Source organism: Podarcis vaucheri (assembly GCF_965113315.1).
Source record: "Podarcis vaucheri genome assembly, chromosome: 6".
NCBI classification, from domain to species: Eukaryota; Metazoa; Chordata; class Lepidosauria; order Squamata; family Lacertidae; genus Podarcis; species Podarcis vaucheri.
The window spans coordinates 82927634-82999722 of record NC_138764.1 but is presented as its reverse complement, the minus strand read 5'-3'; positions in this window follow the sequence as shown (position 1 = coordinate 82999722).

Below are 72089 nucleotides of genomic sequence, written 5' to 3'. Positions count from 1 at the left end.
CCGAATTCCCTCCCCATTACCAAATTTCTGTATTCCCTCCACACTGCAGAAGACACATGGCCCTGCACATGAGATCACAGAATCACAGAGTTCATAACAGGCCGTGGGAGGCATCCAATGCATGCAAAGATTTATGCTCGTGAAACAATACTTTCCACAAATATGCTCTGGAGGGTTGGTGGGGGGAGTACCCCAGGGGGCAGAAGTGAGAGCAGGGGAAGTCCTTCCCCGCAGCTGTAAATCCTTGTGCTAACAGAAGGAGTTCCTAAGCACAACATGGGATAAAATCCTCTAGTTTGTTAAGGGTAACTGGTAATTGTAGGTCTGGAAGGGCTAAACTACAGACCCCAGGATTCTGTGCTCTCCTAACAGAGCTTCAGGAGGCACCTTTTGTACAGTGGTACCTCAGGTTACATACGCTTCAGGTTACATACGCTTCAGGTTACACACTCCACTAACCCAGAAATAGTGCTTCAGGTTAAGAACTTTGCTTCAGGATGAGTACAGAAATCGTGCAGTGGTGGCGCGCAGCAGCAGCATGCCCCCTTAGCTAAAGTGGTTCTTCAGGTTAAGAACAGTTTCAGGTTAAGAACAGACCTCCGGAATGAATTAAGTACTTAACCCGAGGTACCATTGTACTAACTTTCAAATATTTCTTTAATAAATTTCTTTGCCACCAGGCTTACGCAGACAATTAAGAAAAACATTTTCTGTAACAGTAAACTGGTGGTCTGTTTTAATTTTATGTGTGGCATATTGTAAACCATTTTGGTATTTTTAATAAATTGAGATATAGCAAATCTCTCTCTCTCTCCCTCTCTCCCTCTCTCCCTCTCTCTCTCTCTCTCTCTCTCTCTCTCTCACACACACACACACACACACACACACACTGATGCCAGGCTTGTTGAAAGAGACTGGATAGAAGAAACCACAGCTGCATCCTCTCCATCTTTGCCCATGAATGTAAAAAGCGATGCTTTTTCGGGATGCAAAATGGCAACCATGGCTAGCGAGCCACTGCTCTACTGAATTTATCTTTTTGCATGATATTTCCACACATGATCAAATGTTCTCTTTGGGAAAAGAATGGCTTTTAAATTTCCCCTCTTCTTAAGAGACTAGAGGATAAAGGCTGGAGCTGATCACATTTCCTGGTAACTGGAGCTTCCTATCTGTAACTGAATTGGCTTCTGCTATGCTGAAAGGATCAACCGGACAGAAAAGAGCAAGGGGAAGAAACATGAGCTTCCAAATGTACTTAGGATGGCCGTACCTTGGAAAGCGAAATCAGAAACTGTTCGAATGCATTTAATGTGGTCATAATTCCAGGTCCTATGTATGATCTGTTGCAGCGATGCAGAAGTTTGCTTAAATTCTTCGTGGGGAGAAGAATGAAGAAGGGGGCTGGTGGGAAATGAACTGGCTGGTGCGGAACATCTAATTGTTTTAATCATGCTTGATACTAAACTGTGAAAGTGTAATTAACTTAAGAAGTCAGTCAAGAACAATTAATAACTGCAGCACTACTGGGGTAATTTAAATAGGAGCTGGGAGGACATAAGAATGACCGACACACCAGGCTGCTGGAGAATGCGAGGGGTGGGTGGGTAGTTAGCTGACAAAATTTTGGGAGTTTTTTTAGGAGTTAAAAACTTTCATTTCAGTTCAAACTGATAACATGTTTTTGGGTGTGTTTTTTTAATTAGACATAACATGAATTTAACCCCCTGATACAGCTAACACCCCCCTCCAATCAATTGTAGATATTAAACAAAAACCACAAATAGCTTACTGTATTAAAAAATAGCTTACTGGATCAAAATAACTCAGACCCATTAAAAAACCCAACTATTGCATTTCTGTTCAGCTCCATGCTCCAAGAATATGTAGGGCAGAATGAAAAAACTGCTGGACACTGAAGGATGCAAGGACTGTCCTCGAACAAAGTCAGCTAAAATTTCATCCTGGTTTGCATGTAATGCTAAGTAAGAAACTGAGAGAGGAACCAAAATGGACAATTTTCCCCATCCCTATGTGCAAACCAGGTCACTATTCTGCCCATCAGATTTATCAGTTATATCTATCTATCATCTATCTATCTATCATCTATCTATCTATCTATCTATCTATCATCTATCTATCTATCTATCTATCTATCATCTATCTATCGATCTATACTATACTATTATTATTATTATTATTATTATTATTATTATTATTATTCTATACCACTTTAAATTTTTAAGAAAAACCTCAAAGCGGTTTACAGCATATTAAACATCAATAAAACAATGCAGAATCAAACATTTCTGAAGTCAAATATAAAGTACACAGTCAAAGCAACACAATTAACAGGAAACCAAAATACCATCTCAAAGATTTCAAAATAAAACATTGCAAAGGAGGTCAACTACAGAATACATATTTAACACAAACAAAGTTAACAAAATAATCTTAAACATTTCAAAAGAAATCATTGCTAAGTGAAGTCAAATATAAAATGCACATTTAAAACAGCATAATTAACAAGAGAATAAAATATAAGCATGACACGGCTGTTTGGCAGGCACAAAAGATGGGGCAAAGAATCCAATTATTAGGATTTGTTGTCAGGAATAACAATATCTACTGCAGATTTCGTCCCTCAATGTGAGCTGACATGGCCAACTGTAGATTTCCACTAGAGTTTGGATCTATAGTGGTGCAGTAATAATAATAATAATAATAATAATAATAATAATAATAACAATAATAATATTCCACTTGCACATTTGCAAAGCTAAGCAGGGTCCAGTGTAGTTTCAAATTGGACGGGGGGCTGTGTGTTGAGATTCCCGCATTGCAAGGGGTTGGACTAAATAACCCTCAGGAACCTTCCAATGCTACAATTCTATGATTCTATATGAACCGATTACATTATTTATTATCTGTGCATACTTTGCACACCAGAGTCAAGTTACCTCATGGGATCCCCCTCTTAATAATGCAGTACTTTGGAAAAGCAGTTACAATGTATATTTGTTGAACATGCATTTTTGATCAGTGTCACACTGCAACATGGGATTTGCAGCAATTACGGTATAGTCCAGAACAACCGAATGGTTTTGCAGCCCAGAGGGAAACAGAAGCTGAAGAGCTGCTGGTGTTAAGTGCATGTCTGAGCAAGAGCCCTGTGGGAGCCCTGTGTGTGAATGGGCCATAAGTACCCTACATATATATCTAACAGCTGAAACTGATGTAGGATGGATTCATTTGCATGCGCCCTAAAAAATAATGAGAACACAGATTGCATAGATACAGAAGGAGTGTTGCTGCAAAATGAAAGCACGGAACTTCCCAAACGAATGTGCAGCCTTTGATTAAAATATAAGTAAGGACAGTAAACTTTGGGCGGTCATCTTTGAACAGGATGCATTCACAAGAAAGAACATAAAATATGAAAACATATGATGAGTCTGTTCAATTTGGCCAATGGCCCATCTAGTCCAATGCCCTGTTCTCATCATGGACAACCCAGATATCTATAGGCAGTGCTTTTTTTCCTATATAAAAAAAGGTTTAGGGGTACTCTCATTTTCCTATTCATATTGAAATACCGCCCCTCAATGAGGCCAAACTTAGATTCACAAAATGTTTAGGGGTATGCATACCCCTGCATACCCCAGAAAAGGCACTGCTTATAGGAAATATGGAAGCAGGCCCTGGGCTCCCCACTTGTGATTCCAAGCATTCAGAAGCATCCTGTCTCCATCAATGTAGGTAGAACATAGGCAACGTAGCTAGTAATCATTCATAACCTTATCTTTCAAGGCTCTTTTGAAGCTATCCAAGTTGCTCGCCATCATTAATTCTTGTGCGAGAAGCTCCGGCACCTTATTTCTTCAATTACATTTATATACCACCTTTTCCTCCAAGGAGTTTGGGGTGGTGTGCAAACCTTATCCTCACAACAACCCTGTGAGGTAGGTTAGGCTGGGAGAAAGTGACGGGCCCAAGGACACCAGTGAGCTTCGTCGCTGAGTGGAGATTTGAACCCAGGCCTTCCAGGTCCTAGCCCATCCCTCTAACCACTACACCATACTGGTTCTCATGACAGAATAGAAGAAAGGTGTATTCACATATGAAGTACTCAGAAGCAGTGTATGGCATCGGGGGCAGCACATACAATCCTCATGCTCAATCCAATGCATTCAGTCAACAAGGCCGGTCTTCACCATCTCCTCTTCCTCCTCTTCCATGACCTCCCATTGCCGCTGCATCTTCTATTTGTCCTAGCAGGAAGAGGGAGGAATAAGAATTGCAAGTCCCCTTATAACTCTTATTTGCCCCTCCTCTCTCACAAACTTCCTTTCCCACACACCCCACATGCCTTGCCCCCCCCCCCATTTCCTGGATAGGCTGCTGCAGTTCCCTCTTTGCAGTGCTCTGAACCATGAAATGAAACAAAACAGCAAGCCCCAGCCACAAGAAAACAACCAGTTCATAACCAAAACCCTGCCAAATGGAATCCTCCACATCCATCACGGGCTGCACAGAAGCTTCAAAATGTTCCTTCCTTCAGTCACCTGCTCCAAATAATGACTCCTTTACATTTCTGCTCTGAAGGTCAAGAGATGCCATCAAGCTATTCTGGAAAACAGCAGACAGAAACCAAACAAAAACAGATTCCAGATGGAAGATTCTTATACCTTGACGCTCTGAATATCTCTGGGGTATAAGTGCAATAGATTACCATTCTTCAAAAGGTATTGCAGCTATAATTTTACATGGAAAGCTTGCCAAATTCTCCATGACTGATTTACATCCCTTCCTTTGGGGCCTTGTCATTTATCTGTGGGGTGGCTTAAAATATACAAAACACTTCCTTGCACATGCTACCTTGCATGTAAGCACTGCACATGTATTACCACATATTCTTACTTTATTTAACAAAATTTACACACTACTTGATTGCAGTAGAAACTCACTGATCAGCCTCAGGTCAACCTCACAGGGTTGTTGTTACCAGGTGTTGGACCAGGGTGGGGGCAGAAGAGTTGTTGCACTGAGTTCCTTGAAGGATGGGCACGAAATAAATAAATGATTCTCTCTGGGAATAGATATGTCATCTTGATCTTTCTCACATTTTCTAGAGACGTTTCTCAGCAAAAAGCAGACAGGATTGTTTTCAAACAACAAAGATGCTCTTCTCTGTTGCTGACTCTTCTCTCCCTCAACCTTTCTCTCTCTCTTTTGCCCCACAATTTTTGATTTTGATTCTCCCTCACTGACAGCTCCTGCCTGGAAGCCTAGGCCTGGGGGGGTTGGTGGGAGGGAAGACAGGACAGAAGGACGAGGCAAAGTGGAAACATTCTTTGACTAAGTGGGCATTAAATGTAGTCTAACAAGCAAGTGATGCCGTGTGACTGGAGAGAGGCCGAAAGTTAAAAAGAAAGAAAGAAGCTTTTTTCAATATGAGCATTCATGTAGTTTTGACAGGAGCAATTTATCACCACCATGAATGGAGGGCTTTTGCTTCCACCGCTGAAAGGCAGGCTGGTTAAACTTTTACCTGCCTCTCCGAATGGGGTGGATGAAGAAGGGCTGACCACTCAATCCTGTGATGTGCCTTTTTGAGGAGGCAGGCAGGCAAGCAAGCAGGGGGGACTGTGGAGGAGGAAGGGCGCTCCGTCCCTGAAACAGCTTGTGCCCATCTGTTCTGGACAGAAAGAAAATGTGACAAGGGGCAAGAGGAGGAGGGGAAAGGGAGCACATTTCCTGAGGCCTGGAATGCTGTTGGCATTCTGTGGGAGGGCAGCGGAATTTGATTGAATGTAGATAGCGGCAGCGAACAGAGCTCACCAGGGATGGGTAGAAGGCAGCGAATCTCCCTGGAGTTTCAGAAACGTATTTGGCAGGAATATGGCTGGGGATGTGGGCAGAAAGCACATAAATAAGCTTCAGTCAGCTGCATAAAGTTCTGTTTGTGTGCTGGAGGAAAAATCCAACCATTTGTTAGTTCATGTACAGGTGTAAGGTGAAAAAAGGTAAAAGGAAAAGAAGTTGGGGCGCTCATCTCGCTTTCAGGCTGAGGGAGCCAGCGTTTGTCCACAGACAGCTTTCCAGCTCATGTGGCCGGCATGACTCAATCACTTTTGGCACAATGGAACACCATGATGGTAACCAAAGCACACGGAAACACTGTTTACCTTCCCACCGCAGTGCTACCTATTTATCTACTTGCACTGGCATGCTTTTGAACTGCTAGGTTGGCAGGAACTTGGACAGAGCAACGGGAGCTCACCCCGTCACGGGGATTTGAACCGCCAACCTTCTGATCGGCAAGCCCAAGAGGCTCAGTAGCTTACTTCCTTACAACATTTCTACCTCACTTTCCCCAAAATGTCCCCATGTGGCAAACAAAGAGAATGAAGCGCAACATATGAATAGAGAGAGCCATGTGATATAGTGGTTAGCGTGCCAAACTAGGGCCTGGGAAACCAGGGTTCAGATCTCCACTCAGCCATGGGAAGCTCAATGGATGGCCTTGGGCCAGTCACAGCCTCTCAGCCTGACCTACTGCACAGGGTTGTTGTGAAGATAAACTTGGCATGGGAGAGAACTATGTATGTCACTTAGAGGACCTTGAATAATAATAATAATAATAATAATAATAATAATAATAATAATAATAATAATAATAATAAATTTTATTTATATCCCGCCCTCCCCAGCCGAAGCCGGGCTCAGGGCGGCTAACAACACTAAAATAGTGCAACATTATAAAAACATCATAAGAATTAATTAAAATCAAAATTGATGGCAACCATAAACTAAAGTATTGTAAAGATTGCCAAAGGAGGGAGTCAGGCTGTGCCCTAACCAAAGGCCTGGTGGAACAGCTCTGTCTTGCAGGCCCTGCGGAAAGATGTCAAGTCCTGCAGGGCCCTTGTCTCTTGTGACAGAGAGGGGTATAAATGCAATTATCCCTGCTGTAGGTAAAGGTAAAGGGACCCATGACCATTAGGTCCAGTCGTGACTGACTCTGGGGTTGCGGTGCTCATCTCGCTTTATTGGCCAAGGGAGCCGGCGTACAGCTTCCGGGTCATGTGGCCAGCATGACTAAGCCGCTTCTGGCGAACCAGAGCAGCACACGGAAACGCTGTTTACCTTCCCGCCGGAGCAGTACCTCTTTATCTACTTGCACATGACGTGCTTTTGAACTGCTAGGTTGGCAGGAGCAGGGACGGAGCAACGGGAGCTCACCCCGTCATGGGGATTTGAACCGCCGACCTTCTGATTGGCAAGTCCTAGGCTCTGTGGTTTAACTCACAGCACCACCCGCGTCCCTTATTCCTGCTGTATGGATCCTCTTATTCCTGTCTTTTTCCTTCCTACTGCCCACTATTGGAGTTCATCTAGCTCAGGGCTTTCCAACCTTTCATACCGAGTGGGCCATAAGAGTACACAGAATACGCGGGCCACACACTGACTTGTCATGTGAGAAAGGGGAGTGAGGACAAAATTTGATGTCCCCTCCCCAGCCCTCATTGGGCTTTGGGAAGGAGGAATGAGGCTCTGGCAGGGTCCTAGAGCCTTCCCACCTCCTTCCCAAAGCTGGGAAAGCGCCAACTAACTTTGGGAAGGAGACAAGAGGACTCTAGGATCTTGCCGGAGCCCTCACAACTCCTTCCCAAAGCTCAGCACCTCACTTGCCCAGCTTTGGAAAAGCAGTGCAAGGGTTGGGAGGGGTGTCAACTGTTGCTGAGGGCCGCCAAAAATGCCTCAAGGGCCACATGGACCATTCTGATTTTAGCCCCTGCTTCCCTTTAGTACATTCCTCTGCCAGTTGGCAAAGACATCCTAAAACCCACTTAGCTTTCCACACCTCCTCCTGCTTTCTCTCAAGATTATGCAGCTTTTGGGGCTTACCCTACAATTATTGATCACTTTTTTATTGTGACTTGCATTCCTCTTCCTGTTCCAGATTTTGACACCCCACTTTTTCATTTGTCTACATAATATCTAGCCACAGTTGACATTTTAGGAATAAATGAAATAAAAATGATTCTATGGGGAAGGATTTTCTTTTTTCTTTTTAATGTGGATGACTTGATTGCAGATTATATCACTTAAATTCATTACATTTTTTGGTATTTGCCTTTAAATGTTTTATTCTTAGAAACAACTCTGGAATATGATTGAAAGGTGGTATAATTTCCCTCCACAAACAAAGAAACAAACAAACAAAGAAACAAACAAACAAACAACGATGCTGATTGTTGACATTTTGGAATAAATAAAATTATAACCTTAGAGAGGAGAATTTTGGGATATTCTTCTGGAAGAGGTTCTAAAGAAAGTGTGAATACAGATCAGTGTATATATTTGCGTAATATTGTATGGCTTTTGCTCTCCTAGGAAGCATCTCACAGACCATCAAGAGTTGTCTTACCCCAGTGAAATTTAGACCAAGAAGAGGTATTGAACTTTGACCATGGTTTTCAGTATGTAATCTTCAAAAAGATGTTCTGAGTCACCATCATGGCTGAAATTTCATCCTCCCGAGCAAGTCACATGAAGACCAGAGGGAGCAGGACACTTTGATCCTTCTGAACCAGTAGCAGCAGCCTAAGAGGACCAAGTCTGACTTCCTTGTCCTCATAATTTGTCACATCATAGTCCCTTGGGACTATAGCATGGGGCTCCCCAAGCCTGATGCCCTCCAAAACATCAGCCCTAGCAAAAACAACAGGCTGGATATTTGCTGTTAACTTGACAAATGCTATTATTTATTTTAAGTTCTTGTTAAAAATTTAGAAGAGCATCAGGTTATACTGGGAAACCTCTTTGGAAATGTAGATGGCTTTAAATAACGCTCCCTGTGACCCAGCCCTCAAATCCTATGGTGCATTATAAGTCTATAGGAAGGTTCCCCCCCTCCCCGCCATTAATTGGTGATCTTCAGAGTCTGAAATAGCATTTCTCTTTCTCTTTCCCCATTCTTTATTTCATTATCCCCAGTTCAGTACACATCACTGCAATAGGAAGCAGACTGGTTAGCTATGTTAAGAATTATTTAAATTAGGGAGGGATATATGGGTAGTTAAAGACTCAGTCTTCTATTCTTCTCTAATTATGTATCAAATTGCGGTCAAATTATACCCAAATGTAAAAGTAGGGGTCAACCTTGAATTTGGCATAGGGAATTGGTAGGAGGGATGTGGAACAGAACAGGTGGCACTAGTGGACTTGAACTAATGCAATATGAAAGCCAACTACTAGTAAGAGGGGGAAAAACCCCTCCCGTGTGCCACTTTGTTCTGACAAAGTGTCTCAGGCAGCAATTTTATACAGCCTTACCTGGGAGTAAGCCCCATTAAACTCAACTGGGTTTCCTTCTGAGTAGACATCTATAGGATTACACTGTGAGACTCCCAGGTTGGTATTATGTTTCTGATATCCTTCTGGCTCTTCATTATAGATGCATGTTTAACAGAAATGAAAGGCATATAGTGAAACAATATTCGTGTGGAAAAGAGTCGGGGATGTGTGAGTTTTCATCCTCAGTGTCCAATGCATGCATCCAGTGCAAAGGAAATAAATGTATGTACATATCTTATTTTAATTATCAGGAGGGAGGAGAAGAAAATCAGGCACAGACAATGCCTCTGAAACACAAGAAGAGAAATTTGTGAAAGAATAATGAAGGAGAACTCGGCTACATAGTGGAACTTTTACAGCTGGCTGGCCTAAAGCAATGGCATTGGGAATCTTGGTGAGAATTATTTTTGATATGAGCTGAATGGGTGAAAGTTGGGTTGGGTTGGATCAAGCAGCATGTTGGGAGTTCAACACTACATGCACACTGTATATTTAAAGCGCCATCCAAATCTCTGTCTACATGAGGGAGGCACATATTTTACCTTGTATCTATACCTATTTTTTTAGCTAGTGTATTTTTGGAGAGTTGAAGTCACAGAGCCCCTTGAATAATAATAATAATAATAATAATAATAATAATAATAATAATAATAATAATAATATATACCCCACCCAATGGGACGTACCTGACATGCAATCTCATCTGGAAATATGAGAAGCTTCCTTGAATCATTCCAGATTCAGGTAGGTAGCTGTGTTGGTCTGACACAGTGTGTGTGTGTGTGTGTGTGTGTGTGTGTATATATATATATATATATATATATATATATATATATATATGTCCAGTAGCACCTTAGAGACCAACTAAGTTTGTTCTTGGTATGAGCTTTCGTGTGCATGTAATTCAAGGTACACACAGAGTCAATGCTAAAGAGAGAGAGCGCACATTGCATCACTACTGTTGTGCACAATTGTTTGAAATATTGAAGGTTTTGTCTGAAATTTGAAAGAGATCACCCCCCCAATTAACATTTTTACTCTAGATTTGTTTCTCTTTCTCTTTCTCTTCTTCCTAGGGATGTGTGTGGATGTACAACAGAACCAGCTCTCAATTGAATAAAACTTGCCTTACAGCATTGCATGAGGTGCCCTGTATGTTTCTCAGATTGCTAAAACTTGCAAAAGCTGCAGTGGAAGATGGACAGGGAGACATGGTGAGACTCAAATGAGAAGTCTATATGGCTAAAAAGTGCAACTCACTTGAAGAGTATGGGATGCATCAAAAGGCTCAGTCTCTTTCATACAAAATATTGAGCTTTCTCAGGATCTCTGCAGCCTACAAACATACACATGCAATGTTAATAATTTCTTTGCAGAACAGGGTGTGATAACAGCAGCTCTGAAAGTGGTACAGGCAAACTCGCACCACACTTCTGGGGTGTTCATCATAATGAACTGCTGCTGGTGAGAATTATGTTGATTTATTCCTAGGTGTGGGACATGAACCCAGCTCCTATCTTTCCATTGAATCTCTTTATAGCAAGCCGACATGAAAAGCTTAATGCAATGGACCAAATGCAATGGATTTCTACTTGAATCCCTTCCACTTTCTTAGCCTCCTTATTTCTTAGTCCTTACCTTGTCTTCAACTTTTGAAATCTTGAACAAAATGGTCAAGTTTTAAAAACGCATTGGTCCAAATTTTGCAGCCTTGCATCACTAAGTGTATGTGCAATGGCCACAGAATCATAAAGTCAGAGAATTATAGAGTTGGAAGGGACCCCAAGGGTCATTCAGTCCAACTCCCTGAAATGCAGGAATCTCAGCTAAAGCATCCACGACAGATGGCTCTCACAACTCTGCTTAAAAACCTCCAAGGAAGTGTTGGAAGCGCCGTGGGGCACCACACAGCCCCCAGATCAAGACAAACGTCTCCAGGAGTCTTCCTCTGGAACACAGCACAGGACGGTCATAACTCTTCAGTCCTGTTACATCAGTGACACATATCCAAATGTATGTGCACACTCAAACAGCAGAGTAAAGCTGGAAGCTGAGGCCATGAGGTGTAGCATCTAAGTAATTTATTAAGCAATATATACAGGACAAAGCAATCATGGCGTCCTCTCACATCTTCTTCTTCAAGAGAGAGTAAAAGTACAAAAGTACAATACAACGGAAGGGATAGGACTGCCTTCCGTTTCCCACACTTTCCAATCATGGAATGTAAACACAGACATGTGATGTAACAGTCTTACATCCAGCAACAGGAGAATGAAAATGCTGACATCAAGGAGAGTCCACCACCTATCTTGGAAGTCTGCTCTGTTCCACTGTCAAAAGTGCTCTTACTGTCAGAAAGTTCTTCCTGTTGCTTAGTCAGAATCTCCTTCCTTGTAACTTGAATCCATTGGTTCGGGTCTTATTTTATCCTTTCTGAGAGAAGGCCCATCCGGCACTGATTGGCCAGTTGAGCCCTCCGCCAGGAGGAGGCCCACCCAAAAGTCAACCAGACTAGCCAATCACCGCAGGCAGTCAACCAGACCCCGTCCCCTTGCTGGATTGCTCCAAGGCCCGTGGTCAGACCACAAAACTGCCCACCATCAAGGTAAGCTGACTATACAAATACTTGCAAAAAGGGGAGTAAACTGAGAGAACAGATGTGCTCTTGAACACATCAGATCTCACACAATCTGCACCTAACAAAGTGGGAGCAACAACAAAATGTTATGGGTACACTATCTTGAGAGCCAAGGATGGCTGGAGTACCTTGTGGCATGTTCACTGCTGTAGGGTTTTGACTCACAGGTACCCAGAGGCAGAAAACAGAAAGTAATGCAGTTTTAATTATGCCTGTAATTTAGCAGGTGCAAAACTGATCTGAAAGTGTTTTTGTTTTGTCTTTGGCTAGGTACATATGACCTCCTTCCACCAAGAATCATGGGAACTGTGCTTTACCATTCACAGGGCTACAATTTTGAACACCTTTAACAAACTACAATTTCCAGGATTATTTGGAGGAAGTCATGTGCTAAAGTCCTTTAAATGTATGGTGTGTACAGCGCATTTGCCCTGTGGTGCACCGAGAGTCAATTTGAAAAGCCTCCTGGTCTTTCAGAATTTGGGGTCTGGGCTTGACTCTTTTCTTATGCTACAAAAGCAGAGGTTCCAGAGGGGGAGAGGGTGGAAAATCCATTTGCATCCAATCCACTGAGCATTTTTAACTGCTGAAACTAGTAGACCAAATGAGTTTATTAGATTATCATTGCGGAAGTTAATAAAGAATTAATTTCTCTTCGTGTGACATCCAGAGGCAGTTATTTCAGTGCCCTGTCCATTTACACAAAGCCAAGTATTTGTCAAGTGTCAAACTCAATTCCCATGACCCATGCCTCTTCAATAATTCTGGATTAGGGGTAGCCTTAAATGACATTACAAAAATTTTATTCCAAGATGCATTGACCTCCCGGGACTACTCAGGAATTTCAGGTTCGTGAAGGTTATACAGTCAGCAAAAGCATGCTGGATAAAAGATCTGAAATGAAGGAGACTTCTTACATGCAGTATATTTTGGGCAGTGGAAAAGATCATATAGGAAGACAAAGACAGAGACTTCTCTTAGGAAGTATTTAGATCTCTTTTCCTCCTTGGAAAATGATGCAGTTAATGCCATCTGCATTGCAAAAACTCCACTTGGCTTTATGGAGTTTCCATGTTCTCTGACAAAGCAAATGCATTTATGCAGCATCTCATTCTGGCTGATGGAAGGAAAAAAGGGGGGAATGGATGTATTAGGGAAAAGAGAGAGAAGGCAGAATGAAGCCATCAATATCTGTCATGGGAACTAAGTGCTGTAAAACATCACTACTCTTGGGAGATGGGGGGGAATGGGGTTGGAATCCCCCCTCCCCTGATTCCCCCTTCTAAAATGCAGATAAACAATAAGAGTTTTTCTAAGAACTTTTAAAGCTTAGCCATATGCACAGATGAACGATGCTCTACTGATGACTTTAAACCTGATGGTCAGTAGATTTCTGATAGGGTTAAAGTGGCATTTCCTCTTCCCTACCTCCAGATCTTGGAACTAGTTCATCTCTTTCTCTGGGATATCCTAGATCGGGGAAAGGGAGACTTCTGCAGCCTGGGGGCCTTATTACCTTCTGGTCAACTTTATGGGGGGCCATATGGCAGAGGTGGCCATAGTCAGTGTCAAAAGTGGGCAGAAAAACTCATGTAAGTTTTGCCTTTGCTGGTTTCGACAGGCACTCACCTCCTCTCTCTATCCTCCAGCTAGATGAGGAAGTGGCACTGCCAGTATTCAAAGACACATTACAGTCAATCAAAAACACTTGGGGCACAGAGGAGGGCCAGTGAGGGATGTGGCTTGCAGAGAGTTCCAAGCAGTGGGGGGCAGGGGGGCTGTGGCCCTGGGTGCAAAATTCTGAAGGGGAGCAACCAAACTCCCCCACGAAATTGCTGGCTTCCTCAGGGATCCCCACCCCACCCTAGAGCAGCCCAGGCTCATGGTGAGTGGGCACAGATGGAGGGAGATAGGCAAGAGGCGACTCCAGCATGGGCCCCGGCCCAGCGCTCCTCTCCATTGGCATCAGGGGGATTCACTTGCCAAGGGACATGCTGGCCAGCCAGGCTTCCCCTGTGTGGGCAGGCAGGCAGGCAGGCAGCACAGCACAGCACGGCCCTGCTTGGCTCCAGCAGCGTCAGTGGCTTGCCCACCCCAGGTGCCAGCAACCCATGCTATGCCACTGGTTCCAAGGGTCACATAGAGAGGTCTGTGTTGGTTTTTGCTGTTGTTAAAGAATAAAAGGAAAAAATGGATCACTGCCTTGCCGTGGCGAAGGGGCTTGAATAACTCAGAGAAGCTATGAGCTATGCCGTGCAGGGCCACCCAAGATGGACAGGTCATAGTAATGGGTTTTGACCAAACGTGATCCACCTGGAGCAGGAACTGGCAAGCCACTCCAGTATCCCTGCCAAGAAAACTCCATGGACAAAGACAACAGGCCAAGGTCAAGTCTGTCTGTCTTACCACTGGTTTAACTGCTCTGCACCAGGATAGCTGTTCATTGTAGGTCTAAGCAAATGAGAGTGCGGTAGTAAGAGTGGCTTGAGTCCTTAGGAAATGTCAATGCAGAATGAGCAACTTTTTTAAAAAATCATGTAAGGCAGAACCCTGGTAGCACAATCTAATTCATTCCATGCACCCCTCCTGTACTGGGCTCATTCTGAGGCAGAACGTATTTATTTATTAAATGTATATACCACACCTTCCTCCAATAGAGCACAGTATCTTCAGAATGCTTAAAAACCCAATGAGTCTATTAAGATACCATTCCCCAGTGATTGATCATCCAAAGTCCATTGAGGAACAAACCTTTTTCCATCCCAGTACCCTCTCATAGTGGAGTAATTCTAAACACCATTCAGTACCTCATAATGTGCAAGGTAGCAAAATTTCCTTACTATACAGCTCTGTGTATCTCTCTAAGCCTGTTCTGTGGTTTCCCCAATCCCTCTGGAACATATCTGGTGAGGAATGTGGGGGGAGAAAGGAGAGAGAAGGGGAAGTCCTGCTATGCAAGTGGAAATCCTTGCTCTGACAGGACAAGGGAGTTGGATACTGTAAAATAATTTTGCAAATCAACAGTGCCACATAACTATAGAAGTAGATTCTATTTGCTGTGCCATATGCTTCCTACAACAGATAAGCAAAGCTCTCCAGGAAGTCCTTTGCACTCTCTGAATGTTACACACCATATCTCCTCATGGATATAACATGATTCTTGTAATAGGAAGATGTGGACTTCGATCCCTGCCAAAGAGAGATCCTTGGACCTTTTAATGCGCTCATTTACATGATACTGCTATACATTTAAATACTTCCATGAGCATACATTGACATTATTTTATTTCAAGGTTATATGAAAATGTGAAGTAAGATTGTAATGTGTACGAACAGGTGCTAAGCAACAGTCCCCTTCAAGTGGGGTAGTGCTGAATTAAGATTTAAATGGACACTGTCAAGCAATTTTTTTATCGCTATTAATTTTTCATTCCAGCAAATTATTTTCTTTCACTCACACGGATGTTTCTCCTTCTCAGGCAGGTAATATGAGCTTCTCTTGAATTGTGAATGATGTTAACACGGCTGAGATTTTAGGGGTCAATGATATACACTAAAAGTATGTGGGCAAGAATCTTTTATTTGAATATTACAGAGATCTTCTCCCCTGGAACTTCTGGTACTTCTTAGCATCCACAGCAAATTCAAACATGTTTTCAATGTGTTGGAAAGTTAGGATAACTAAAAAATGTATGCTCAGGGAAGCCTTTGTAGATCTAAAAGGACAGAGTGACTCGGCACTGCAAACTGGGAACATGTGTGAGAGTGGGCGGGAGTTCTGCTTGTATTGGCCTAATCCAGAGACCAGACTGAAATCCTTTTGACTGGTGCAAAGTGCTAGTGAGTTTCATGGTGAAAATGAGCACCACACTGACTTGAGGCCACACAGACTCAACAATAAAATAATGTGTTGGGACTGTATCCAACTATTGGGTCCCACCAGCGCAAGCATTTATGTTTCCACTATGGAACTTCTCCACCTGTACTCACCTTGTACTGACTCCCCCAATCTGCTCCCGATGGTTTGGAGAACTCCTAGAATAACTTTAGGAGGTGCTGATGGGGTGTGTTAACTGGATACCCCCCAATGGATTCAGGGGTGACTGCTTGACAGGGCAGTGCCACAGAGTCACCCTCCAGACAGTAGTGTCACTACCACTTACCTGGACTGTGTAGGGGTGAGTCATGGTGGTGATGAAATTGGGACTTCATGAATGCAGCGTCAGCGTCAATCTGTTGCTTCTGCTTCTGCAGCATCATAGCCCTGCCCTTGTCCCTGTCCCCTGCCACATTCAGGTATGCTACAGACATTTTCACACAATAATGCTGTTTACCGGAGGTATTATGCACATTTGTTCACACGTTAGCAACATGAGCAGGCACCTCTTTATGCATTCAGGTATACTGCAACAACAACAACACTCTGGGTGGCTTACAGTACTTATAAAAACAGAATAAAACTTCAAACATTAAAAGCTGGTATCCTCATGCATATATTTAAGGAGGCACATTGCAGACATTGGAATGAATATGTGCATAGCTATCCAAAGCCCTTCATATGGTCATTGAATGCACAGAGCACTGATGGACCGAATAGAAAATGTGCATAGAATCAAATGGAGAGCAGCAGGGGATGAGGGATGGGAATGTGCCCAGCAGTTGCACACTGGCTTCCATTTGCTGACTGGATCTTCTGAACAGGCTCCAAAAATGTAGAGTATACATTATCTAGCTAGAGCCTCTATAAGCAGAGTTTTTATGCAGATAGGCTGTGCTCAGAAGGCCCAGTCAACACACAGAAGTCAAGGGTGAGGCCAGTGGGTTCAATCCCACCCCCCTCAGTCCATTAATTCTGCATGCATTTGCTGTGTAAAAAAGGACTTCTGCAGGCTTTCTTTGCCAAATGTCTTCAGCAAAAAAAAAGTTTGCTTCCTCCATGTAACCATTACATAGGGGACTGCAGGCCTTCTGAGTGATTTCCTTCTGAAAATGGGCAAAGTGGAACTCACACACTAACCTTTTCCTTTCACCCGTGGGAGAAATACAAGGCATTTCACCTTTGTGATTTATAACCCAGTTAAGCCTTCTCTGTTCTGGCTCTTTTGACTCACCAGAAAACGATCTGTTAGTGAGTGCCATTTTCTTAAGTGGACTGGAGCACAGAAGTAGATTTAGGGTTCCCTCAAGTTTAACGGATTTCGAAACTGATTCTGGAGATAGGAACAATCAGGACCTGTGTATGACGGTGGGACTGGAGTTCAAATTTCTGCAATGCAAGTGCCTGGGTTGGGAATGGCTTCATTTTCTTCTGCCTCTGGGTTGGGCCTTGCCACTCCCTGCTGCAAGACAGTCTGACTCATCACAGAATCATAGAGTTGGAAGGGACCCAAGTGTCATCTAGTCTAACCCCCTGCAATGCAGGAATCCTGTCCACAGCCATCCCTGGGTGAGCTTAAACCAGCAACCTTCTGGTTAACAGCCAGGCCCTCCAACCCATTGCACTAGGAGGCTTCTGCATCTTTGCTGTCATTGGCATTTCTGAACGGACAGTGAAATAAACATAAATATGAAAGTAATGATTGTACCAGTGGATGGAAGCATTCCTTTCCAGGTAATCATAGAGCAATGCTTCTTAGAGATAATACCAGTCCCATTTGTAGCAATAAAACAGCTAGCACATTTGCAAAGCTAAGCAGGGTCCGGTATGGTTTCAGATTGGATGGGGCACTGCATGTTGAGATTCCTGCATTGCAGGGAGCTGGACTAGAGGACCCTTCCAACTCTACAATTCTATGATTCTATGAAAACCAGAATGGGTGGGTGACATTTCCTTCATTGTCACTTCCTGATGGAGCACAGCAGGGTGGGAAAAGACATGGATGAGGAGGGCTGACATCTAAGTTGATGCATCTGCAAAGAGGGAAACCTCTTGAGAGCCACTGTGTTGTGTTACAGGCCCCCATGGAGTATGTATCCTGTGTAGCAGTTAAACATTAACAAGTTCTAGTTGAGCCTGAAGGCAATGGGCAGGATTTGGAAGGCAGATCAATCTGCTTAGGTTGTGTGTGTGTGTGTGTGTGCACATTGGTGAAAATGCTCGAAAAGACTATGGTGAAAGACTAAAAGCTCTTAAATCTCTTTGCTACAGATGGTGTCTTCATCATGGCGTGTCTCTTATTGTTTTTGGCATCCCACTTTTCCATTGCTCTTTGAGCTATGGATTCATCCCAAGTTTGGAATGACCCAATGGAGAATATTTGTCTCTGGTCATCTTCTTCCTGTCTCTAGAGGCTGAGTCTCTGATGAATGGTTCTCATAGCCTAATAAAAAAAAAATCTACTTAACAGTTTTAGTGTGTTTGTATGGTCCCCCCCCCGTTAAGATAAATTAGACAAGCTAATGAGACTGATTAGTCCTTAGCTATGACCTTTGGCCTTTAGGATGTACTTTGAGCTAATAGAGAGAATGGGGATTATGAGCTGCGATAATGTGCTTGTGTTGGCCTTTTAAAGGAAAACACATTTATTGCTACTTAGAGGAAATTGATCTAATTGTGCTGGAAGCATTTCTGCAGACAGAACATGGAATTTTTATTAAGTAGGTGACTCAAGTTCAGCCAAGATAGCTGGACTTGAAATAGGACCAAGATATTTTTAAAAGATTTCATATGGAAATCTTCCTTTCCAACTGCTAACGAGCTTCTCTTGATCACTCTTTGATATGATCCTCGCTATGTGGCACATTCTGCTTTGTGCTTCTTTCTTCAGCAGGAAAAGCCAGCTGCCTGGTGACTTCGGCTAATAGGCTTTTAAAATGCAAACATCATACTAAGAAAATTAACCTTTTAATTCTTCTTTGAGACTGAAAAGCAAAGTCATGCTGTTTTAAAGAAATGCTGAATTATGAACATAACTGTAACTAGGAATGAGCACATAACATAAGCAGCACACAAAGGAAACAGAGCCAATAAACTATTCTGCAGCCTTATAAGCTATCAGCACCGCTTTGTCAAGAGTTCCTGAATTTCTTGATGCAATGGTGGAGGTCACTGGCATTAGCCAGACCCTGCTTTACAGTTGGGTTTATAGAGAATCAATGGTGTCCTGCGTCCAGGGGGAAAGACTCTCTTTACATGGGCACTTCCTGCAAATTCTTTTGCTAATTTTGACCTCATTCTACCTGAGGCCACCACACATATGTAGCTGAGCCACAGTCTACTGCTTTGTTGGCAGCGGCAACTGTGAATATCCTTTTCACTTTCTTCTTCTCACCAGGGATTCCTGAGTCCTTACTGCTTGCTGATCCCGGCACACAAGGCCTATAACTTACCTAGGCATATCAGCATGTTGGCTTTGATGGCCTCATGCTGTGAAGCAATCTATAAACAAATAAATAAATAATAAATACATTTGTTGTTTATTAAACAAATAAACCAAAGCAAAAGATATATGGACATCCCAATCAGTGTTTTCCACGTCACATCTGCTTTGTCCCAAAGTCTCTTTGTGATGTCACCTTAATTTATATTTACTGTTTATGGGGAATCCATGACACTGAAAAAGTGCATGCAGAATATCACCCCTCTCATATTGATCAAATAAGGATCTGTTATATGTTTACTCAGCCAACAGCCAATATCTGCAGATTCCAGTTGTGCCGCTATAGAAGTACCCAGGTCTGAGAAGGAGATGGCAGCGGGGATGGAGGGGTGTGTGGAGGGAGAGACCACAATTAGGCACAAAGGCAATCAAAAATAAACTATAAAATACATGAATTGGAGAACATTAGGACAAATTAATGGACTACATGAAAAGTGATTCCTTAAGGATATTTTCAAAGTTTTATTAAATGCTTCAAAGCTCCCAAAGGACTTTAATTGCACACAGAGAGGAATGGTCTGGATGGCCGCAATAAATAGTGCTAGGATTTCTTTCAGCATCGTGGAGGCAGATGCTGTAACAAGCCGGGCTCAGTAATTTTTCTGGTACGCCTTTTTGTTCAAGAACAAATCAGAATTAGGTACAGGGTTGTCTGCATCATACAAGGATTTTGTAGCGGAGGGTTTCTTTGTGTGTAGAAGATTCAATATTTTATTTATATGTTCCTTTCTGCAAGGGACGGGATGCTTAGGTAGGGTTCAAAAAGTGAAAATCCGGACACAATGATAGTTCCTCTGCCAACAGAGACAAAATAGATTTTAGACCCCAGCCTGGTGAATAAGTGTGGTTCAAGGTATATTCCAGATGCTTAAAACAATTAGTTTCTTTTTTATTCCATTTATTTCACAAGATTTATAGACCGCTTGATTGTAATAAAACTCCTGCTGTAGACCATGGATAGCTAACAGCCAGTTACCCCCTTCCCAAGTAATAACAATAATAGTAATAATAATTTTGTTATTTATACCCTGCCCATCTGGCTGGGTTGCCCCAGCAACTCTGGGAGGCTTCCAAACCCGGCTCAAAACAAGCTCTCAACTCACCCCAGAAGTCTCACAATGAGAAGATGTGCTGTGCCTCCTTAGTCAGTTTTTGGGAATCACTGGAGGGAAAATAACAACAAAATGTGCCAAGAAGTTTTTCTATATGATAGCTGCTGTGTGTCTCAGCCCCTGTGGCTGTCTTAGCTTATGACTTTGCAAATATACATATATGTGTGATTGGGGCACCATCAACCAATTGTGCAGTGGAAAAAGAAATGGAGACGCAGTAGGATGAGTTTGAGGTCCACTGAATAGCCTTGAAGGTTCTCTGAAGCAGAGATGGGGATAGTAGTTGAGTGATGGGATCAAAGAAAGTAGAGTTAGACTGACTTTATGTTGTCAGGAATGTTTCCTCGCTCAGCCAAGATATGATTATCTGTTGACATAGATACTCATTAACAAGTATTGCATCAATCTTCCTCCCCCAATCTGCAACTACAACTAATACTAATACTAATACTAATACTAATACTAATAGAACAACAACAAAGCACAAACGGTCATTTCATATAAGCACCAGTGTACACTGATAAAACCTTTGTTTTGTCCAGGTGGAAGGTCTTTCATATCCCCCCTTCCCCTTTACTCAACTATCTTGAGTCCTCCATGACCTTTAGCTTTAACTTGAGATATTTCAGGAAAGACATTATAAGCCTTCACATTATCTAACCTTCTCCTCTGAGCTTAACTAGGCAGAAGATACCCTCTGGATGGCAGTAAATCAAGTGGACTTACATCAGGCAGGGTTGATGTTGCTTGAAATTCTTGCATCAGTGCTCAAGAGAGCCAGAATGAAAGAATGATATGGGCAAGACCTGGTCAGTGTTCTGGTCCTCAAGGTACCATTTGAGTTGCAAAATTATCACTCAGCATGGATTGAACTGGAGATTTCAAAGGAAGACAGTAGACATCTTTTGGTAAGATACTTGGAGTTTGCTTGGTTTGAAGTAGAACGCAAAAGAGGTTCTGGTTCTGACTATCCACATCTGTTGAGGACTTCAGCCCCTGCAGATTCCGTGCCTGCTTCACGTGGTTGAGAGACGGGTCTGAGGTACCATTTCAAGGTGTGAGTGAATGGAGGGGACTAGTGCTCAGTGGTAAAGCACATACTCTGCACAGAGATGGTCTTAGGCTTCATCTTCAGCGTTTTTACCATGCAGCCATATCAACATCAGCTATGTGCTCTGATCTTCCTTGCTGAACTGGAGCAAATACTTTAAAGTGAAGTTCTGGCAAATATTTTCAACGGGAAGGTTAAGGGCAGTCCCGGTAAATGCCAGGTGATTGCTGAGTCATTCCAAAAAAGTGCCATGAGGCTTGATGGTGCTCATGGTAAGCAAGACTCTATAAGGGGTACCTAGGCTATGGAAACTACTTTTGCATCACCAATAAAGAAGAAATGCATCACTGCCTTCCAAAATACAAAAAAATACAGTAGGCAGATGTGCGTATAATTTTTTTTTTTGTGTGTGTGTGTGTACATACACACTATAGCATTTGATTAATTTGATCCAGTGTCAGTTATTTGCTCTGCATTTTATGATTTTATAATTTTATGATGTTTTAATGATTTTACTGTTCACCATCATTTTTGTATGAGTTGGCAGTTAATAAATACTCTTGAATGAAATATGTATAGATGCAAGTTTGCTGGGAAGGACTATGACCAGGCCAACTTCAAGCCCCTTGCTGCTTTCCCTTGTTATGGCTCTTGATCTTTAGACCAGTCTCGGGACAGATCTGCACCATACATGGAACGCCCATTCAACATGCATTGAAAGCATGCAACTTCCCCCAAAGAACTGTGGGAACTGTAGTTTGTTAAGGGAATTGTAGCTCTGTGATGGGGCTACTACAGTTCCCAGGATTCTTTTACAGGGTGGCAGTGGGAATTGTGTGCTTTAAACATTTATTGGGGGGTGATTTAAATACATGGCGTGGATCTGCCCTTCAAATGGAGATCTGTCGCTTGCAGAGTAGGTCATGCAACCCCACCTTATCAATAAAGCCCAGCATGCTATAACCTTTTAACATTGTCTGTGCTTATAGAACACTGGAGCCCTGGGACAGGGAGAGGGGAACTTTGAAAAAGATAAATATCTGAAAGCACCAACTGCTGCAGTCATTGCTGGTCTGCCTAAGAGCTTCCTGTGTGCAAGGAGGGATCAATCTGCAGAGACAGGTTTGCTGATGGGAAGTAAAAACAAATGTGGTTGCCACTGGGATCACAAAGAACAGAGCAAACATCGAGCAACTGCTTCCTCCCATGAGTGGCGGAAGCAAGGACTGCATTGTTAGGCTCAAATCCAGCACTAAACCCCAGCTTTTGTCACAGCAGGAACTACTCCATGGCAGGAACATTCTTCTCAACTGCATGTTCCATTTCGCTGGGATCTTTACACAAAGAGTAAAGGCCAGCGTAACAGACTATAACCCGTTCAGCTCCTAGGATTATGTGGGGTTTATATCTAGCTAGCCAGAAAGTCTAGTTTTCCCACTCCCCTCCCTCTGCAAGCTATATGATTGACCATTTATTTATGGACTACTAATAATGCTAATACGAAAACAACATAAAAATAAACGTACTCTGTTGCCATATTGGTTGGATGTTTTGCTCTTAGTGTCCAGTGGCTCTGGTTCTTTCCAGGACTGTCTGGAATTTAAGCACTGTTGATCCTAGAAAAGGAAGCAACCCTAATTTTTAGAGAGCATGGGGCCCCTAGTAATAAGGGCAAACCACACTTTGGTTACCTTGTCAAGCTAACATTTTTTATCCCTCCCTTTTTTCTGATTTCACCAAATACAGTCTATCTTCCTCCCTTTCCACCCAACTTCCTCATCCCCCCCAGCTTCCTAATGAATTGAATTCTAGAGCATATACCCAAGTCAGATGTGATAAAGCGCTGGGCCTTTCCGCAGTGCCGTAAATGCTAGCATGGCCTCCAACGGGTTAATTCATTACGGTCCATTGTCCAGTCGACTTTGTAGCTGGCAGCAGATTGGAGCCGACTGGAACGGATGAAGTGGGGATGAAAAATGAGCAGAGCCTTGGTTTGCATTAAATATTTAATATTCTCTCAGTGGGAGGTGTCAGGGAAAGGACCATATAATAAATACGACGAGAGACAATTCCATCATTGAACTCGTCTGTTAATGACCTCATTTGCTTTGACAGAAACATTACAAATGCAGAGTCTCCCCCCCCCTCTCCCCAGGCCTGTTCAGGAGACTGCATTCCAATTTTAAACCTCGGCCCGTTCTTCAGCCATGTGGAATTTCACTAATTCTCTCATCTTTTCATGGTCTTTGGATGGCTCAAAGAGAGCTGGTCAGGGCAAGGGGGTAAACGTCAGCAGTAGAAGTAGGTTCAGGATTGTGCTGGAACAGCCCTTTCTAGTTCTACTTGTGTATCTACAATTTTGGGCATCGATAGCACAAGAAGTCTACCTAGGCCGCAATTCTCATCATGTCTTCTGAGACGCAAGCCCCACTAAATTCGGTGGGGCTCACTCGCAGGTAAAGAACTGTTCTGCAGATTTAGAACAGCGCCAGAAGAGGACTTGATAGTCCCGCTTCTATACTCTCGTGAACATAACTCTTGAGGGGTTGTTGGGTGAGTTGGAAGGTTACTGGCAAGGTTCAGGGTCGGAAGAGAAAGCGATAGGGGAACAAACCCCCCATCCACCCCATGAGATGATGAGTACATAAAGGATGGGGAAACATGGATGCAGAAGGTAACTAGATCAACCTCTCTGTATTTATTTCTCTGTATCAGGAGTAAATGGTGTGGTGGCGTGATGGTGGTCATCTCAGCTCTGCTTGGTCACATTGCTGTTGCGTACCAGGAGGTAGAGAGGGAGGGGTAAGGTGATGGCAGTGTAGGCTTATGCAGATAATATTAATGATTAACCCTTCCCCTCTTCCTTCAGCAGGGTTGGTGTAGGACAAACACACCTGTGGAGTCAATCTGGCTCTCCTGACAGTGCATTTGCACTGCACTGACCTTTCTGCCTTTCCACCCTTTTACTCTATCTCCTCATAAGCAGCAGTGACACAAGATACTGAAAGCCAAGCAAGAGTCTCTCTCTCCCTCTCTCTCTGTGTGTATGTATATGTGTGCCCAGCACTCCATTTCAAGGGCTTCAGGCAGCTGAGAACCACTTTAAAATGCTTTACAGGGAAATGTCTGAAATCTGGTGAATGCCAATATTCATGTGTATTTTGTGTATCATAAATATCTTGATATAGACAGAAGACACACCTTAGGTTACTGATCCAAATATGCTTCTGAATGACACATCCACAAATGCACAAATTTCCTTCAAATGTTACAGAAATAATCCACAATGGCTATGTAGGCATTCATATTTTGTATAATACACAAAGTAGCCCCAAGTGTTTTTGTGATGTCCTGCACGGCCCATTAATTTTGTTTTTTAATAATGTTTTTATTTATTTTTCATGGTCCAAAAGATCCATTTTGAGAAAATGTTGCAATAGTAAACAACAAACAACTTGTCCTGATATAATTACAGATTTTTGTCATGCTATGTAATAAAGTTTCATTTGATTACTCTAAAAGATCACACCACATTTTCCCATGAGTGTAGGGTGGATTCCTGCTACAGTCTGAACAATTTATGTATTCAATAAACATTTGCCGTATGTTACAAAAGGAAAAGGGATTGTGTTTGCCCTTTGCTGCTCTGACCTGATATGTTAATTTCTCGGCCAATGTTATTGACCATACTCTGGTGTACCAAGAATCAATGTTAAGCCAAACACCAGTTTCCCAACATCTGGCTATCTCCATATGGGCAGCTGTCAATAGAAAGCATGGTCCATTTGTTGACATGCTTTCAGTTTCTGGAAAGAAGCCTGAATGAAGTGTATAGGTGTCTTTTATGACAGTTATTGTCATTCATATAAAAGGTACAGATTGTCTCCAGGCTGTCACTATGCTCTGGGAGGGATTCAATTGCATACCAGAAATATAGGTTTGCACAATTAAAGTGGATTAAAGTGCTATGTCATCCTAGTGCAAGAAATACACCCCCCCCACAAACACTCTTTTTGCAGTTAGGAAAGTAATGGGGAAATACATTATAAAGTGTGGAATGAATGAATTGTTAAGGGCAAGCCATATAAACACCCCACAAGAAAATCAGGATAAATGCTCAATAGCAACCGAACATCGCCGAACCTCTGCATAAGTTTTGTGTAAACAAATCAGGCTGAATGCTCAATCAATAGGTTATCTGGAGGAGCCTAGTATTACACACTCCAAGGCTTCAGGAGAAAGTGGGATAGCAATTTAAATAACTGTTAAGTTTTAGAAAACATTTTCTGCCTCGTTGATTTTACAGCATCTTCCAAGCCCAGAATTAAGCTTGGTTAACTCAAATGTTGAGGTTTCATAAATTCTAAAGTTTGAAATGAGAGTGTGACAAATTTCATCCTTTGTCCCTTTCTGAGAAGCAGAGATCTGGTTGGAGACAGAGAAAGAACAAAGCAATCCATGCAGATCAAAGAGACAGCAGAAAAGTCAGGAACAAAGAGAAGGAGATGAAAAAGGCCTAGAGCTCTGACTGCACTTCTAGAAAGGGAATCCTCATCCTGTTTCACTGACTATAATTTGTAGTCACGAATGACTGCAGTAACTGTGCTATAAGAGGGCTTCTGAGGATCTAGTCACCTTCATGGTATTTAATCTCAATGGGCCACTTCTATGGATTTAAGAAGCCATTGCATTCTCTTCCAACCCCTGTTTGTCACATGCGGCACTGTTTCTGTTCCACTGCAGTCCAGTTTCTGATTAAAACTAGCTTATTCATCTCACTGACCACTGGGCAGAATTTCACAGAACTACGTAATTCTATAGCATTCATTTCAGTGCAAAGGAAGCACAGTGCAAACGTGGGGCAGAGAATACCGTCAATTATGAATCATTTGAGCACTGAAAACAACAGCAGCAGCAGATACCAGTTGTATTCGCTAGATTGATTTTCATTCCAGATGTGGGGCAGATAGTTCTTTCAGCTCCCATTTCTGACATCCCTTGTCACTTCACACTCCTGTGGATATCATCACCGGCTTATGATGTGAACAGTCATAGGCCCAAATCACACAAAATCTGCAGCTCTTTTTCCTGCCCTTTGGTCCCAAGTTGTATTCTTAACCTCAACTGGGTTCTTCAAAATAACAGAGCATTCCAAGCATCGAAATATCATGGAAAACCACATCGTTATCATAACATTTCCATAAGGTAAGATGCTGGTGTGCATTAAAGCCCACCTGGGAAAAACCCTCAGGTCCTACAAAAGATTTGGGAGACCATCATGTTATATGAGGTACAAGGTGTGCTTTTTAACAAAGGGAGGTTGTTCAATAACAAGAAAACAGGGTGATAAAGTAACCATTATTGGATCTTGCCAATGCAAAAACAGATGTTGAAACTGGGTCATATTGATATATCACAGAATCCTTAAAACCACACACACACACACACACACACACACACACTATAAATCCCTTGCACTGTATAAGGAAGTGAAGGGCTGAAGTCCTTCAGAATCTTGACCGACAGGACAAGAAAACGTGAGGTGAAAATGATCCCTTTTGTTGTCTCCTCTTTGGTAAAAGCCCTCCTCCTTTCCTCTGCCTGAACTGAGGTACTGAGATGTACAACTAATTTATATTAATTTAACTCTATTAATGATGAGATATCATCTCTTCACTCTGCAGGAGGACAGTCAAAAGGATTTAATGCTGTGCTGCTCCTTTCATGACCCTGCAATTTGGGACACAGCCACAGCAAAAGCTCCAACCAAGTCAGCCACCAGATAGCTTGCAGCCTTCCCCCTATTCCTCCAGTTTTTCTGGCTGATGGTAACAAGGGGTTACACATTTATACCCTGCACAGCTTTTGCAAAAGGATACACATTTCAATCACATTGTTGTGCCAGATAAATCAGGACGGCACACACTGCCTTCATGTTATCATCGTAACAACCATGTGAGGCAGAAGAAGTTTAGGAGTCAGTCCCCTCCGTTTTCTGGGACCTGGGACTCTCTCACTTTTCATTCCCAAATAGAAATGAATGAGAAATAAATCAAATAAAACAAATTGGAGTGGGGGGGGGAGCAGAAGCAAGGAATGAATTTTCACGCCGAACTCATTTGCTTGGATTCCTGATGCTTTCCATAACTAAAAAGAATTAAATGAATGGGGCTCATTTGTTTCATTTCCCATTCATTTAAAAAATGAATTAACACCTCTGCCCAACTCTCCTTCGTCTAAGTCCAGCAGTTTCTACTCCATCATGCTGGTTTCTCCGTGCAGTGGAAGAAGTTTTGGAAATAAACCAATGAGAAAAAAAAAAATTGGGCAGAGGGTGGGTGGGCAGGGGGAATGAGGAGGAAACATTAAAATAAGCCTTTCCGTTGAGGCCTGCAGTTGCTGTTTAGGAGCCCCCAGTGCTGCTTTTTTTTTTTGTAAGATTAGGGGGACATTAGCTCTTATGCCCTGGCCAAATGCCCACTTGGGAAATTAATTCGGTTATTGCCTCTGAGGTCTCAGCTGGATATTTTTGTGTTCCTCACATTCCATTCTCTAATCCTGTGTGGTATCCCTATGTGCTTCGAAGAAAGCTCTCAGGCTCGGCATTAAGAGGTGGCCACATCTCAGTGGTAGACAACATGATTAACTTTTATATATTGAGCAAAGTATTTTGAACTTAGCTAGCTGTTGGGACCACTAATGATGCCGGGTAAAAGGTGGTTGGATTTTAAAAAATAAAAATATCAGGATGGAAGAGAGCTCTCTTGTAAATGTTAGATTCACACTCTTTGCTCAGCAATGAATGACTCTTCGAAGTTTCACCCCGCTGACTTATTGTCTTCATTTGAAATAACCACACAGTCCTATTCCTTGAAGTGGTTGAACAAGTCAAAAATGAATGGGCACTCATGGGCCACATCTTCTGTTATACAAATGGACAGAGGGAATGTTCTACTCAATGACTTATATTAGATTTTAGGAGTTACAGCACGCTCTAAATACTCCAGTCCATGTCAGTGATCCGGCTCAAGAGCTCATCTGCAAACAGTAAGTGCAGTCCTTACTTTACTTAGAAAGCAAGGCAGTCCCTCTCCTGGCAGCTCAGCTTTTCTCCTAGGCCAGGCATAAAGAAGGGAAGAAAACCTCTTGGACATCCCCACACTTCCATGTAAGCAAATGCTGAATTAAAAGGGTCCACTGAATGAGGTCTGCTTCCCTGTTTGGATTTGCCCCTTTCAGGGGCTCAGGAAGTCTCCTTTCTTCACACAAAAGTTGTAACTCTCTGGACACCCAGGACATTTCTCTTAGCCTGTCTCTTGCTTTAGAGGAACACCTACCAGCCCCTCTGGTATTACCCTCCTTCATTCCTCCAGAGTGCCTTTCATAGAAAGATCTAAAGCATTTTCAAGGCTGTTCCCCACAGCTGCAGCCAACTCCAGCTGTTTCCTATCTGCAGCCTCTGTGGAACGGCGCCCTGCTTGAGCTTCTGCATTATATTTGGGAGGAAGTACCACTGCTATCGAGAGATTTAGTTTTTAGCACACAGGACGGAAGGATTCATCAGCTTACTTTTTTTTGCATATCAGGCTGCTCTACACTGACAGGAGCAATTCTGGTAATGCCATGTAGTCTAGAGTAATGCCTCAGGTTTTCTGTACACCTGCAGGGACAATTAGGGTTGTGATCAGGCCCTGACTGTTTTGAAAGTGAAGTGGGGAAGTCTCTAATCCTCACCCGCTTCAGAAAGTAAATGCAGGTAAGAAGCATTAAGAGGTTGGGAAGTGAACTTATGAAATAGTGTAATTATTTGATTTGAAGGTTATTGTGAAAATATATGGAAAATTACACACACACACACACACACACACACACACACACAGCATTCAGTAGCTTGTGGTTTGCAAATACTATGGAAAATATTAATGAAAATAACCTGTTGTGCTCCTGAAGTTGTATACTGATCTGGCATGCAGAGAGGACCTCCTCCACCATTTGCAATACTGTTTTCAATACAACATCTGAATTTCCACGTTATCCTCTGAACAAGGAATGGTTTCCAGCATTAACTCTGAGATTTCTTGAGGCTTTCTCTGGTTTCGTGGATCACAGGTTGAGCAGGGTAGCACATTACTGTTTTTGAATGACTCCCTCCCAAAAAACAACAATACCCAGTTTTTACAATGAATTACGAATCCTACTAGTCTGTGAAAGATTGCCCTGTTCTTCCTGGAACTCACACAGTGCGTGGATTGGAGATATATGCTTTCAGTTCAGGAAAGAAACACCACTCATTTAGCAAAGCTGTTACACAAATTTTAGCTCTGCCAGAATACATCTCAGTGGTCTCACAAAATTAGACTGCGTCGTCATATAATTTAATTTCTTGATTTGCTTCTGGCTGGTGGTTTAACGACTGGTTTCTGAAATGCACGTAGAAATATATATATATATATATATATATATATATATATATATATATATATATGTATGTATGTATTAACATATTTTCTTTTGAAACTGTATGAGGCTTTTCTAAAAAGTAATGGATTTTTCTCCCCTTGCACCCCCGCCCCCAAATCTGGGCCAAATGTATTCAAATTGTAACTCAGTTAAGTTAGAAGATCCCTATCGTCTCAGCAGGGAATCCCACCCCTTTATTCCACAAATCAGCATCCTTTTTATTTGACTTTCTGATGTCCAAAGTAAAAGGGATCCTTTTTTCCTTAAGTTTAACTCTGACGCTGATGTTGCCTTGCTCTTTGATAGCTAAGAACACAAGGGCTGGTTTCAGGAGCGACTGAAAACTTCATCAGGAAGGGAAAAAGGAGGGAGGAGGAGGGGAACTGGCAGAAAGTGATACTGTTGAAACAACTCTTTGAAATTTTCCAAATGATGTTTGATGTGCCAGTTCCTTAAAGCTGAAGCAATACCTTTAGCATCAAACGTGTCTTTTTAGGGGCTGCGGGCACAAGCAAGGAAGCAAGGAAATGTAATAGCAATTTGTGTGTGTTTGTGATGTGCAAAAGGAATGAGTTTAATATTAGCCTTGTAATGGTTCCGACGGTAACATCTTTTAAAATGTATCTATCCGGATTTAGACGAGATGCTTTAATACTTTTTTCTGGTTTGGGTGAGCACTCTGTTTTTTTATTTCAAAAGAACAGCAGAGAACAAAGAAAAAGAAAAGAACTGACAGATCAAAATAGATGGATTACTTTAAAAAAACAAACAAAAAACCTCCATATATAAAGCAAGAGCTAGAATTAGAACCTCTGTTTGTGGAAGGGCACAGTCGAAGTGTGAATTATAAAGACAAGTTCAAGCCCATTCTGCACCATATCTCTGTTCATTAGGCTGCTATGCACAACATCTTTTATATAGGAATGAGGCGAAATGTTAGGTCCACTTACTTTGATTTTTTTTACCCAATACCTTAGGCCTCCATTTTGAGGTCATAAGAAGTTCTCACAGTCTCTGAAACTGAGTGAGAGATGAAAGTTCAGCCTTGCTTCTCAAATCTCTCTCTTCCTCCCTCTCCCTCTCTCTCTAGCTTTCTGGTGAATATGACCATTTTGGGCACGTGCTTCCCCTGTGTTAAACTAAAAGTTCAGCAAATCCTGCACTAAACATTTTGTGCGCCTGCTGAATAAAGTGAGTTAGGTAAGCACAAGGGACAGGGCCTTTTTGTGGTGGCACCCTGGCTGTGGAGCCACTTTCCCTGGGAGACTTGCCTAGAAATATCTCTGAGGTTTTTGCCATGCTGGTCTGTTCACTCAGACTTTTTAAATAACTTATCTGGTAAGAGGCTCCCATTTTTTATTTTTTTTAAGAACCACAGATCTGTGGTTTCAGTAATTGGGGTTGTGGTGAGCTTTGCTTGGGCTCACATTCTTCTTCTTATTATTACTATTTATTTATCATTTATTGAATTTATATACCGCCCTATACCCAAAGGTCTCAGGGTGGTTCACAGAATAAAATCAAAAATAAAACCACAAAATAAAAACAACAAGCCAATAACCACCCCCCAAACCCCACATTTTAAAAGGGCATAGGATGTCAATCAAATCAATCAAAGCCCTGGTTAAAAAGGAATGTTAAAAAGGTGTATAATGAAGGCACCAGGGGACTTCAGTGGGGAGAGCATTCCATAGACGGGGAGCCACTGCAGAGAAGGCTCGTTCTTGTGTTGCCACATCAGAGCTCTGATATCAGTAGAATCATAGAATCATAGAGTTGGAATAGACCACAAGGGCCATCGAGTCCAACCCCCTGCCAAGCAGGAAACACCATCAGAGCACTCCTGACATATGGTTGTCAAGCCTCTGCTTAAAGACCTCCAAAGAAGGAGACTCCACCACACTCCTTGGCAGCAAATTCCACTGTCGAACTGCTCTTACTGTCAGGAAGTTCTTCCTAATGTTTAGATGGAATCTTCTTTCTTGTAATTTGGATCCATTGCTCTGTGTCCGCTTCTCTGGAGCAGCAGAAAACAACCTTTCTCCCTCCTCTATGTGACATCCTTTTATATATTTGAACATGGCTATCATATCACCCCTTAACCTCCTCTTCTCCAGGCTAAACATGCCCAGCTCCCTTAGCCGTTCCTCATAAGGCATCGTTTCCAGGCCTTTGACCATTTTGGTTGCCCTCCTCTGGACACGTTCCAGTTTGTCAGTGTCCTTCTTGAACTGTGGTGCCCAGAACTGGACACAGTACTCCAGGTGAGGTCTGACCAGAGCAGAATACAGTGACACTATTACTTCCCTTGATCTAGATGCTATACTCCTATTGATGCAGCCCAGAATTGCATTGGCTTTTTTAGCTGCTGCGTCACACTGTTGGCTCATGTCAAGTTTGTGGTCAACCAAGACTCCTAGATCCTTTTCACATGTACTGCTCTCAAGCCAGGTGTCACCCATCTTGTATTTGTGCCTCTCATTTTTTTTGCCCAAGTGCAATACTTTACATTTCTCCCTGTTAAAGTTCATCTTGTTTGTTTTGGCCCAGTTCTCTAATCTGTCAAGGTCGTTTTGAAGTGTGATCCTGTCCTCTGGGGTGTTAGCCACCCCTCCCAGTTTGGCAGTAGATGCACATAGAAGTTGTTTTCCACTTCCATGACATGCTTCTGAAAGTAGAGTGGCTAAGAAGGAATATATGCCTGTTCTAGTGCATATCTGTCTATCTTCCCCATTTCATTGGAAACAATGGGAGGGAAATTGTTAAAAACAAAGGGAGTAGGAAATTGTAAAGAAGGTAAAATGAAGGTCCTACTGCCTTGCTTCCTTGGGCCTCATAGAGTTCTGGATTTGTTAGCTTGTCCACCTTCACTCCCCTCCCTCTGGTTTGGTTTGTTCTTCTGACTGTGTGCAGCAGCTCTGGTATCCGTTGGTGGTCACCACCCACTTGGTGAAGGTGTCCAGAGATGCCCTGCAAGTTGACTTATGTTTGAGGGTGACCTCTAGCAAACGTCCTCTGGTGAGTGCCCTCAAATGCTGGATGCTGCCTTCTGCTTGGGTTAGCCCAGTAGCAGCACCACTCACTCATCACTGAGCGTGGAGCAACCATGTTAGTTTTCCCCACCCTGAGGAGCAAAGCTTCACTGGGGGCATTGTGAGAAGTTAAAGTGGCGGCTCTCAAGGGACCTCAGGAGGCCCTGTTAGGGTGCTGGGGCCCCGGTAGCTATCTATGGGTGCCACATCATGACACTAGAGCGTTAATGGGCCGCACTTAGACCTGTGACTGTCTTTCTGCATTTTTCATAACAGCTTGTAAGCTGTAATGGAAGACTAACACTTTCTTGACTTCTTAGATGCCTGGGCACCAATGCTATGCAGCAAATTATCATAATAAATATGCTTTCTGATAATAAATACGATTTTTTTTAAAGGCCTCCTGTAATTTACTGGGCTACCCTTTCAAAGTGTTAAACCATTCATAGCTTTATGACTACATATTAATCTGCTCATTTATTGCTTTGTAAGGCTATTTTGACAAAAGTTCATTATCAAGACTGCTAAATGCTTTTAAAGCATTGATTGAAGAAATTATTGCATCATCGTGATAGACACAGTGTGTGAAGATGGATAGCATGGCCTGGACTGGCTGAAATTTCCCCCCTTTTAATTGGATCGATCCCCAGAATAAACGAAGTTTAATTGAATTTAGAGGAAAATTGAGCAGTTGTTTTCAAGTCTCTGTCAATAGGCATTATTTCAATTACATGATGATGTGCAGTGCAGAGAGTTTGCAAACAGACAAGAGTGGACACAGAGGCTGCCCGCTAAACATGATCTTCACACTGAGTGTGTTTTACTTGACCTTTCCAGGATGGTATCAGTTTCCCAAAAGCAGATCGTTAAGAGAAAATGCCGGCCACTCAAATGATTTTGCTAATGCTGGGATAGCAAGGGAGAGCTGCATTTATGACTGAAGCCGGAAGAAGGAAATGGAATGGAAATGGTCAGCAGTTGCTCAGTTGCCCCAGTTTTCTCCCCCAGTCCCTTACTGTAAGCTCTTAGCAACTTAAATCTTAGGTTTGTGAGCCCGATGTTTGTAAACAACAGCCATTTTGCAAGCAATGCAGGAGGCAACCACATGACCAGAGTCATGACCAAACCACATGACCAGGCTGTTACAAAACTTAGGCACCACCTTGTAGAGAAGGAGAGATGGAAACCTGAGTATTAGAGAGAGAGAGAGAGAGAGAGAGAGAGAGAGAGGAAAACCATTGCCCATTCCAGATGTTATTATCTGCATATGATCAATTACCATATGGTAAGGGGATTAATATCATTGAATGGGACCCAGTTAGTTTTGCCACAACCTGATGATGATTACTGACACAGGAGCAGGTTTTTTCACTGGTTGTGCCAGTGTTATGGAATACTCTTCTTGGTGAAATATGAGAAGACCCATCAGTATTGGCATCTTACCGGCTCTGAAGACACACCTGTTTAGACAAGTGACCTGAAACTCCTGCTCTGAACTTTTCAATTTCTGTTCTGTTTTTATACTCGGTTTTACAACTTAGAAGCCATTTCGGCAGGTACAGTAGAAGATAATGGTGAAGATGAAAGGGGGACGACATCACAGAGCCAGGCTTCATCCCTGCCTGGCCCTACCATTAGGCAAAGTAAATTAGGCAAAGCTGGGAGTGGCAATATGATATTGGACGGCAAGGATATGAGAGCTGTGTATAAACTGCCCTACACCCCTAAACTAGCCTGCTGACCCTAGGTGTGGTAGTGGTGGATGCTGTCGCATTGCCAGTCCTGAAGTGAGACTTCTATACATGGAAGGAGAAGAGGTGGAGAAAAGCTACCATTTTCTCCTTTGCCTCAGGTAGCAAAATGTCTTTGACCAGCCCTGGGGCCATCTGTAGTGCCATGTAGAGATGACTGCCTTAAAAAAAAATATCTCTGTGTGTTTGTGTGTGAATCCATTAGCATTCATCAAAGAGAAGGCCACAGTCACTTCCTTTAGTGCTGGAGACTTCAGCATGCAGGCAAATGCCGCTGAGTCCCTATTGTTACAGATTTGTTAGTTATTCGTTTTAACTGCACTGATCCTAATGAATTCATTTGGTATTCATTGCCTGTCACACACACTTCTGTAAGTCTTCAGCTCTAATTTGGGACAATTAAAATGAAGTGTTAGTGAGCAATATTTCCCCTGCATTGCACAGGCTATAACATCCTCCTCCTGACACACACACACACACATCCCACACAAACAGAGACGAAAGTGGGGAGCTTGGAGGTTTACTCGCTACATACTGCTGATGCTTGGGAACTGATCTTGCAGCATGATATGAGGAGTTTAAGGAATTAATACAGCAGAGATAATTTTCATGGGTCAGTGTGCCGTGCTGGCCTGTAGATTTGTCTAGATTAGGCCCTGGGAGCAGCTAATTGAAAAAAGTACCTGTATCAGCTTCGCTTTAAAACAATAAGCAGATATTTGCCTTGAGGGTGAAGTGGACGAAGAAGCTGTGTAAATGTAAGCGAGACATTTGTCACACACATCACAGTCCCTGTTGTAAATGAGATAATCTTTCATAATTTCTGGGGTGTGGGGGAAAGCAAATTATTTAAATAACTAAATCCATGCGTATGTGTGAAGGGAAAAAAAATTATGTCCTTTGGAAAGCACAAATGAAACATAATTCCTCAGTGTGTTCCAGTTAATTATCGTTTGCTGTGTGTCTGGCATCAAAGCTTTAGTAGCATGGAGGGGAACATTTCTTCATCACAATACCACTTTCAGGATTCATTTATCTTGTCTTTTAGACTAATTATCCCTGAATTCACCAGTAGGCTGTCACACTTGCATTCTACAATAAATGTAGTTTTAAATCAGCGGCTTACTGTGTTGCAATTGGTACAAGCCATCCTCGCATTGTATCTAACTGGAGCTATTCATCTGTGATCACAACACTAAAGGGAGAACAACAACATTGCCGTTTGTATGAATGATCATGCTTATTTATATGCAAATACGTCTGACAAATCAATAATGTATGATTTAGCTGTTCAGCGTGCATTAGTGGAAGTGCTGGCAGTCCTGGGTGGCTGTCGTAAGCCGAACGCCGGCCACCTCCTTCCCTCCTCCCATTTCTACACGTTCCCCCAGTCAAGGGTTTGAAAAATGGACAGTGTCCTCTAGAGCCAAATGCCTGCACAGAATGACCTCAAGCCCCTTTGTCAGCCACGTGGTCACTAGAGGCTGGCAAGGTGGCAGTTTTCTGCACTGGGAGAAGGGAGGCGGGGGAGAATGCCAGACTCGTTGGAAAGAAGGCTGCTTGGCATGAAACTTTGGAGCTGAGATGGAACAGGGAATATCCCCTGCCAAGAAGCATCTTGATGATAAATGGCCTGAGATGTCGGCACAACGCTGAGAGCTGTGTGAGTGACAACGACTGCGAAGAGAAACAGCTCAAGCACCAGGGGAGGGTGGATTAAGTGTGGGAAGAAGGAGCAGTCCCTGGCTTTCTGAATCTGCAGCACTTACTTGCCGGTTGGGACCAAACTAAGGATGTATTTGCACAAGGCAGTTTGCTCCATTTCCCTGTTTCCCTGTTGCAGTAATGCTGAGGTTTCTCACAACGCAAAAGCCTCTTCTGGAAAACCAATGGAATGCAATGCAGGTTTAGTGCTGATTTCAATGCTGTTTGTTTCGAGAAAAAAGATCTGTTTGTAGCCCCCTTAACCTGGAAAATCGTAGGAGTAAAGTGATAAAATTTGGAGCGGTTTATTGGCACATAGTTCTTCCCTGCTGTTTGTGTGTGGGAATCAGGGGCAAACAGAAGCACCCATGTGCAGAAGGGTGGGGCAGCATGATTATTAATATTGTATTTATTTATATCCCAACTTTTCCCCAGACAGCTTACAGATAAAATAGAAACAGCTAAAAACATTGGGGGGGGGGTACACACACCAATAATTATAAAGCAATTAAACACTAATAGAATTTCAGTGGTGCCCCGCAAGACGAATGCCTCACAAGATGGAAAACTCGCTAGACGAAAGAGTTTTCCGTTTTGGAGGTGCTTCGCAAAACGAATTTCCTATGGGCTTGCTTCGCAAGACGACAATGTCTTGCGAGTTCCTGCTGGTTTCCCCCCCCCTTTTTCTAAGCCGCTAAGCCGCTTATCAGCTGATCCGATCAGCAGATAAGCCGCTAAAAGCCGCTAATAGCGCTAATCCGCTAATCCTTCAATGGGCTTGCTTCGCAAGATGAAAAAACCGCTAGACGAAGAGAATCACAGAACGGATTCTTTTCGTCTTGCGAGGCACCACGGTAAAACTGTGTGTGTATGTGTAATAGGATACAAACAGCAGCCACAACAACAACAACACAGCACCAGGTCTTTTCTTTAAAACAGTCCATTCCCCAAAGCCTGTTGGAACAAGAAAGTCTTCACCTGATGATGGAAGGACAAGCCAGTCTCACTTTTCTAGGAAGGAGGTTCTAGAATCAGAGCAGCCACTGAGATGGCCCTTTCTCCACCAACCATACCTGTGAAGGTGGCGAGACTGAGAGAAGGGTTCTGAGAAGGTTCATTCAAACAATGTTTTCCAAATGATGCTTTTTATCGTCTCACACTAAACCCACTGGTGGGAATGAAATTAAGCACGACATACTGGTATATCAGACCAAAAACTACAGTTTCATGACACAGTAGGTACCGTAGTGTGAAAGGAACATGAGAGACAGAAACAGGACAGAATCTTTAGCATTATCCTCAGGAAAACTCACACAATATTCCCCACATCTGAGTGCAGCCTAAAGCATTTTTCTGCCTGAGGCGGAACAGCAAATTGGATCCCACTTCTGCCCCCCAAGTCAAGGTACATACCAGTAGCCAAGACTGGCTTTGTTATTGTAGCTCCAGTTTTCCTGCTTGGGGGGGTGGGGGTGGGATTTGAAACAAGAGAAAAAGAGAATCTTCAGGAATCACCGACCAGAGAAGAGGTTTCCAATTTGTGGATTTGACTGGGGTGGGGGTGGGGAGGAGTATGAACACTGGTGTAACCTGGAAAAGATGGGGTTACATTGTTTTGGCACTGGAGATACAGTATCTCACAAGCACCTCTCCCCAGGAGTACAAATACTGTAGTAATAAATAGCATAAATTTTGGTGCCCTTTCATAATGCTCAAAATTAATGCTGTGGCAAAAATTTGCAAAAAAAAGAAGTATCATAAAATTATCAAAGAGGAGATAAAAATTTGGTGAAATCCTAATGGGTGGGGTACAGGATTGGAACTTTGGGGGACTTACTTTTGAGGTGACCAAGACTATTCGTAGTGCCCTTTCTTTGCCCATATCTGCAAGACTCTTTTGCCCAATGTGGGGCTCAAACCCACAACCCTGAGATTAAGAGTCTCATACTCTACCAACTGAGCTATCTCAGCAATTAGAGAGAGAAAGAGAGAAAGCAGTACAGGGCTGACCCTACTATCAGTGTTTGCATGTGTGTGTGTGTGTGTGTGAGAGAGAGAGAGAGAGAGAGAGATCACACCCTATTAGAATATAAACCAGTGCTATATAAATCTGGCTGTCCCTAACTGTAGAGAATCCAGCGCCTGCAGTTTGCGAACTCATCCGGAGTGCAGCCAAAGAAAAAGCAATAATCTTGGCATAAAGGGTGATGGGTAAGGGCTCAGGCAGAAGCAGCAGGGAGGGTGGGGGAGAGATAGAGAAACTTTAATGGCCTGTGTGTGAATTGTCAAGGAAACCCTCTGCAGACTTCAGCATCTTGGCTCCGTCTCCCTCTGACACAGGAGCGACATTTATAGGTCATAACTCTGAGAAGCAGTCGGTCTCACTGGCACTATTATGCTTAAATGTGAAGAGCTTCATCTGCTGACTATCACAGTGGAAAAGGCAACTTGAGCAGTTAAAGTACCACTTCAGGAGGATCCCTGTGGAGAGAATGAAATGAGTGAGAAAGAGGGAAAGAATAATGAAGCATTCTCAGGCCTTGGTTCTTTCGCTGGATTAGGTCCCCCACCCCACCCCCAGTTTAACATTCATCTCATTTTTATTTCTGCTCTGTATCTGTGCAGTCAGATGGTGTAATTGAATCCACCAATATGTTCATAACTACCTAGAGGCATAGCCCCTCGAAGTTGGCATCCTCTCTCCTGAAAGATAAAGCTACCAGTGGCTACTCGCAATGTTCTCTCTCCGCTGCCGGAGGCTGCATGTTTCTGGATCCCAGTTGCTGGGAATTGCAAAGGGGAGGGGAGAGTGCAAGTGCGCTTAGATCTTCTTTGTGGGCTTCCCGTGGACGTCTGCTGGCCCACAGGGAGGCCAGGCTGCTGTTTCAGAAATCAAGTTTGGCTTCAAGAAAACTCAAATCTGTGTGTCTAGAATAGATGGTGCAGTTCAGTAGGCCATGGGGGCTTAGGTTGCAGGAAGGAACTAGAAGGAACTAGAAACGATGGAAGCTGTTACTATACGATGTAGTTATGTCTGCCACAAACTTAGTTGGCCTGAAAAGGAAATGAGACAAATTCATGGAGGAGGAGACTACCAGTGGCTTCTAGCCACCATGGCTGTATATTACCTCCAGGATCAGACACAGCATGCTTCTGAAGCACCAGGTGTTGGGGATCCCCAGTGGGTGGGTGCTATTGCTTTCATGTCCTGCTTGTGGATTTCCCATGGTCATCTGCTAGACTACTGTCGTGGGGTAACAGAATTCTCAACTAAATAGGCATTACAACACTCTTCCGTTGACGTCCATTTCATTTATCAATTGCTTCCCAGGAGGCATGCCAAATGGATCTAGAATATAATAAGAACACAAAAAACATATATGAAATCTATTTAAACAACTAGATATATGAAAACAAATATATTATACTCTCTCATGCACACTTTAAAACACACACAAATTAAAACCACAGCCGGACACAAATAAAATCAGTTCACCTATTGGGATAAAGATCTGCATTTAGGAAGCTTGCTGAAAGAGGAATGTTGAAACAACATGTTCTTTACAGGCTTATTGTGATCCTGCCATGTTTCCTTCTCAGTGGGTGGGTAAAGGGTTAAGACACCCTCCCATCTGCTATTTTTCATCTTCAGATCATGCCTTCCCTCCAGCTATTTGGAGAAATTCTGCTCTGAGAATCTTATCAGTCTGGCCCTCTGCATGTTTACTCAGAAGAGAGACTCAATGGTTTCCATGGGTCTTGCTCCCAGCTAAGTGTCCACAGGGCTGCTGCAGCTTCAGTACAGCAGAGCTGAACACTGCCCTGTCACATTGGCATGGCAGTGCCATCCAAGCACCCTTTTCTTGGTGGCTGATTCCATTCTCTGCTGTGTCCTCTCCACTGTAATGTACTAGTCACTACATGGATCAGGATTATCATGTTGTGAGTCTCCAAACAAACACATAAAGCTCAAATCCTGTGAACTTTAGTTTATCCCCCTCACAGAGCTACAGTTCCCAGCACACTCAGCAAACTACAGGGCCCAGGATTCCTTGGGAGAAATGATATGCTTTAAATGTATGTTGTGTGCATCATACATAACCTTTGGAGCCTTGCTCAGTGGGACTTCTGAGCAGGCATGCACAGGTTGCATTGCAAGCCATAACTGCACTATTTCGCCACCTCTGCAGCTTGTGCTCTGCCCTGTTTGTGGAGATCACTTAGGCATTTCCATTTCTATTTTATTTGCTTCCCCCACTTTTTTTTTAAAAAAAACATACTGCCTTGCCCATATGTCAGTTACAGACAACCAAGACTACATATCCCAGCATGCTCAATAAAAGTCCTCCCACTCCTCTCCGTGATCATAGGAAAAGAATTTGTTTCCATTTGTTAATAAAATGCAGCTTCAGACAAGAAGTCCTGCGCAGTTTGTTTTTATTAGTGGTGACAAAGCACCTAGGAATGGGGAAATGTGGATACATTACCCTGGCTTTGGGGAAGGGTTTTGCTGAGCTCATGCATGTGCATAATTTTTCAGCCTTGTGCATATAAACAGATAGGAAGTTCAGCAAAAACCTCAGTTTAGGGACCTGGTTTCTGCAGGGTGCTTTGCAGTATGAAATATTAAAAGTGCAATGTCCTTTCCTGTTCATATTTCTTCATATTCACTACGGCTGCTCAATTGATATGTAAATAAAGCGGGCCACCAGTCTACAAACCGCAGCTACCCTGCATTATTTAAGCATTGGAGGCGATGCTTCATCCGTTATGTGGCTCATTGGTGGAGTCCTGCTGAGTATTTGGCAATAAAGCCTCAGAGTGCCTCATCAGAAACAGCAGTTGGTCCAGGGGAAGTTCATTTATGCATGAAATATTCACAGAGCAACAATGCAAACCTTAAACATCAGTAATTGTTGGGTTTCTATTGCCGCTAACGAGTGTCTCTAAATTATTGTAAAAGATGGGCCAATTTACAAATTACATATATTTGTCATGCTTTTGTACCTTTAGTGAACTAACCGTAATGCTGATAGCAGTTTTCTTTTTCTCAAATGTACACACATTTGCTGAGCCTACAGGCTGCAGAAGGGTGGGTGCTGGGCTGGCTTGCGCGGGAAAGGATGGGTAGCACATTATAAAAGGTTTGTTGACACGGTGACTTAGCCGTGAGCAGAGTTGCCACCTGGTCGCAGCCAAAATGTCAGCCCAGCCGCTCAGAGATAATGGAAGATTAATCTCTCAGAAATAAATTATCCTTGCTATCGTGATTCCTTAATTGTATGATTTTTCCTAGGCCCCACTTCCAGTCCTCCTGGATTATAGCGGTGGAGCTAGGAGGTTTGCTTCTTTAATCTGAATGCTTGCTATATAGTATAAGAGGGGAAACAGTCAGCCACATGTATCAACCTCCCCACTGGGGAAAAGAATTAAATCCATTGATCAGAAGGTCCTAGCAATCCCCATTATGCTACTTTAAAAAAGGAGAATGGAGCATCATAGAATTGTAGAGTTGGAAGGGACAACAATGGCCATTCATTCCATCCCCTGCATTACACTGAATATCACTAAAGAACACTTGGATGAATGGTCTTTGCCAGATTCCTAAGGAGATACATACCTATTCTGTTTTTCTGTATGACAGTAAACAAGAACACATCAATTTTGCAGAGGCACCACCTTGGGCCAAAGATGGGGGGGGGGCAGAGTTGTGTCACACATGTGATGTCATGGGTGCAACATGTGTCATGTGCATCGTCGGGTGAAGGCCTTGCCTAACACTGCATAGCTTCAATGGCCATGGCTCCTCCCTTCTTGCATTTAGGAGGAACCCGCATTTGTTGCTGTGCCATGCTCAGTTTGGTGGTTTGGCCTCTGCCCCCCTCAGTATTTGGATGGCGCCCCTGCTGAAGAATATTGAGGGAGCTGATGACACCTCCCACCCCTGGAGTTGGTGCAGCTGCTATTTTGTCTGTATCCATCTGTTCACACTGGAAAGAAAAACATGGCAGAAGAACCTGAGAAATTGTCATGGTTTGCCACACAGAAGAAGGTAGCAATGTTTTTTTTCCAACCTTATGTTTTGGGCCAACACTTGTTCCTTCTTTTCTGTTCTAAATTTCATGTGGGAATTCAATTGCCCTCTGGCATTGCATACTTTTCCACGTGTGACAATACTGAATGGTGGCAGCAGATGACAACTCCAATTGCTTGTGGGGCAGGCAACAGGTTTCACCATTTGGGGTGAACACTGTTTGTTGAAACTATTGTTGTAGATCTGCTTGGTGGAGAAAGGGAAAATACAGTCGTCTGCAGGTTGGTAGGTAGCAATGTATTCATTTATTGAAGTATTTACAACCCACACTTTAATAAATAGTTGGCAAGGCAGTATACAAGATTATAATAACATCAGTAAAAATGTCAATAGAAAACCAGCAAATTCTGTTTGGGTAAAATGGGAAAAAAGAAAGATCATATTGCAAAGGCCAGTCTAAACAATACAGTTTTCAGAAAATGTCTAAAAGAAGGCAGGGACAATTCCTGCCAAACATTTACCGTGTTGCAAAATTACTGACCACTGGCCACACGGAAGTAATTCAATAATCATAACAGGCTGTATCCAGCTAACACTCATAGTTAGAGTAAACCCACTGAAATCAATAGACTTGACTGACTTCGGTCCATTGATTTTAGTGAGTTTACTCTCAGTATTACTTAGCTGGATAAAACCCAAATACTTTTTTCATTAGCCACAAGTGTGTTTGCAGGGTTGGGGTGGCTGGTTATGCATTGTCAGAAAAGAGGACACCTATTGCCAAACACAAGAGATCAATAAGGACATGAATTTGCATATGGCTTGCATGCACACACATAGACATTTAGAAGCAATTACTATGATTTAAATAGAGATGCAATACATCTCACCCTAGGTTCTCAGGCATTGCGTGATACTGTTGGTTTGTTTATTTAGTTGTTTGCTTGCTTGTTTATTACTGGAGGTGCCGGGTAATGAATCTGAGATCTTTGATGTATAACCCATGCACTCTACCTCTGAGCTATGGTTTTGGGTACAGCCAGCTACGACCACAGTCTGATCACAACAAGAGACAGAAGGAAACAGCTTGGATTAAGGAGAAAGAGCAAACGAATGAAGTCTTACCAACAGCATGCAATAGTTATCCAGACATTAATGACAATAAAAATAAGCTACTCCAAACCCTCCAAATGAGCCTCTCCCCCACTTTTCATTAACAAAATTAATTCTGTTAGCAAATTCTGAAGCCGTTCTCTTTTTGTTTTTGAGCATTCACCCTGGCTCCAGGTTTCTATATGACTTGTTTTATGATGTTTTCTTGAAAGTTCAGAAAATTAAATCTTTTCCAGTTTCTGAAATGCACATGATGGATGTGTTTTGGGATTCAAATCAAGGGTAGGAGAAGGCTTCTTTAAATTATTAGCTTGGCTTCTCTCCACCATCCAGCCGCTCTGTTAATTAAACAGCGGACATATGTTAAGGCTGTTTTACAAGCATCTGGAAAGAAAAATTAACATTTTTTATCACTGTCAGAGTAATTTCGTAACTGTATGTATATGTGGACAATATGAAAATTGGGTTCATTAAAAAGTTAGGGGAGCTTGCATTAATTATAATGCTGGCCTCGTAACATGAGAGATTGGGACCATGACTGTGCTGTGGGTTATCTTGCCTTTTCAACAGGGCAGAGTCTGGCCATATAGATAACAGCACGGCTAGTTGTGTGAGGCACAGCACCATCAATTCATTCAGGGGGGCTTACTGCAAAATAAGTGTTCTGAGGATTGTAGCCTCCGTGCTAAGCCAGAATTTTGGGAAGTGGTAGAAATAATTAGGCAGTATCAAGTTTAAATTAATTGCAATTCACTCTAAAAAAATACTGAAGTAAACTAAAATGCAGTTCACACTAAAATATTTAAATACTTAAATTAATCAGTCAGCCAATCAATCAATCAATCAATCATGAAGCAAATAGCAAAAAGCACAGCAACAAACCAACTAAGCATATTAGTTGGAGCATATTCATCCAGTGCTTTTCAAGCTGCACTGGCTCCTGGTGGAGTACAGGGTCAGATTTAAGGTGCTGCTTTTGACCTTTAAAGCCCTTCACGGCCTAGGACCCTCGTACCTACGGGACCGCCTCGCCTGGTATGCCCCACGGAGAGCCTCAAGGTCCATAAATAACAACACCCTAGTGGTCCCAGGCCCTAAGGAAGTTAGATTGGCTTCAACCAGAGCCAGGGCCTTTTCAGCACTGGCCCCAACTTGGTGGAACGCTCTGTCTCATGAGACCAGGGCCCTGCAGGATCGGATTTCTTTCCGCAGGGCCTGTAAGACAGAGTTGTTCCGCCTGGCCTTTGGATTGGAGCCAATTTGATTCCCTCCGCCCCCCTTTTTCTTTTTTCTTTTCCTTCTCCTGCAATGAGGCTTCATTTTAATATTTTAATGTTCCATTATTTTAATGTTGTATTTTATTTTTGTTTTTAAGTTGTAATCACTCATCTTGTTTTTATTATTGCTTGTAAGCCGCTCTGAGCCCGGCCTTGGCTGGGGAGGGCGGGGTATAAATAAAAAATTATTATTATTATTATTATTATTATTATTATTATTATTATTATTATTAAAAGAAGCATAGAACACAGTGGACTGATTGATTAAACAGAGCATTCAAAGCCATACAAGACCGAAAGGAAGAAACTGGTGCAAAAACTGAGGCACCCAATAGATTGTAATCAAACAGCCTGAGGAAACAAGAAACGCTTTACCTGGTGCCTAAAAAAAAAAAAACTACAGACACCCAGCCAATCTTTCTGCGGAGGGCATTCCATAAGTGGAGTGCCATCACCAAAAAGGCCCGTTTCTGTTTAGCCACCCATCTCACTTCATTAACTGGAGAAGGGCATCCAAAGAAGATCTCAAGATCCAGGCAGGTGAAGACAAGCCTTCAGGTGATGCACCTCCAAGTTATTTAGAGCTTTAAAGATGAAAATCTGGACCTTGAATTGGGCACAGACATGGACTGGAAGCTTGTTGTTGTTGTTTAGTTGTTTAGTCGTGTCCGACTCTTTGTGACCTCATGGACCAGAGCACGCCAGGCACTCCTGTCTTCCACTGCCTCCCGCAGTTTGGTCAAACTCATGCTGGTAGCTTCAAGAACACTGTCCAACCATCTTGTCCTCTCGAATGAGCTACTTGGAAGCTACTCCCAGCTTATTCTCTGGGACTCACTGCTGGGACTCAAACCATCTACCCCAGAAGGTTGCTGCAGTGATGAACGAGAGAATTATTCTATGCCCAAGCAACTGAGGTGGGCTACTGCCCTCATATCCTGCTTGTATGTTACCTAGAGGCCACTGTTTGGAAGATGAACTAGCTGGACTTTCCAATCCAGCAGAGTTTTTCCAATGTGTTTCATCACTAGTGGGTGCACTCTCAAGTGATAACACTATAATGAAATGACGTTAGTAGCCTTCCTTCCCCAAACGACCATCGAAAAAATAAATAGTTAGGAGTGGCATGCCCTGATAGACTGTATGGTGCATTTTCTCATATTGGCATTCTCAAACTGATGTATTAGGCCCATTCATACTTTCCAGAACTCCCCATGTGCGGCTGCTAATCATGACAATATGTTATATATCAGTGAGGTGATATCCAAATCCTAATTTTCTTGAGTGATGAGACATACCTGCTTCTCCAGCTGGAGAGAATCATGTTCACAGTCCCTAATGAAAGAACTGAATGGAGCTTAGAGCCTCTGCACAGTAATGCTCTGTAATGGGCTGTGAAATTTCAAGACTTAGTGCCAAATCCTGCTTGACGTGAGTCACACATAGAATCCAACCACAGTCAACAAGGCTGTGTGTGTCAAAAAGAGCGATGACCTAAAGGAGACTGGAGGTAATTTTGACTCTTTTCTGTTGACACCAGGCAACTATTGGCTGTGCCTGAGGAGAGTGCTTATTGCGCCCATTGGCATTATGCGAAGGGAGTGAGATTAAAGAATCATTAAGGACCATAGTTCTTGGTTTCCTTCCCTATACATAGTACCAAAATAGTTGTAATAAAAAAACACACAATAATTTAACACTGTTACGGAACTCTGTGTTAGATGCTCCCTTGCTATATGAAGACCAGAGCCAGCTTGAGACACTTTGCTGAGTACAGTGGTACCTCGGGTTAAGAACTTAATTCGTTCTGGAGGTCCGTTCTTAACCTGAAACTTTTCTTAACCTGAGGTACCACTTTAGCTAATGGGGCCTCCCACTGCCGCCGCGCTGCTGCTGCGTGATTTCTGTTCTCATCCTGAAGCAAAGTTCTTAACCTGAGGTACTATTTCTGGGTTAGCGGAGCCTGTAACCTGAAGCGTCTGTAACCTGAGGTACCACTGTATGTCTGTTGGCTCTGCTCTGCCTCCACAGTTGGAGGCACTAATGCATGGGTAGGCAAACTAAGGCCCGGGGGCTGGATCTGGTCCAATCGCCTTCTAAATCCGGCCCGCTCACTGTCCGGGAATCTGTGTGTTTTGACATGAGTAGAATGTATGCTTTTATTTAAAATGCATCTCTGGGTTATTTGTGGGGCATAGGAATTCATTCATTGCCCCCCCACATATATATATATACAGTGGTACCTCAGGTTAAGTACTTAATTTGTTCCGGAGGTCCGTACATAACCTGAAACTGTTCTTAACCTGAAGCACCACTTTAGCTAATGGGGCCTCCCGCTGCTGCCATGCCACCGCCACGTGATTTCTGTTCTCATCTTGAAGCAAAGTTTTTAATCTGAAGCACTATTTCTGGGTTAGCGGAGTCTGTAACCTGAAGCATATGTAACCTGAAGCGTATGTAACCCGAGGTACCACTGTATATAGTCCAGCGCCCCACAAGGTCTGAGGGACAGTGGACCGGCCCCCTGCTGAAAAAGTTTGCTGACCCCTGCACTAATGCTTCTGAATACTAGTTGATGGAAACCACAGGAGGGGAGAGTGCTGTTTTTGCTGAAATCCTGCTTGTGGGTTCCCTAAGGGCATTTGGTGGGCCACTGTGACAGCAGGATGCTGGATTTAGATGGGTCATCGTCCTGATACAGCAGGCTCTTCTTATGTTCTTATGGATGGAATTTGTTCCCTGACTTCATAGTACAGCGTAGGAGCAGGTGCGGGATAGGGCCCTACACGAACATAAACATCGACCAAGCTTGGTTAAACATGATGTGTACTGGTGCCCAAGTGCAAGCTGTTAAAATAATGAATGCCCAAAGATAGATATTCCATGACTTAATCTAGGGCCCTTGGTGATATGACAAAGCATTGGGGCTCTAGTCTCCCAGTTTGCAATTTCATCAGACTTCCCCTCCCACCCCCACCCCCAATACAATCCATCCTTCTCCCTATCCATCATCTTAAATGCGATGCTAAATTATCAGAGAAAATCTATGTAAGTCATTTCAACATTTTATGCTTGCAAATTAATGTTTTTTTAAAAGATGTCTTAATCAGACACATTTTTTTTTTCATTTAAAGAAATTATTACAAGACTAAAGCTTCAGCCCCTGAGATTTAAGCTGCCATATTAAATTTTGGTTCCCATAGACTGGATTTTTTTTAATAGCGATGTGAATGAGATTCAAGAATCTGAGCCATGCCTCACCTCATAGAGTTAACTGATTAACATGGGTAATTTATTTAATGAAGTGATACCGTGGGCTTTGAAAGGGCTGCTCTCTTCCAATCAACTGCAAAAGTACAATATCTATCACTCTGGTGGATTATTCTGAAATTACGGATGTTTATGTGTTATGCTGCCATGAGCAGAGTGTTTCTTTGAAAAATATCATTGTACGTTTCTCAGAAGTGTTGCTTTTGCTTTTGTCTTCGCTAGGATGAATGGCAGCATACAAATTTTAATAATAATAATAATAATAATAATAATAATAATAATAATAATAAATGATTATGAGAGTTCTAGTTAATCAACCTCTGGACAGCACCATGTTGGCTATCCCTGTGTGAGAGTGATAGTCCAAGTTTTCAGGGGATCTTTTTAGCGTGCAAATTTATCTAAAACTATACACGCCCTATTCTCCAATTAGCTTTTAAAGTTGTTTTCTTTTTCTTCACTTATTATCCATAAATTGGTGGTACTGTGAAGGTACTGGTCTGTATTACAACATGCTTTGCAGAGGAGCTTGGCATTTTTAAAGTAATACTACACCTTTGAATTTTAACATGTAAGCAGCATTGGAATAATATTACATTGAAAGGCAGGATATACATTAAAAAAAATATTCAACTCTCTTATGTATAAGTTTGGAAAATATATGGGTTGTTTCCCAGCAAAAGCTTACTCTGAAATGAATACCAGCACCCATAGCTCATTTCCTTTTGGTGGTCAATGTATCATGAAAACGGTTCTTTGTGGCTCCTGGGGTGTGTCTGTGCGCTAAAGTCTGCAAAAGAGAAAAGCATGGATGTAGCTAATGTGCAATTGCTCCGTAGCAAATGGGTAACATGAGAACATAATGCTGGATCAGACCAAGGCTCCATCTAGTCCAGCATTCTGTTTCCATCTGTACCCAACCAGATGCTTCCAGGAAACCCACAAGCTGGCCATATAGGCAATATCCATAGCTCAGTGATAGGTCAAGCTTTGCATGGAGAAGGTTCCAGGTTTGGTCCCTGGCATCTCCAGACAAGGCTGGGAAATTCTCCTTTTCTGAAACCCTAGAGTGCTGTTGCCAATAAATGTAGTCAGTACTGAGCTAGATTGCCTGACTTAGTATAAGGCAGTTTTCTAGACCTCTCCTGATGTTGCCCGTCCCCTCCAGCAGCTGATACTCAAGAGGCATAATGCTTTAGACCTAGGGTTACATTTAGCTATCATGTCTAGTAGCCACTGATACACCCAATCCTTTCTCTAAACCCCTTTTCAAGCCATCAGAGTGTGTGACATATTGTGTCATTGAACCCATAAGTTAATTGTTGGTTGGGTGAAAAGCACTTCCCTCCTACCTTTCTGGGAATCACAAAGGAAGAGAGTCATCTTGCACTCAGGTCCTCTTTGCAGCATCCCTTGGGCATTTAGTTGGTCACTATGGGAGCAAGAGGTAGGACTGGATGGGTCTTTGGCCTGATTTAGCAGGCCTCTTATCTTCTTATGGTAATCAGAATGCCTGCAGAGGGCTTAGAATATGTTCATTTCCTCCCTCTACATTAAAAAGTTCCCAAAGGCCCAGCCTCCTCTTCGTGTGTGAATTCTGTTTGATATATTGTTTTGATTTCTTTGGTATTGCACTTTAACCTATACTTCTTATATTGTCCTGAGATTCCTTTATACTTCATTTCCACATTGTATATTTATTTGTTTTCGTACTGTATTTGATCTCTAACTTGTACATGGTTTTGATATCCTTTCGTATGGTATTAGACCTCTACATTGTACAGTGTTCCAACATTCTGTTCCACTGTTTTCCTTCCCCCTATGCTCTGTACATCGCTTTGAGATTCTTCTGAATACAAAGCAATTAAGAACTTTTCAAATAAATAAATAAATATATCCAGTTTCCCTCTCCTTCACCCTCTCCAGCTGTGCAAAATCCATCCTGAAATGGGACTTCACACAGTATTTCAAATGTTACTGTATTTCAGATTTATAAAAATGCATTATGACACAGGCCATATTGCAGAATGTTCAGCCTCTTCTACAATAGAGGACAGGAAGAAAGTATGAGAATATATATATATATATATATATATATATATATATATATATATATATATATATTTGCTTTCGTAGATTTTCACGGGTACAGGAATGCAGGTTTTGGTGTCTTCGGGTGTCTTCCCGTGTAAGAGTCGGGGTGTCTGTGCGACGTTTCGACGAGGTCTCACTCGTCATCTTCAGGCTGGTGCTTTCGGCTTCTTGTTACTGGAACGGCTCTGTTCCAGTAACAAGAAGCCGAAAGCACCAGCCTGAAGATGACGAGTGAGACCTCGTCGAAACGTCGCACAGACACCCCGACTCTTACACGGGAAGACACCCGAAGACACCAAAACCTGTTCCAGTAACAAGAAGCCGAAAGCACCAGCCTGAAGATGACGAGTGAGACCTCGTCGAAACGTCGCACAGACACCCCGACTCTTACACGGGAAGACACCCGAAGACACCAAAACCTGCATTCCTGTACCCGTGAAAATCTACGAAAGCATATATATATATATATATATTTGGTATGGCTTAGAAAATACTTTCTCTGTCACACTCTTTGACTTTTTGTGTTAATGAAACCATCCGTCACACCTCCTGGTGACAGATGTCTAAATGTCCAAATCATACACACCATAGAGAAGTATGCATTTTGACAGCCTGAATCAAGTGTCTTAAGAGACTGAGAGGACTTCAGAAGTGAGTGGAATGAACAGATGTTGCAAGCCTGTCCTCCTGATTCAGTCTGCTGCAATGCAGGAGGTAGAAATGTGTTTGCAAATGTTTGGAGGGCCATGGGAAATGAAGGGCTGCTTTCTAGCACCCAACACTTGTGAATCCCAGGATAATTCTGATTTTAAGTACACCTTTTATAGATCAATTTGGCTGAATGGTACTACAAGCTAAATGAAGCAAAAGAGCAATTGAAGAATCCTTGCAAACAATATAATGTGTCACTTAAACAGCTATAACCCAGCAAGTGGAAAGTGAAACTTTTGTTGAAAATTGGAAGCTGGCTATAGTTCATGCCATATTTAGCATTTTTTTGGCTAAACAAAAGCAAATTTCAATAGCAATACAAGCTGCATAGAAAAACCTGCTGCAAGCACAGATTTAGATGACACCCATGCATTCTGCAAACAAAAGAGACACCTGTTCAGTGTGTGTGGATGCACATGCATGGCTGCAAAAGCTGAACCCATTTACAAAAGTTCTACCTGCACTAGGCTGGGAAGGGTTATCGATAAATGGTAGGGCATATTCATTGCATACGGATAGCCCTAGATTCAGTTGCATAATAAGCTGCTTTTGAGTCAGACCACTGGTTCAAGAAGAAGAAGAAGAGGAAGAGGAGGAGGAGTTTGGGCTTGATATCCCGCCTTTCACTCCCCTTAAGGAGTCTCAAAGCGGCTAACAACCTCCTTTTCCTTCTTCCCCGACAACAAACACTCTGTGAGCTGAGTGAGGCTGAGAGACTTCAGAGAAGTGTGACTAGCCCAAGGTCACCCAGCAGTTGCATGTGGAGGAGTGGGGAAGTGAACCCGGTTCACCAGATTATGAGTCTACCGCTCTTAACCACTACACCACACTGGCTCTCATTACTGACAATAGCTTTCCAGTGTTTCCTAGCCCTACCTGAAGATGCTAAGGGATGGACCTGAGACCTTCTGTGGGCAGAACAGATGCTCTGCCACTGAACTATGATTAATATTTCAAGTGGCTCCTTATAAATGGGCAGTTGCATCTAACATGGTGCCATCCAGAAACGGAGGATACAACTTACATGACTGACCATTGACCACACTGGCTGGAGCTGATGGGTGCTGCAGTGCAGCAACATCTGGAGGGCACAGTTTTGGCTGCCCCACACTTTACTCTGATTTTTACAGGCTGTTTCAGGTTGTTGTTGTTAGTCATTTCATCATGTCCAACTCTTCGTGACCCCGTGCACCAGAGCACACCAGGCACTCCTGTCTTCCACTGCCTCCCACAGTTTGGTCAGACTCATGTTTGTAGCTTCAAGAACACTGTCCAACCATCTCGTCCTCTGTCGTCCCCTTCTCCTTGTGCCCTCCATCTTTCCCAACATCAGGGTCTTTTCCAGGGAGTCTTCTCTTCTCATGAGGTGGCCAAAGTATTGGAGCCTCAGCTTCAGGATCTGTCCTTCCAGTGAACACTCAGGGCTGATTTCCTTAAGAATGGAGAGGTTTGATCTTCTTGCAGTCCATGGGACTCTCAAGAGTCTCCTCCAGCACCATAATTCAAAAGCATCAATTCTTTGGCGATCAGCCTTCTTTATGGTCCAGCTCTCACTTCCATACATCACTACTGGGAAAACCATAGCTTTAACTATACGGACCTTTGTTGTTTCAGGTTGTTTAAGGTAAACAGCCTTCCATCCAGCACTAGACACAACCCCTTCCCTGTCCCCTTCTTTTTTTCCTTCAAGGATAATAAAATGTTTCTGTGATGCCTCTTGAAAGTGAGTAAAAATAGCCAGCCATTACTCCAACAGCCTTACTGCTGGTGAAGGAAAAATGTCATCTCTGCGTTTGTTGTCAAGGAATGGAAGAATTGTTTTGGGTCTTTCCCGGGCTTAATTGGAGACATCAGGGATTGAATCTGGGACATTGTGAATGCAAAACAGATGCTCTGCCACTAAGCTGTATCTGTGCAGCCAAAAGAATGTCAGTTGGGGGACCTGGAGACCCTGTTGTCCGAGATCATGAAGAGCCTTTGTCAGCTGGGATAAGCGAGATGGGATTTGAGCTCTGGCTCAGATGTAACTATCTTGGAATGTAAGGAGTACAGGAACACAAGAAGCAGACTAATACTGAGTCAGACCAATGGTCCATCTTTCCCAGTATTGCCTTGTCCAACTGGCAGTGGCTCTCTGGGGCTTCTGACTGGAATCTTCCTACCCAGTGCTTTTTCTGGGAGGACACAGGGGTACACATACCTCTAAACATTTTGTGAATCTAAGTTTGGCCTCATTGAGGGGCATTATTTCAATATGAGTAGGAAAATGAGTGTACCCCAAAACTTTTTTTTAATGAAAAAAAGCACTGTTCCTACCGAACCTGAAGTTGCTGAATTCAAGACCTTCTGCATGCATGTTCTAACACTGAGCTCTGACCCTTCCAATTATTTCCATGGCAGTGAAGTATTTTCAAGGTGTGGTGTCATTCACTCAGGCTGGTCATTGGTCACTTTGGGACAGGAAGAACTATTAAAGTCTTCCGGTGTGGTGGATTTAGGGGAGCACGATTAGTTCAGTTGCACTGGGCATGGAGCCTCAGAGTCACTGCAGGGTGCTCCACAACTATTATGTAGCATGGAAGGCACAAGGCTGGGTCGCCGAATTTTGGCATCGCACAAAGTGCCACTGAAATTGGAGGCCCCAAGGTTCACCACTGGGTCTGGGACCTTACCTAAACAGTCTTCCCAACTTTGCTTCTGCATAATCCTCAGATGACTCCCTCACTTGGTCCCTTGCTCTGACTTCTGAGTTCACCTCGGACCAACATTATTGACAGGTGTCAAGAAAAAGGGCTTGAGTGCTGAGTGGTGATGAAAGACAAGATTAACCACTGAAGAAAAAGGTTCAGGCCACAGTGATTTGAAGAGTGATTATTCTCGGCTGGGAAAATGCTAATCATTATGGCAGGTGGGGTCCGTATAGAGGGTCCGTTGCAAGGATTCCTGAGATTATGATGCACAAAGAGATTAATTGCATCCTCCTGCGTGATCTCTGTCAATTGGGGCCAAGCCTCCCATGGCAGGTGTGGAGTGCAGTTGTGGTCACATGGAAATAGAATTTCAAAGTGAGTTTTAGGGGAAACTATTGGGCTAGGCGCTAAATTTGATCCTGGTGACCCTACTGATGAGGACTGGGTGTGCTCCCTCCCAACTGTGTCCCAGAAGGCAAATCTTTCACTTTGCTGACATATGTTGGAACCACTAGAACCAGGCCTGCCCCTATCTTCATACCCCATCTTGGGCTCTGTATCCTGGTCATGCTAAAGTGTGATGAAATCTCAGTATTATTTTTCTTTATTACCTAGTACAATGGTTCCTTGATTGGAACTTTCTTACTGGATTCTTTTTGATACTAGCAGAATTAAAATAATACAATATATCTAGGGATAATTTCCTTAAAAAGAAAAAGAGTCACCAGAATATAGAGTTAATCACTTTAATATCTGAAGTATTCATCTGCAATCTCAATTTGCTTCGAGTCCAGCAGCTGCATTAGTTGAGATAATTCTGTCAGTGAATGCTGTTTGTACCCAGAACATGCCTACTAAATTTGTTAAAGAATACCCCAGACTAACGCATCATTACACTCACAAAGTCATCTATCTTTTACTTCAGATTAATTCTTTTTTTCCTCTCTCTCTCTTCACCTCCTCCATAAATCCTGGTGCACTTAATTAATTTCAGTTCCAGTGTAAGGTCCATAATACAGAATTGTTCAAGCAAACACAAAATTAATTATTCTATTTACGGCCTTCTCATTGAAAGGAGCATTTCATCTTTCATAATTACATTTTGGAACGTCCAATTATGAATTCAGGCTTCTGCTATTTTGCATAGCATGATTGTACACAAGTGTCTCAATGCCGATGAGAACCAAGATTTGGGCCTTACATTTCATTCCAATTAGGCTGAAATCACATACAGTTTCAGTCTTTTCCTTTCTTTTTCTTTTTTTTAAAAAAATCCTTTTTCAGAAGGCTTTCCGGAGATGCTTTATTAGACTCAAATTATGAAAATGCATGAGCAAAGGTGAGTTCATATTCCTCATCCAAATATCTTTGTTGCTAACATGAAAAAGAAGTATTTGGCTGGTGTTACAATATCTCCTAGAGTCACATTATATTGGTCAACTTCTCTTGACTTATACACTATTCTGAAGGATTATATTAGGACAAAGATGACATTGCCCTTAACCATTGCCCATGGGTAGGGCAGTGGGAACCCAAGAAAATTTAGAGGGCTGTACTTTACCTATCCCTGCATTTAGTCATACATCCAGATTGAGCTAGAAGGCAGCTTCACATGGAAGCTGGCTACAGAACCTGTATGCTATAATCCTGATAGAGATTGGTGATTCAATGGATGACTGTCCTCTGATGTCTAAAGTAGGACACATGGCTACCTTAGCTACAGTGCAGTGTAAAGTTAATATAAATGCTATATATTTCCTCAGTAAATTATTTTGGACATGCACATATACATGCGTGAAAATAGATGGAAAATGATACGGTGAAGATCGATTTATGCAACAAAAGGATAGCTAATTAGATCTACAGTGTGAGAGCCAATGTGGTGTAGTGGTTAAGAGCGGTAGTCTCGTAATCTGGGGAACCGGGTTCGCATCTCCACTCCTCCACATGCAGCTGCTGGGTGACCTTGGGCCAATCACACTTCATTGAAGTCTCTCAGCCCCACTCACCTCACAGAGTGTTTGTTGTGGGGGAGGAAGGGAAAGGAGAATGTTAGCCGCTTTGAGACTCCTTAAAGGGAGTGAAAGGCGGGATATCAAATCCAAACTCTTCTTCTTCTTCTACAGCCATACAATAGGCAATGATTACAAACTAATCCTACCAAAAATGAAAAAAAACAGTAGCCAGCTTTATGCAAAAACATTTCATACCGGAACCACGCCAAAGATGATAGGTGTTTAGAGATACTCGTATGAGGCAAATGTTAAACAAAATCTTTGATGTGCTTGTAAGAATACCTGGCCTTCTAAGGGAACAAGGTATCTTGTGTCGGGCTACTTGGGCAATTCCTTCATCAACTTCTTAGTGTGGAATTCTCTGCAGAGGCCCCAAATGACATGTTTGTATTCTTTCAGAAAGGCTCACATGTGTATATGATGTGTCATCTTACAAATCTCTGCAGAGGAGAGTGAAGCAAGTGGTGCGGTTTTTGTCAGCCAGGTCATGGACTCTATGCCATTCATTTGGCAACAAGGCCCAATATAGGGGAGCTGCTTGCAATCTAGATGAAGATCAGAGTCTAATCCCTGGTGGTCCAGGGAAACAATGCAAAAGCCAGATAGACACATTTTATTTCACTAGCTAGACATTAGCCCTTTTGGTCAGGAATGATAGGAGTTGCTGTCCAGCACCATCTGACCACAGGATCACCATCCCTGTTACAGCCAGGGCCATAGCTAGGGGGTGGCGAGGTGGGCCCCCACCAGGGGTGCAGGTGATGCCCCCCCAATAGGCTAAAATGTGTCCATAAATATCAATATCAATTATTACCTCATAAAATGGTTTTAAATAGAGGGTGAATTGAATCTGTGGTGGTGGGGGGTTGGAGGAGAGGCAGAAAGAAGAGCTAATTTGTCTGTGGCTAGGGGGCGCAATCTGGATGGTTCTGTCAGGGGCGCAAGATCACCTAGTTATGGCTCAGGTTACAGCAGCATATCATTTGGTAGCCCCTTTGTTTCACAATATGCAGATACATAGAAAATACTATAATGCTCTGCCGTGTTTCCTTTTGCATCAAGGGCCATTATTATTTTGCCCAAGAAGATCTCATGTTCTGTTCATATTAAAGACATTTGAAAAAGAAAAGAAAGAGCAACAACAAAAAAACAAAACAATTCTTTAACCAGTTTTCTCAGCATGCCCTCACACACAGCCTGCCATTTGCTCCAAGAGGATAATTGCTTAATTTTGTCCATGTTGAAATCTTTGCCCTGTTCCACCTGGCAGGTTTGATTTTATTTACTGATTTGCTGTTAATTGAAGAGGCTGTTGGGGATTTGGAGGTGAACAGGGAGCTTGTAGGTTGGAGCAACCAGAATGGACCTTTGAATGGTTACAATGTAGACCTTGTAGCCTTGTTAATTTATTAGAAGCAAATGTCACGTCCTCCTGGTCAACAGAAGAGGAGCATTGAAGAGAGGTCTTGCTGATTAGTTCTCTGAACACGTAAGGTGCCTTGAAGTTAGCTAGGAAAGATTTAGAGGAGAATAAACCACAAATCAAGTTAGGAAATATTAAGGCAAAGTGTTAGATGCATGAGCCCTGTTCAAAAACATTATGTGAATGGTGGGTGGGTGGGTGTGTATTTGTGATGATCCTACGTGTTCATTCCAAGTTCTGAAAGAGTAACCACACATATCAACTGTATGCATGGAGGGTTTTCTCCATGCAACCAGGATCCTTGGAAAAGCACAACTCCCAATGACATAAAATCCTCAGTGTATACTGTGCTGCCCCCCACATTGAGATTATTAATCTATTTTCTTTGCATTTCCAAAAAGCTGAGTGTAGCTTCTTATATTCCTCCATAACTGCTGAGGGTTCATTTTAATTGGGGAAGGCATATAAGCAAATCTTAAGCAAATCAGGAGAAATGCAAGATATATGCTCATTGCCATTTAAGCTCCCCACAAACAAATCGGAATGAATTCTCAATAAACACCAGATACAATCAAAGATTTGTGCAAGAAAATCAGGATGGGATGCTCAATAAAAAGGTCATCTCTGGAGGAGACCAGAGAGGGCTGATGGAGACTAAGGAATTGTTAACTGGCTTGGCTTCTAATCTGAGAAGAATACTGCTTCTCCCCTTAAGGCTTTTATGAACCCTTAGAGTTTGTTTCTGAGTCTGCACCCAGATAACTTTGCCACCATCTCTAATGAAGATATTCCCTACAAGCAGACTAACTAAGCTCAGTCTACCCTCCCACAAAGATAATTGCAACGCAAGCATTTTTCAACAGTTTTTCTGGGTGGAAAATAAGACTTAAAGTGAACCAACCCGTGCTCCTCCCAACCAATTTTGAAGAAGCCATGCCTCCAGACTTTGAGAATAACCCATTTCAGCAATTCTGTTCTACTTGTCTATATGACTAATCTCTGCTGTGCACAGGTAGAACTGTGCCTAAGAGCAGTTTGCAAAATTCCAGAGAGAAATGTTGTATTGCTGATTTTTTAAAAAAGCAAACACTGGGTTTTCATGTTTTTAGAAGCTTGTTGTTTGGCTGATAAATCCCCAAGGGGCACCTTATTATTTGTCATATAAGGATAATATTTCAATTAAAGGAAACCTGCAGCAGCCACTGAGGAGATGCATTGGGCTTCTGGGGGTGGGGGGAAATGCCAAGAAATCATAAGAATAGAGTGCCAATACGAAGTACTGCATAATAAATAGTAGTTAGGCAAGAATCGCCTGGCTTTTACCTTTTAACTTGAGAGGAAAGAAGAAACTTGAGATGCAAAACAAATGATATATACCTGGTACAATGTGTGCTTTGAACCTTGTTGTTCAAGCCACATCCATATTTGAAAGTCACTCCCATTGAATAGGAATGGGGCTTTGGGTTGATTCACACCAAAAATCTGCTCAGAATGCAGTGGGTCATATAATTGCTTTACTGCTTCACCATCTCAGGGTTTTCAAGGCACATGGACAAATTTAGCAGGTCACAGCAAAGGATTTCAATGATGGCGTCCGAAGACGTCCACCTCCACTGAAAACTCAGGTACTATAAGTGTAAACATTGTTTCCCTTACTGGGTGTCCTCAGAATGGTTTCCTCAGTACATCAAAAACAATGGAACCAACAACATTGGTTCCTACTTCAACTCACTACTACAGCAATTACAGTGGTGCCCTGCAAGACGAATGCCTCGCAAGACGAAAAACTCGCTAGACGAAAGGGTTTTGCGTTTTTTGAGTCGTTCCGCAAGACGAATTTCCCTATGGGCTTGCTTCGCAAGACGAAATGCCTTGCGAGTTCTTGCGAGTTTGTTTCCTTTTTCTTAAAGCCACTAAGCCGCTAAGCCGTTAATAGCTGTGCTTCGCAAGACGAAAAAACCGCAAAACGAAGAGACTCGCGGAACGGATTAATTTCATCTTGAGAGGCACCACTGTAATTGCATTGGGGAGGGGAGCAGGGCCATGCTTGGGTTCCCCACTATCACCACCAACTTCCATTGTATTCCTGTTTCCCCCTTCCGTGTGTTGGAGGGCAAATGTCAGAAGCAGGAAGCCTGCTGGACTCATGTTGGCACCTCACTACAATTCAGAACCCAGATCACACAGGTTTCTCCACTGAAGATGTTCATCCTCCAACCTGTAGGTGGTAATGATGGAAGTGTGATGGAATGGTGAGATCAGTGAACATGATTGGAATCAACTGTGACCAAGCACTGTAACAGGATGAGAGAATGCCTTCATAATGGTCACACTTTCTATTGTTCCTGCACCAAATATTCCTTAACAGCCAAAAGAGTACAGAGACCACCTACAGTTGGTACCCCAACGAAGGGGGAAAGGGCTTGTCTAAGTCCTGTGTTGATGTTGAGTTCTTCTAAGCAAGATGCTTCAGGGACTGCACCAATCTTGCTTTATGGAAATATCACTCATTTTGTACCTGTATGAAAATGAGGATCCCAACCATCACCCCAGAGTGGTATCCAATATCAAAATTAGATTGGGGAACTTGAAGTCTATGAATATTTGTCTTGTCAATAAGAGTTATCTATAGACAAAACCCTTTACTTGTCTGCTTTCTCTACCATGTTTCCCTCTTAATTCATTTTCAGTCTTTAATGTACTGTTGTTTAGCTTCCTCTCCCATTAGGCCCTGTAATGTGCTCCGATTGCCTTCAGCTTGACTGCACTTAATAGCCAGCGTAAATAGAACTTAGTGTAGCATGCACTAACATCTCTATCCATTGTCCGGAGATTAAATACATGCCACAAATGGTTTACGCATCATCAGCTCCGAGCCCCGGTTTCATAGCTACCAACCAAAAGAGGATATTAAATTAATTTGCAGGTTGCTTTAGCAAATCCTAACAAAAGGGGGGGGGCAAAAGAAAACCTGGAGGTCATTATGCATATAATAGCCATCAATCACAGAGAGGGGTGGGAAATGATAATGGCGGGCCATTATAGTCAGACAGGTGTGCACAGGAGTTAGTTCTTCTGTGACTGGCACAGGCCAAAGCTTAATGGGGTTAACTAGAGAGGAATGCGGCTTACCATTCACATGTACTTAAGAGCAAGGCAAAAGGGCAGTGGTATGGCATAACAGATATGCCTGGTTTAGAGTCTTTGTGCTTAACCCTTTACGATACTTGAACTGGGTGGGGGAGACAGATACAGGTGAGCACAAAAAGGAGCAGGGGATGAGTAGACAGAGAAAGTTACAGTATCAGTCTCCAAAAGCTAAGCAGTGCTTTAATCTAGTTTTAAACCCCATGCACGCTTACTCAAAAGGGAGGCCCACCACTGTTCGGTGAAGGTTACTCCCAGAAAAGTACCGTATTTTTTGCTCTATAAGACTCACTTTTTCCCTCCTAAAAAGTAAGGGGAAATGTGTGTGCATCTTATGGAGCGAATGCAGGCTGCACAGCTATCCCAGAAGCCGGAACAGCAAGAGGGATTGCTGCTTTCACAGCACAGCAATCCCTCTTGCTGTTCTGGCTTCTGAGATTCAGAATATTTTTTTTCTTGTTTCCCTCCTCCAAAAACTAGGTGCGTCTTGTGGTCTGGTGCGTCTTATAGAGCGAAAAATACGGTATGTTTCGGGGTTGTTTTTATTATTTAAATATATTTCTTTCACACCTCTGTGGGGCGAGTCCTCACATGGCCTCTTACAATAAAAATGCTGAAAACTGGACAAATACATAACAGCAGAGAAGCAACATTTTTGGAAGAAGCAAGAAGCTCAAATGCACTCTGTGGGATTGCACTTTATGCGGGTGAATCGTGTGCTGTGAAATCGTCCCTGGTTCAAATTTTGCCATATCCAAGGGGTCTTAGATGACCACTATTTGGATAATGACCACTTACAGGATTCTTATTTTTCAGGTATTGCAGGGGAACATAGAAAGCATTTTGATCGTTCTAATCTAAAACATTCTTTAAAAGTTAAATATTTATTACTAACAACTTGGGAAACATAAAAAATTAAAAAATCAGTGATGTTTTGAAATAAGTGGTTAAAATCAGAAAATTTGAATGTTCCAGTCTGCCATCTTGATTCAAAATGGCACCCAATTGTATCCAAATATAGACAGAAACTAATTTTCTCATTAACCTTCCTGCACAATTTGGTTTTATTTTACCCACCCCCCTCTTCTAACAGCAAAGAAACCATTCTCCACCTTAGTGATGAAAATAATGCATGCCACTTTGCCATATACCGTACTCTGCTACATAGCCAGTATCTATGGCTTTCATGCCTATTACTGTAGAATTCTGTTAATTCTTATTCAGGCAAATTTGTGATGCTTCCTGAGTAGCAAGAATTGTCTTACAGCCTGCCTTGTGCTTTGGATGTGCGTCTTCTTCCCTTTTCCATCCAGTCATCTATAGAGAGCTTTCCATAGGTGATATTTTTTCCATAGATTACCTTTTTTATAATGGCATCCACTTGGCTTAGTGATAATTCCATTGGGCAACTCTGACACTTTAATACAGTTTGCATGTCCTCTTCCAGATTACAGGGGCTAATAGAGGGTGCCATAATAATAATAATAATAATAATAATAATAATAATAATAATAATAATAATTTATTTATACCCCGCCCATCTGGCTGGGCTTCCCCAGACACTCTGGGCAGCTTCCAACAAAATATTAAAATAAAGTAATCCATCAAATATTAAAAGCTTCCCATGACTGAGGGGACACACACACACACACACACACCCCACAATCCTGGAGCAGTACTCTGTGTGTTTGCTTGCTTTTGTATGTGTTTCTGTGTGTGTCAGAGACACACACAAAGAAAATGAACTTCCATCATGCTAATGTGTTGTCATTCTTGAAAGCTACTTGTTGTTGTTGTTGTTGTTTAAAAAGTTCCTCCTGGGAGGCTATCTCTTCTGTGCTGGAAGTTGCCACCGCCACTAGATTTGGATTTATGCCCTTTATGCCAAAGCACCATAAATCCAGTTCTCATTTCAGGGTCTTCTTCTTCTTCTTCTTCACAAATGGTTTTGTGGCCAAAGGGAGGGCTTGACACCGAGTGGTCTGGGGGAAGTGAAGGCGGCAAGAGGAAATAGTGTGGAGGGGACATGTCAGCAATCAATCCCTCTGGCTGACTGTTGCACACTCCGGAACAATAGATGATCACTCTTCATTATAGCAGGCTGAATGTGTGTTACTCTGCTGGTTCCTTTCCTTACATTATCAGATCAATAGAGCCTTAATTGCTGAAGAAAGGGAGTATCGTACACAATCACAACACAATGGTTTAATCACTCGGACGCTTGAAGTTAATTTCAGGCAGTTAATTTTTCACTGATGTTCTCATTCCACCAGGGCTGGATTGCCTTCTTGAGCCGAACAGGTGGCACACAGGACCTTCAGATAAAGGCGGATTATTAATAGCTTTTAACAAAATCACTTGGGCCAATTGCCAGTGGGGGACACATACATGTACACAAACACACACTCAAGGACCAAAAGGGTCTCATACTCTGCCCGCTGATGTTTTGTGGAGCTCTGGATTCAGGTTGTGATGACTCTATTCCCATACCATAAAAAAAGATGTCAAACAGAATCTAAATCTTCCCCACAGGAAAATTTCGTCTACTCATTGTGTACCATAACATCTTATTCCGATTAGCTGGCTGTCACGGTAAGGCAAAGTGCTGCTCAGGGGAAGGGAAGGGAATATTTGAAGAACCCCCCCACCCTCCAAACACATTTTTTTGAAAAACTATGTCTCGTCACAGCTAAGGAAAAAAATTGGACATTTTAGGAAGAGAATGGACAGCAAATTGTTGTGTGAAATACCACCTGTCACAATAAATAAATAAATAAATTCCAGGCATGCCATTTTAGAAGGAGACGGAAAAAATCCCTTGTATAATTAGTGTTGCACACGACCCCAATCTCTGAGCAATGCAAAATTCCAGGGGTTCCAGGTACTTATCCAGGAATGAGGCACAGTGGCGACTGTGGTGTCTTTATGATATATTGGTTTATTTACACATATATACAACCTGAGCCTACGATAGAACAAATCACAAGATTTGTTCTGAGTACTAGAGCTGAGTTGAGGTCACTGTCCTTCCATGTAAAAATGTATTCCTGGTTTCCCTACAATTTCTTAATTTCAGCAGACTAATTGGTGTGTGTGTGTGTCATTTTCTTGCTACTATTGTTAAACAATTGGGAACCAGACATTCTTGCCCATCTAATGCAAACCACCCAGACCTTTACCAATAGATTCAGGCCTACCATCTGCCCACCCCTAGTGTACATGATTGCAGTTTTAGCCTGTTAAGTTGTGGGTGAACATATCAGATGACACAGCGATTCTTCAAACAGCTCTTGTTTATTCACAGGCCAGAACAGAACTGAACTGAAGGGTTCAGTCAGCCTGCTTATATAGAGCTCCAGTACAACGCAACTGTAACAAATTTATAAAACTATCCAATCACTGAACGTCACTTTCGACCCCTTATTTGCATAACTATCTACAGTATCCCCCTGTTGGCCCAGGGTGAGAACTTCAGTACATAACATAGCCTTCTACTAGAAATGGGGCAGCAGAGGAGAATTCCTATATTCATTCATATGCACATTTACCTGGGAATAAGTCCCACTGAACATAATGGGATTTACTTCAAAGTAGTCATGCCTAGGATTGCACTGCTGGGCAGCAATCCTTCGCACATTTAACAGGGACAGGAATAAACCCAGTTGTTACCCTGACTTACTCCTAAGTAAGCATGGTTAGGACTGAACTGCATGGATTTGCTAGAGCCTTTTGTTTCAGTCTGTATGCCCCTCTCCCCCCAAATTGAGAGAAAGAGTAACCAAGATCAAGAGAGGGTCAGAGAGAAAAGAAGTCAGGATGAAAGCTTCTGCTCAAAAGAAGAGGCTTGGAGGGAAACACAATTTCTTTGTTGTGATGCTTTAGGCTAACCATTATTCACCACTTTCCCCCCATATTGCATCTTTCATGATTTGCTTAAGTGATTTTAAATTGCTTTTGCAATGCAGTTTAACAGAGACTGCAAAAAAGTGACCCCCAAAGTCTATGAAATGAAACAGGCTGCGCAAAGCCATCAAAGGCCTCAACTCCTCCGCAATGAGGTTATGAGCGCTGCTGCCGCGGCTGCTCACGGGGTGCCCTCCGAGTATGAAAGAAAGGAAAGGAAGAGAGAGGAAAGCAGCCTTGATTAATGGGCGCAGGCAGAGGAGCATTAATACTTGTGGCTGTGCAGAATGGTTTATGTTAAATCTATACTGGCTTGCATTTGCCACACAAGTGCAATTAAGAGCTGTTGGAAAGAAAACCACACCGATCCTTCCCAGCTATATTTTCATATATCAGCAGTGCAGGGTGCGGAAACAATAATCCTTATAGCTGGGCAGGTGATAGAGGAGGATGAGACAACAAACTTTACCCAAAAGGAAACACTGCGGAAATTTACTCCTTTAAGATCCAATAAAGCAAAACTTAATCAAAGCCTCTGCTCCGCCTAGAACGGTGACAATCTTTTTTCCTTGAGCTGCTGAATACATTAACCCAGGCAGCTGCCAGAGCATTGGCGGGAGGGTGGAGTGTCAGCATTTGATCTGAATTTGGCATGCAACTTGAAATCAAGTTATTAATACGTTAAGAGTCTCTAGGGGTCAGGCTAATAGTTATAGCAATGCTATATCAATTACGTTCAATCAATGTCATTCCCAGTGCACCAGAATTTTGTTGCACAACATGAAAAAATAATTGATGTACAGGCCCCACTCCACACTTCCCTTGGAGGGGGGCACTCAATGAAGGTACCTTCCTGCTGAGAGAGTGGAACCAACAGGTGCATGCAAATCAGAGAAATGTCTACCCCACTCCTAAACAGTACTGGAAGCCACCATTTGCGGAGGATAAAGTAAAGGGTAAAGGGGCCCCTGACCATTAGGTCCAGTCGTGACCGACTCTGGGGTTGCGGCGCTCATCTCGCTTTATTGGCCGAGGGAGCCGGCGTATAGCTTCCGGGTCATGTGGCCAGCATGACTAAGCCACTTCTGACGAACCAGAGCAGCGCACGGAAACGCCGTTTACCTTCCCGCTGGAGCGGTACCTATTTATCTACTTGCACTTTGACGTTCTTTTGAACTGCTAGGTTGGCAGGAGCAGGGACCGAGCAACGGGAGCTCACCCCCTCGCGGGGATTCAAACCACCAACCTTCTGATCGGCAAGTCCTAGGCTCTGTGGTTTAACCCACAGTGCCACCCGCATCCCCTTTTGTGGAGGATACCACATGGTAAAATACTTTGCTGTGAGTTGCAACCCTCGTTGCAAAGGGATCTCTGCATTGAGGCTTTGAAATGCTTTGAAGGGAATGCACTTCCAAACTGAGCATTTCACAGGCTCAGAGATGCTCATAGCATATTGACCTCCTGTTATGTTCCTGGAAATCCACCCCGGAAATGGAAAAAGTTGAGTATTAGCATAGGACGTGCAGTGACCAACTTTTCTATGAAAGCAGTGAGGGATATGGGAAAAACAAAATTCTTTTTAAAGGAACTAACAGTGCAACTTCAAATTCATTGCATGGAAACCTAGTACCACATCAGGCCTGGTGAACCCAATTCAGCCATTCTTCTGGGTCTTCTTATTTCTTCCATTTCCTCTGCTATAACAAGACATAGCAAGTAAAGCCAGAAGGAGCCCTGACAAGAGGAGTTGTAGAAGAGAAAAGTACAGTGGTGCCTTGGTTCTCAAATGCCTTGGTACTCAAACAACTTGGAACCCAAACACTGCAAAAGTAAGTGTTCTGGTTTGCGAACTTTCTTCAGAAGCTGAACGCGCTTTGATTTTAGTCTTACACTTCCGATTTGAGTACCACACTTCCATTTTGAATGTTACGCTCAGTCTGTCTGTTTTTGCTATTTATTTTTCTTTTTTGTTTTTGCGGCTCTTTTTTGTTTCTCTTTTGTGACTGTATGGAACCTAATTCAGCTACTGATTGATTGTGTGACTGCAGTACATTGATTATTGCTTTCATTTTATAGACCAATGATCTCGTTAGATAATAAAATTCATGTTAAATTGCTGTTTTAGGGATTGTTTTAAAAGTCTGGAACAGATTAATCCGTTTTGCATTACTTTCTATGGGAAAGAGCGTCTTGGTTTTGGAACGGATTTCTGGAATGGATTAAATTTGAGAACCAAGGTAACACTGTACTGTTGTGATCAAACAAATGTCATCCTATTCTCCCAACAGCAGACTGACAGATGCCTCAAGGAGGCTCAGAAGGAGCAGACTCTGAAGTAGGATTGGGCAAATGCATCAGTTTTGGTTTCTCTCAGTTGCTCATTTCCCCAGCCTTACGTTCAGTTCTTCACAGTTCCACATCAGTTTGTGAATGTTGAAAAATGGTCCTAATAGATCACAGAATTGTAGAGTTGGAAAGGGGCATGATGGTCATCTAGTCCAACCCTCTGCAATGCAGGGATTTTTTTTGCCCAACATGGGGCTTGAACCCGGGACCCTGAGAATAAGAATCTCATGCTCTACTGACACCAGCATTTTAAAGCATATTCCTCCCAATATACACATTTGTACAAAGAAATGTACCTAATATGATGCAATTGTGTATGTTATTTTCACTGATAAATGCATTTTTATGCACAATCCACCCCAGTATATGCATTTTTGTACACACTGCTTGGCCAGAGAACTGCACTGCAAAGTTAAGAGAAGTGTGGATTTCAAAGAATGGTTTCGATTCACATACTCTTTCAGAAAGTGCAAATCGGGTAGGTTTGTCTTTAAATGTGGACTGAATTGGATTTTTCTCCCATCCCAAGTGTGAGGGCAACTGCCCTCTCCAATATGGCTCCAGTAATGTTTGTATTTTTATGTTGTGAACAGCCCTGTGATCTTCAGATGAAGGACGGTATACCACGGGAGTCAGTTCATCAATCAATTGTGCATGTGAATATTGTTAAATTTTTGCCTAATGGTGGTTCCTGGGGTGCAATGTCAAATGCTCCAACTGAATTGGGTAACAATGCCCTAACATATCAACAAGCTCAGAGCCATCGAAGGTGTTTATGAGATAGATAGTGCAAGCATTGAAGTTAGATTAAAATCCTCAGCATGAAATCTGAATCCCCCAATATATGGAATTGGTGTGACTGAGGGAAGGAAGGTAAGACAGAGGAAATAATAATAATAATAATAATAATAATAATAATAATAATAATAATAATAATTTATACCCCACCCTCCCCGGCCAAACTAGGCTCAGAGCGGCTAACATCAAATGCATAACACATTAACATAAAATCAGGCAATCAATTAAAATACATCCTAAAATCAGATCAGGATCAGAATAAAATCCAATCAGATGGCAATCCACAGATTAGGGTTGGGGATCTTGAGAAGTGATGGATTCCCTTTCAAATTTATATCATGAACCTGAAATTTAACATGCATAATGCTGAAATTATGCATTGAACATGGTGGATTATTTTCCTTAGCAGTACATAAGGAAAAGGTGTGTGTGTGTGTGTGTAAAACACCACACATATACAGACTAGATTCCCCTTTTCAGCACCTCCCTTCTTACGATGAGGTGCTGGAGGGGAAATCAAAGTGAGACAGAGGCATTGCATGCCTTTCTAAAGAAATCTGATTTTGAGGTTTTTGTCGTTACCGTGGCACAATCTACTTTGCTGCAGCTGTGTAATGAGTTCACATCTGTTAGCACCACATGTTGCTCTGCATTACGCAGATGCAAAGTCTCAATTTTTCTAATTAGCAACAACACCAAGTATATCTTAATTTTCTTTCCCTCTGCCTCAACTAAACGTGATATTAACAAGGTTACACGTCTACATCCTTGGTGTTTAATTGAATAAGATCCAAGATTGGATTAGACCGCTCTGTCCTCTTAATCTGGTGTCTGTCCAGATCTAAAACCAGGTGTTTGTAATGTTATGTGGCAGGCAAGGGGCAAGAGGTGGGGGGCATTTTACTTTGTTTAGCACAGATATTAGTGGTTGGGTGTTTTCCAGAGATGGACCCTTTCTGATTCCCTGACTTTACTTTTTAGAGAAAACCATGTATGTGCATATTTGTGCCATTTGTAGAGACGTATAGATGCATGCACGTAGATACTAATCTGTATTTTCAGAGAATATGCAAGTACATTCTTCCTCCCCCATCAACTTGAGACACCACAGCAGATCAACCTATGTCAGAGGGACAGTCTGTTCCACAAATGTGAGTCCCTCCTGCACTCATTCTCCTCCATCAGTCCTTCCTTTTGCTTTCTGCTTACTCCTTCTGTACTTCTTCCCTGTGTTCAAAACTGAAGTTTCTAAAACCATAAGCACCGCAAGGCTGGTCTTCTGGCTGAGAAACCATTCTCCATATTCCAAAGTACAGTGGTGCCTCGCAAGACAAAATTAATTCATTCCGCAAGTCTCTTCGTCTTGCGGTTTTTTCGTCTTGCGATGCACGGTTTCCCATAGGAATGCATTGAAAATCAATTAATGCGTTCCTAGGGAAACCGCCTTCAGACCAGGTCCGGGGACAGACCTCTTCTGAAGGCTGGGGGGGGGGGACAAGGGCTTTTCTTCCCGCCCCCAGCATTTTAAAAAACCCCGGGACAGCGGAGGACTTCTCCGCTGTCCGGGCGATCTTAAAATGCTGGCGGGCGGCATTTTAAAATCGCCCCAGGACAGCGGAGGACTTCTCCGCTGTCCGGGGCGATTTAAAAGCCCCTGGGAAGGCAGGCAGGGGGGACAAAGACTTTTGCCTCCCGCCAGCCTTCAGAAGAGGTCCTGGACCTCTTCTGAAGGCGGGCGGGGGGCGAAAGTCTTTGCTCCCCCCGCCTGCCTTCAAAAGCCCTCTGGGACAGGCAGGCAGGGGGGAGCAAAGACTTTCGCCCCCCGCCTGCCTTCAGAAGGTGTTCCCTCCCCCCCGCCCAGCTTCGGAGCACCGGGAGAAGTGATCTCCCCACCGCCCCTTGCTTCAAAAGAGGTCCGGGGACAGCGGGAAGCGCTTCCCGCTGTCCCCGGACCTCTTTTGAAGCAAGGGGTGGTGGGGAGAAGCGATCTCCCCGCAGCCCCTTGCTTCAAAAGAGGTCCGGGGGCAGCGGGGAAGAAGCGCTGCGCTTCCCGCTGTCCCCGGACCTGGGGCTGCGGGGAGAAGATCGCTTCTCTCCGCCGCCCCTTGCTTCAAAAGAGAAGACCCGCTGTCCCCGGGGCAAGCTTCGTTTTGCGAAGCAAGCCCATAGGGAAATTCGTCTTGCGAGGCAACTCGAAAACGAAAAAACCTTTCGTTTTGCGAGTTTTTCGTCTTGCGAGGCGTTCGTCTTGCGGGGTACCACTGTATCTGCAAACCATTTGTAGTTATTGACTTGAGAAGAGGAAGAACCCTGCACATTTTCACTTTATCGCTTCACAAGATCCTAACTAGAGTGCTAGTACAGAAGACAGGTATTCGGCTTCAAATTAAGTCCTGTTTTCGGGTCACCTTGCAGGTCTCCATCATTCCCTGTGTACCATGCCTTCCTTAGGTTTTGCCAGCTTCTGAGAAGCAACCACAGAGGAGGGCTGTTGCCTGCATTTTCTGCTCATGGGCTTCCAAGAGGCAGCTTATTGACCACTGTCAGAAATGGGATATTGGGCTATATGGACCACTGGTCTGACACTACTTCTTATTTTGTTCAATGTGCTCCCTCTCATCTTACAGAAATTTAGAACAGTTGTGCATTTGCAGTGCAAATGATGTGCAACTTACTGCATATCAGCACTCAGTCAGTGGATTTGCACTACTGCAGGGTCACGGCATATCTGCCCCCACAAAAGCAGCTAGAATGTGAAAAGGGGCAACACTGTGGCACATAGCAGCTAGAGTTTGGGACTTGGACTGGAAACACCCGCAGCCCAGCCCAGGGGGTTGGACTACTAGACCAACTAAGGCAAACTAAGGCCCGGGGGCCAAATCTGGTCCAATCGCCTTCTAAATCTGGCCTATGGATGGTCCAGTAATCAGCTTGCTTTCGCATGAGTAGAATGTGTCCTTTTATTTAAAATGCATCTCTGGGTTATTTGTGGGGCCTGCTTGGTGTTTTTACATGAGTAGAATGTGTGCTTTTATTTAAAATGCATCTATGGGTTATTTGTGGGGCATAGGAATTGATTTGTTGTTGTTTTTCCAAAATATAGTGCAGTGCGCCCGCAAGGTCTGAGGGACAGTGGACCGGCCCCCTGCTGAAAAGGTTTGCTGACCCCTGGACTAGACAATCCTTAGGGTCCCTTCCAACTCTGAAATTCTATGATTCAGCCTAACATATCTCTGAGAGATGGAGATAATGGGATAATAGGCTGTCCTGAGTTCTTGGATGAAGGATGGGACGCGTATGGGCAACAACCGATTGATGCACATCTGATTGACGCACGAGCATGCACACGGCGCTGAATCCAGAAGTGACCTGAAAATACCACTAAAGCATCACTAAAAGGGCAGACCAGGGGCGGAACAGGGGCAGGGTGGAATGGGGGTGGGGCAGACATAACACATTGCAAGGACCCGCCAATGCGTCTGGGCGTCTGGAAAGTGAGCACTGCCTGTATCTAAGAAAACAGCATCAGTTTTACTAACTGAGGTCACATCCACAGCATATATGTGAAGCATATTCAGCACACATTCAAAGCCCATGACTTCCCACAAAGAACCCCGGGAATGGTAGTTTTCTACCCTTCACAGATCTACACTTGCCAGCACCCTGAACAAACCACGGTTCCCTGGAATCTTTGGGGGAAACCATGTACTTTAAATGTGTGCTGAATGTGCTTTAAATGCATGGTGCGATTGTGACCTAAGCATATCTAATCCCACCTATGCCCCTAAAATATCCTGTGCAGATGCACCTTTGCCAGTCAAGCTGTCTTTTGCAAAGAGAGAGTGGGGAAAAAAAATATTTCCCCTTAATATCAAACACTCTCCTCTGGCCATCCTTCATTCATATTCCACCTGAATATGCAGGGGGAATTCCTCTGGGATACAACAGCAATTATTTGTGTGATTTAATTGGCATTATCATTTTACTGGCTTGACAGAGACAAATCGCTCGACTGGATAGGAATGCAGCAGTGACAGCACTGCAGAAGGAGAGAGCCTTCCTTCCTACAGCTGGAAAAGGAGATGACTACCAGTGCATCTTAATAATTAGCTGTGTTATAATTAATTGGACTATTTGAGAGCCAGTTTAACAAACAAATGGAGGGCTTGATCGTTCAGTAATTGACAATTTGTTTCCAAGATGGTTTCTCTTTGTACCCAATGCAACACAGAGCCAGCCCCATGGGGCTGGCCTGAGGGGGCATGCAAAACAAATGAGCCCAGGAGACAAAGAAGAAGGAAGGGTTCCTCACCCACTCCAGATTGCGAGGATCCCAAAGACATATTTTTGTCTTGGATAAAAGAGGGATTGCCGCCAGCTTTTTCTTGTGGGCGTAAAGCAGCTGCTTCAAAATTGCACCAAGGGCTCTGCTGGACAAATAGCGACACACTTCCAGGCTCCAGCTTTCCTATGTTGTGTGTATCTTCAGACTATACAGTGGTACCTCTGGTTGCGAACGGGATCCGTTCCGGAGGCCTGTTTGCAACATGAGCAGAACGCAACCTGTGTCTGCGCATCTGCGCATGCACGGGTCACAATTTGCCGCTTCTGTGCATGCACGTGACGTCATTTTGCGCATCTGCGCATGTGCAAGTGGCAAAACCCAGAAGTAACCCTTTCCGGTACTTCCAGGTTACCGTGGGACGCAACCTCAAAACGCGCAACCTGAAGCAAACGTAACATGAGGTATGACTGTAATTTGGGGCACATTTGTGTCT